This window comes from Siphateles boraxobius, unplaced genomic scaffold (genome assembly GCF_051911475.1).
Source record: "Siphateles boraxobius isolate OS27281-9 unplaced genomic scaffold, OSU_SipBor_1 7, whole genome shotgun sequence".
Classification (NCBI taxonomy): domain Eukaryota; kingdom Metazoa; phylum Chordata; class Actinopteri; order Cypriniformes; family Leuciscidae; genus Siphateles; species Siphateles boraxobius.
In genome coordinates this window covers 40,274,150-40,346,238 of record NW_027509197.1, presented here as the reverse complement: position 1 = coordinate 40,346,238, position 72,089 = coordinate 40,274,150, and the positions used below count along the sequence as shown (strand labels likewise).

The window sequence follows — 72,089 nt, the reverse complement described above, 5'->3', positions numbered from 1 at the left end:
TATGAATTTACTAAGGTGTTGCTATGCAGTTAAGCTGCTCTGGGTGTTTGAAAGTTTGTTCCTATGCGGTTGCCATGTGGTCTTGGTTGTTGCTTGCTAAAATGTGTTGTTATGCAGTTAAGCTGTTCTGACTGTTTTAGTGTGTTGCTATGAATTTACTAAGGGGTTGCTATGCAGTTAAGCTGCTCTGGGTGTTTGAAAGTTTGTTGCTATCCGGTTGCTAAGGTGTTGCCATGCAGTTAAGCTGCTCTGATTGTTTTAGAGTGTTGCTATGAGGTTGCTATGCAGTTAAGCTGCTCTGGGTGTTTTTTTGTGCTGCTATCTGGGTGGTTGCTAGGGTGTTACTATGCAGTTAAGCTGCTCTGGGTGTTTTTAAGTGTTGCTATGTGGTTGCTAAGGTGTTCTGGGTTGTTGCTAGGGAGTTGCTAGGTGTTTTTCATATTTGGTGTTGAATAACCCTGCATCCTCGTGTCTCAGCATCTTCTGGTCACTATGTGTGGTTCAGGTTCATCCTTCCATGTGTGTCTGTGTATTCAGATGTGTTCTAGTACAGCAAGGTAAAAATGGTTAATCTGACCACTTAGTAAAGTAACTGCACACTTTCCTCAGTAACACACATGATTTGTGTGATGATTCACGTCTGGAGCACAAAGACTCTGTTTGCACTCGACTTTAGCTCTTTGTTTTCAGCAGGCGTTTTGGCGTCTCTGTTGTCTTGAGAGAGAATATTGTTGTGTTTGTCACAAGGCATATTCTCTCTAATTCTCTCCAGATGGAGCTTCACATCTTCTGCATCTGTAGGGTTTGTTCAAACGCTCAAAACAGGGTGTTTGTGTTTGTTGATGAAAATACTGTCACACACAGAGACCAGTGAGATGATGAAGACCCAAGAGAATCGTCATGAGAAAAGCTGGATGAACTAGCTATCATCACAGACTCTCTCTTTAAGTCAAACATACAAACAGGTACAGTCAAACTAAAAATTAGATTATACCAGATATAATTTTTGATAGTTTTTTACGTGTTTGAAAGATTGGGGTGAATTTAAAGATCAAAAAGTCATTGACTGAAAATCACAACCACTGTCCTAGCTCTCTTTTGGACATTAGCAAGAGGAATAGTGATTTGTGAGTCATTCTGTTGAGTTGAATCTTTAAATGAATCAGTGGATCACTTTCACGAAACCTATGAATGATTTGTTCAAGGACACTATAGTTCATTTATGTAAGTGAGGAGAGCAAATTAAAGTATACTGTGACATATATTAAACCCAAAAATTCTTCATACAGGGACTACCAGTAACATTTATAAATATACAAACATTATAACATTTATAATATTTACAAATATTATTCAGACACTTTGACCTGATCATTGCTAACGATCTCTCCTTTAATTGCTAATGCGACCTTTTTACAGACTGAACAAAACGAAGCATTGCTTGGTGATTGTTTACCTAAACTGGTATTATCTAATTGTGTAGTTAAATTTAACAGCTGACAGATATTCAACATAATTCATGTGTGAGAGTCTAACAGAACGGACAAAACCAGTGAAATATCAACTTATTTAATAACTCTGAGTTCTGCTCATATTTTATTACCATTTTCTAAACTATAGCGAATAAACTGTGATAATGTGAGAAATGTTGAAGGCGTCTGTATAAACTTTGGTTTGACTGCACGTGTTCACCAGCCCAATAACTGATTTTTGGAAATTAAATAAGTATTATTGGAGTACATTTTACAAGAAAATACACGTTTAGTCTTCAAAAATGCTGTGTTTAGTTCAATGTGCTACTTGCCATTAATAGTGTTTTTTTTCAGTGTTATGTAAGGTAATTTCTTTATGGTTATTGATATGTATCATCACAGAAATTTGCAGAGCATGGTTTTTCTGCGGCGTAAAGTGTTTCTTTTTGACCAGAGGTCTAATAAAAGCAGCTCTGAAACAGAAAATTTTATGACCATGATGAGGTTTTTGTTAAATTACAGATGCCTTAAAAAACAGCATTATCTTGATTTTCTGTCTTGTTTCATTGAGATCTTGACTTCAATATCGCTTTTTCTTGAAGCTAACGAGGCATTTCACTGCAAACAAATGCTGTTCTTCCTCAGTGTTTCTGTCTTTTTTCAGCACTAATATCTAAACATTCTTAAGATACATTCATCAAGATAATCATAATCAAGATACATTTACTGGAGAGGAAGCAAAATGACTGAAGATATTGAGTCTTGTTTTCTGAAAAAACAATCAAAATTAAATGTTTTTATTCTTAAAACAAAACAAATATCTGCCAATGGAGTCAATGGAAAAATAAAAGAGTAAACAAGTTTAATTTTCTAAGATATTTGTACTGGAATACAATATAGAAATACTAAGGAAGAACATCAGGTTACACTTTATTTGGTATTTATAAGGTGTCGTTGTTACAGTGTAATTAGACTTTTAAGTACTGAGTAATATTAACTACACACTATAGGGTTAGTATTAGTAGTAGGGTTTGGTTCAGGGTTAGTTGCATGTAATTATGCATAATTTATGGTTATTACTATAGTAACTACATGTAAAAATGGCAACAGAAGAGCGACAGAAGAACAACAGAAGAGCGACAGAAGAGCGACAGAAGAGCGACAGAATAATGACAGAAGAGCGACAGCAGAAGAGCGACAGAAGAGCGACAGAATAATGACAGAAGAGCGACAGCAGAAGAGCGACAGCAGAAGAGCGACAGCAGAAGAGCGACAGCAGAAGAGCGACAGAAGAGCGACAGAAGAGCGACAGAAGAGCGACCGCAGAAGAACGACAGAAGAGCGACAGAAGAGCGACAGCAGAAGAACGACAGCAGAAGAACGACAGAAGAGCGACAGAATAATGACAGAAGAGCGACAGCAGAAGAGCGACAGCAGAAGAGCGACAGCAGAAGAGCGACAGCAGAAGAGCGACAGCAGAAGAGCGACAGCAGAAGAGCGACAGAAGAGCGACAGAATAATGACAGAAGAGCGACAGCAGAAGAGCGACAGCAGAAGAGCGACAGCAGAAGAGCGACAGCAGAAGAGCGACAGAAGAGCGACAGCAGAAGAGCGACAGAAGAGCGACAGAAGAGCGAGAGAAGAGCGAGAGAAGAGCGACAGAAGAGCGACCGCAGAAGAACGACAGAAGAGCGACAGAAGAGCGACAGCAGAAGAGCGACAGAAGAGCGACAGAAGAGCGACAGAAGAGCGACAGAAGAGCGACAGCAGAAGAACGACAGAAGAGCGACAGAAGAGCGACAGCAGAAGAACGACAGAAGAGCGACAGAAGAGCGACCGCAGAAGAACGACAGAAGAGCGACAGAAGAGCGACCGCAGAATAACGACAGAAGAGCGACAGCAGAAGAACGACAGAAGAGCGACAGAAGAGCGACCGCAGAAGAAAGACAGAAGAGCGACAGAAGAGCGACCGCAGAATAACGACAGAAGAGCGACAGCAGAAGAACGACAGCAGAAGAACGACAGAAGAGCGACAGAAGAGCGACAGCAGAAGAGCGAGAGAAGAGCGACAGAAGAGCGACAGAAGAGCGACAGAAGGGCGACAGAAGAGCGACAGAAGAGCGACAGCAGAAGAACGACAGAAGAGCGACAGCAGAAGAACGACAGAATAGCGACAGAAGAGCGACAGCAGAAGAACGACAGAAGAGCGAGAGAAGAGCGACAGAAGAGCGACAGAAGAGCGACAGAAGAGCGACAGAAGGGCGACAGAAGAGCGACAGAAGAGCGACAGCAGAAGAACGACAGAAGAGCGACAGCAGAAGAACGACAGAATAGCGACAGAAGAGCGACAGCAGAAGAATGACAGAAGAGCGAGAGAAGAGCGACAGAAGAGCTACAGAAGGGGGACAGCAGAAGAGCGACAGAAGAGCGAGAGAAGAGCGACCGAACAGCGACAGAAGAGCGACAGAAGAGCGACAGAAGAGCGACAGCAGAAGAACGACAGAAGAGCGACAGCAGAAGAACGACAGAAGAGCGACAGAAGAGCGACAGCATAAGAACGACAGAAGAGCGAGAGAAGAGCGACAGAAGAGCTACAGAAGAGCGACAGAAGAGCGACAGCAGAAGAACGACAGAAGAAGCGACAGAAGAGCGACAGAAGAAGCGACAGCAGAGCGACAGAAGAGCGAGAGAAGAGCGACAGAAGAGCTACAGCCGAAGAACGACAGAAGAGCTACAGAAGAGCGACAGAAGAGCGACAGAAGAGCGACAGAAGAACGACAGAAGAGCGACAGAAGAGCGACAGAAGAGCGACCGAACAGCGACAGAAGAGCGACAGAAGGGCGACAGAAGAGCGACAGAAGAGCGACAGAAGAGCGACAGCAGAAGAACGACAGAAGAGCGACAGCAGAAGAACGACAGAAGAGCGACAGAAGAGCGACAGCAGAAGAACGACAGAAGAGCGAGAGAAGAGCGACAGAAGAGCGACAGAAGAGCGACAGCAGAAGAACGACAGAAGAAGCTACAGAAGAGCGACAGAAGAAGCGACAGCAGAGCGACAGAAGAGCGAGAGAAGAGCGACAGAAGAGCGACAGCAGAAGAACGACAGAAGAGCTACAGAAGAGCGACAGAAGAGCGACAGAAGAGCGACAGAAGGGCGACAGAAGAGCGACAGAAGAACGACAGCAGAAGAGCGACAGAAGGGCGACAGAAGGGCGACAGAAGAGCGACAGAAGAGCGACAGAAGAGCGACAGAAGGGCGACAGAAGAGCGACAGAAGAGCGACAGAAGAGCGACAGAAGAGCGACAGAAGAAGAGCGACAGAAGAGCGACAGAAGAGCGACAGAAGAGCGAGAGAAGAGCGACAGAAGAACGACAGAAGAGCGACAGAAGAGCGACAGCAGAAGAACGACAGAAGAGCGACAGAAGAGCGACAGCAGAAGAGCGACAGAAGAGCGACAGAAGAGCGAGAGAAGAGCGACAGAAGAACGACAGAAGAGCGACAGAAGAGCGACAGAAGAGCGACAGCTGAAGAGCGACAGAAGAGCGACAGAAGAACGACAGAAGAGCGACAGAAGAACGACAGAAGAACGACAGAAGAACGACAGAAGAGCGACAGCAGAAGAGCGACAGCAGAAGAGCGACAGAAGAGCGACAGAAGAACGACAGAAGAACGACAGAAGAGCGACAGAAGAACGACAGAAGAACGACAGAAGAGCGACAGAAGAACGACAAGAACGACAGAAGAGCGACAGAAGAACGACAGAAGAGCGACAGAAGAACGACAGAAGAGCGACAGAAGAGCGACAGAAGAACGACAGAAGAGCGACAGAAGAACGACAGAAGAACGACAGAATAACGACAGAAGAGCGACAGCAGAAGAGCGACAGAAGAACGACAGAAGAGCGACAGAAGAGCGACAGAAGAACGACAGAAGAGCGACAGAAGAGCGACAGAAGAGCGACAGAAGAACGACAGAAGAACGACAGAAGAGCGACAGAAGAACGACAGAATAACGACAGAAGAGCGACAGCAGAAGAGCGACAGAAGAACGACAGAAGACCGACAGAAGAGCGACAGAAGAACGACAGAAGAACGACAGAAGAGCGACAGAAGAACGACAGAATAACGACAGAAGAGCGACAGCAGAAGAGCGACAGAAGAACGACAGAAGAACGACAGAAGAGCGACAGAAGAACGAAAGAAGGGCGACAGAAGAGCGACAGAAGAGCGACAGAAGAGCGACAGAAGAATGACAGAAGAGCGACAGAAGAGCGACAGAAGAACGACAGAAGAGCGACAGAAGAGCGACAGAATAACGACAGCAGAAGAGCGACAGAATAACGACAGCAGAAGAACGACAGAAGAGCGACAGAAGAGCGACAGAAGAGCGACAGAAGAGCGACAGAAGAGCGACAGAAGAGCGACAGAAGAACGACAGAAGAGCGACAGAATAACGACAGCAGAAGAGCGACAGAAGAGCGACAGAATAACGACAGCAGAAGAACGACAGAAGAGCGACAGAAGAGCGACAGAAGAACGACAGAAGAGCGACAGAAGAGCGACAGAAGAGCGACAGCAGAAGAACGACAGAAGAGCGACAGAAGAGCGACAGAAGAACGACAGAAGAACGACAGAAGAGCGACAGAAGAGCGACAGCAGAAGAGCGACAGAAGAGCGACAGAAGAACGACAGAAGAGCGACAGAAGAGCGACAGAAGAACGACAGAAGAGCGACAGAAGAACGACAGAAGAGCGACAGAAGAGCGACAGCAGAAGAGCGACAGCAGAAGAGCTATATGGTTACCTATTAAGTTACGTATCAATTACAAAGTATTCCTACTGACCTATAAAGCCCTAAATGGTTTAGCTCCTGTGTATTTAACAGACCTTCTATCGCCCTACAATCCATCGCGCTCTTTAAGATCACTAAATTCGAGGCTTCTGGTCATTCCTAGGATATCTAAGTCCACTAAAGGAGGGAGGGCGTTCTCGCATTTAGCTCCTAAACTCTGGAATAGCCTTCCTGATATTGTACGAGACTCAGACTCGCTGTCCCAGTTTAAAACTAGATTAAAGACGCATCTCTTTAACCAAGCATTCACTTAATGCTTAACCTTTGATACTGCTGAATCAGTTCGAATGCATTAACATTATGAACATCAGCTATGCTAATTATTTCCCATCTGCCTTTCTGCTGTTATCTCGGGACGCTAGTCCCGAGGTAAATAGCGTTCGTCAGCTCCAGTTTGTATCCAGCCTCTCACGGAGACTTTAGATGCCCCAACGCCTGTGAAGAGACGACTCGACGCCTGTGAAGAGACGACTCAAAGCCGGCGATATGTTATGCCATAAATTAATACTTGATTAACTAACTGTATTTTTCTATGTACATTTCCGAAATGCAATTTCTGTAAAGCTGCTTTGAGACAATGTGTATTGTGAAAAGCGCTATACAAATAAATTTGAATTGAATTGAATTGAAGAGCGACAGAAGAGCGACAGAAGAATGACAGAAGAGCGACAGCAGAAGAACGACAGAAGAGCGACAGAAGAGCGACAGCAGAAGAACGACAGAAGAGCGAGAGAAGAGCGACAGAAGAGCGACAGAAGAGTGACAGCAGAAGAACGACAGAAGAAGCGACAGAAGAGCGACAGAAGAAGCGACAGCAGAGCGACAGAAGAGCGAGAGAAGAGCGACAGAAGAGCGACAGCAGAAGAACGACAGAAGAGCTACAGAAGAGCGACAGAAGAGCGACAGAAGAGCGACAGAAGGGCGACAGAAGAGCGACAGAAGAACGACAGCAGAAGAGCGACAGAAGGGCGACAGAAGGGCGACAGAAGAGCGACAGAAGAGCGACAGAAGAGCGACAGAAGAACGACAGAAGAGCGACAGAAGAACGACAGAAGAACGACAGAAGAACGACAGAAGAGCGACAGCAGAAGAGCGACAGCAGAAGAGCGACAGAAGAGCGACAGAAGAACGACAGAAGAACGACAGAAGAGCGACAGAAGAACGACAGAAGAACGACAGAAGAGCGACAGAAGAGCGACAGAAGAACGACAAGAACGACAGAAGAGCGACAGAAGAACGACAGAAGAGCGACAGAAGAACGACAGAAGAGCGACAGAAGAACGACAGAAGAACGACAGAATAACGACAGAAGAGCGACAGCAGAAGAGCGACAGAAGAACGACAGAAGAGCGACAGAAGAGCGACAGAAGAACGACAGAAGAGCGACAGAAGAGCGACAGAAGAGCGACAGAAGAACGACAGAAGAACGACAGAAGAGCGACAGAAGAACGACAGAATAACGACAGAAGAGCGACAGCAGAAGAGCGACAGAAGAACGACAGAAGACCGACAGAAGAGCGACAGAAGAACGACAGAAGAACGACAGAAGAGCGACAGAAGAACGACAGAATAACGACAGAAGAGCGACAGCAGAAGAGCGACAGAAGAACGACAGAAGAACGACAGAAGAGCGACAGAAGAACGAAAGAAGGGCGACAGAAGAGCGACAGAAGAGCGACAGAAGAGCGACAGAAGAATGACAGAAGAGCGACAGAAGAGCGACAGAAGAACGACAGAAGAGCGACAGAAGAACGACAGAAGAGCGACAGAATAACGACAGCAGAAGAGCGACAGAATAACGACAGCAGAAGAACGACAGAAGAGCGACAGAAGAGCGACAGAAGAACGACAGAAGAGCGACAGAAGAGCGACAGAAGAGCGACAGAAGAACGACAGAAGAGCGACAGAATAACGACAGCAGAAGAGCGACAGAAGAGCGACAGAATAACGACAGCAGAAGAACGACAGAAGAGCGACAGAAGAGCGACAGAAGAACGACAGAAGAACGACAGAAGAGCGACAGAAGAGCGACAGAAGAGCGACAGCAGAAGAACGACAGAAGAGCGACAGAAGAGCGACAGAAGAACGACAGAAGAACGACAGAAGAGCGACAGAAGAGCGACAGCAGAAGAGCGACAGAAGACCGACAGAAGAACGACAGAAGAGCGACAGAAGAGCGACAGAAGAACGACAGAAGAGCGACAGAAGAACGACAGAAGAGCGACAGAAGAGCGACAGCAGAAGAGCGACAGCAGAAGAGCGACAGAAGAGCGACAGAAGAATGACAGAAGAGCGACAGAAGAGCGACAGAAGAGCGACAGCAGAAGAGCGACAGCAGAAGAACGACAGAAGAGCGACAGCAGAAGAGCGACAGCAGAAGAACGACAGAAGAGCGACAGAAGAGCGACAGAAGAACGACAGAAGAGCGACAGCAGAAGAGCGACAGCAGAAGAACGACAGAAGAGCGACAGAAGAGCGACAGAAGAACGACAGAAGAACGACAGAAGAGCGACAGAAGAGCGACAGCAGAAGAGCGACAGAAGAGCGACAGCAGAAGAACGACAGAAGAGCGACAGAAGAACGACAGAAGAACGACAGAAGAGCGACAGAAGAGCGACAGCAGAAGAGCGACAGAAGAGCGACAGCAGAAGAACGACAGAAGAGCGACAGAAGAGCGACAGCAGAAGAACGACAGAAGAGCGACAGAAGAGCGACAGAAGAACGACAGAAGAACGACAGAAGGGCGACAGAAGAGCGACAGAAGAGCGACAGAAGAGCGGCAGAAGAGCGACAGAAGAACGACAGAAGAGCGACAGAAGGGCGACAGAAGAGCGACAGAAGAAGAGCGACAGAAGGGCGACAGAAGAACGACAGAAGAGCGACAGAAGAGCGACAGAAGAACGACAGAAGAACGACAGAAGAGCGACAGAAGAACGACAGAAGAACGACAGAAGAGCGACAGAAGAGCGACAGAAGAGCGACAGAAGAACGACAGAAGAACGACAGAAGAACGACAGAAGAGCGACAGAAGAACGACAGAAGATCGACAGAAGAACGACAGAAGAGCGACAGAAGAACGACAAGAGCGACAGAAGAACGACAGAAGAACGACAGAAGATCGACAGAAGAACGACAGAAGAGCGACAGAAGAACGACAAGAACGACAGAAGAGCGACAGAAGAGCGACAGAAGAACGACAGAAGAACGACAGAAGAGCGACAGAAGAGCGACAGAAGAACGACAGAAGAGCGACAGAAGAACGACAGAAGAGCGACAGAAGAACGACAGAAGAGCGACAGAAGAGCGACAGAAGAACGACAGAAGAGCGACAGAAGGGCGACAGAAGAACGACAGAAGGGCGACAGAAGAACGACAGAAGGGCGACAGAAGAGCGACAGAAGAGCGACAGAAGAACGACAGAAGAGCGACAGAAGAACGACAGAAGAACGACAGAAGAGCGACAGAAGAACGACAGAAGAACGACAGTCCTACAGGCTCGAAACAACATGAATGTGAGTAAATAATGATCGTGTGACTCGTGTTTTGAGACAGCTGTTTAACTGAGGACAGTTTGCGATCTTTATATACACCGTCCTAAAGACATGATGACAGGACGGATGGACAGATTTATGAGTTTTCCCAGAGGTCAGAGGTCAAACTCTCCTCTGTAATTTGCTGGAGTCCTGAAACACAAAATCAATGAACACTTTTCACATTTCTGTGGTTCTCAGACGAAGGAGTCGTCAGTTGTGAATTTGACTTACATGTTAAATTACATGTTTAATCATGCATGCAATATTGGAATATGGCATAAAACGTGTGAATAGAGCAGCGTTTTCCCATGTGTTGTGAGAGAACAAAATTGTCACTGATTTCTGAATTTAACTTGTGCAATTCTGTAATTTGGCAAATAAATCAAAGTTTCCATCACGTGTTCAAGAGAACAAAAACGTCACTTCATGGAAAACAGATGCAAAATATCAGTAATAAAACTGTAAGTGTTTGCAATATGGCCGTTTTTCCTCCATCATAAATGAATAACCGCTGTCATGTTCTCTAGCGTTCGGATGCTGGTGTTCAGGAACACACTCGTGTGTGTGTGTGTGTGTGTGTGTGTGTGTGTGTGTGTGTGTGTGTGTGTGTGTGTGTGTGTGTGTGTGTGTGTGTGTGTGTGTGTGTGTGTGTGTGTGTGTGTGAGACGCTTCTGGAGGGAATTAAACACAATCATTCTGATCACACACTTTCTCTTTCAGAAACACCAAACTAACATTAGAGACGCTGCGACGCCATTGGTCGACTGGTTAGTCCTGTTATCCAATCACAGCTGACGCTGAGCCAAAGTCACATGAGTTTATTCAGGGATTTATCCAGAAAATGTGTTTCCATTGTAGTTTACTGTATGTGGTGTCTTCTTATGGGATAAAAATGGCCGCATAAGTCTTTATACATATTTTTTTTATAATTAATGTGCATCTGGACATTTCCACGTTTCCTTGCCGAAATTACAACTATATTTTTAGATAGCATTGCTATGACTTTCTAAAAGAGGAAAGAGATCAATTATGGTGATCAGAGGAGAGAGAGAGATGTGAAATTTGCAGCATAAAACACACACACACACACACACACTTTCACACACATTCAAATATTTGCTTCAGTTTCCCTCAAAAATCCTATAAAGGGATTCCATAATTAGATTTTTTTTTTTAAGTTTTCCCTTAATAATATATGTGAGTTTTTCCAAAGCCAGACAATGAGACGATTCCTGTAACCGGATATTATTTTTCTAATTCACATCTTGTGTAAATCCGGTTTGTCTGTAGAAACACAATATCAAAGACATTTTTCAGCTCCCCACATTTTATTAGGCGTTTTACAGCAAAAGAAAAGAGAAAAGCCAAAGTCAACTTTAGAGGTTTAAAAATAGACTCAATTCATTACAGAAAAACATTTAGTTTCCGAGTGTTCAGTGTGTGCACAGATTCTGTAAATATATATATATATATACTGTATATATGCTGATGTGCTTTTACACTGGTAAAGATGAAGTTCAGTCTCAAATATCAACATTATACACTCAGTGGGACTATAAAGACTCATAAAGGCCAGTAAAAATCAAAACTTATTATCAATGTTGAAAACAGTTGTGCTGATACATTACCAACAGTGTGGGCTCAGTAATAAATTAACACTTTTATTCATCAAGGACGCATTAAATGTATCAAAGAGACAGTAAATACATTTATAATGTTACAAAATATCCTGTTTCAAATAACTTTTGAACTTTCTATTCACCAAGGAATCCTAAAAAATCTAATATATGTCAATTTCCAAAACTGTTTTCAACATTGATAATAAAAATAATTAAAGCTGCAAGCAGCATTTATCGGTGTTCAAGCTGTTAAGGCAGTTAAGCTCAAAAGCATCAAAAGACATTAAGTTTTATGTAGCAAGCATTTAACCACTGCATCATAGATGGAATAGACCTTGTTTTAACATGATTTACCATGATATACCAAATTTGAGTGTGATTTTTCATGATTTACCATGTTCCAGTATGATTTACCATGAATCTAGCATGATTTACCATAGGTTACCATGATATACCAAGTTCTAGTATGATTCACCATGATTTACCCTGCTCTAGTATGGTTTACCACAATTGAACACATTCTAGTATGATGTAATATGATTCTAGCATGATTTACCATGTTATAGGATGATTTACCATGATATACCACATTCTAGAATGATTTATGATGGTTTTGAACATTATGATATGAACATTATATGATCGTAGATGGAAAAGACCATGTACAGATAATCCAGGTATTTACCATAGGACATGCATGGTTTTGAAGCTTTGAAACAGTTATAGCGCCACCTATGGTCCGATCTCCATGAAACTTTGCATGCTTCTTCACCATGTTATGACACATATGCATGCTCATCAATTTTTGTGAAGTTTTGACTTTTCCTTTAGGATTTATAGGCTTTTGACCATATTTTGCCCCGCCCCTTTTCTAAATGTCCCTGTTACAGCCACCCAAATGCAAAATTTCAATAATTATTGATCTAGAGTGTCCAGAGAATAGGCCTAGACTGGTTTAGACCAGGGACTAATTCGCAAAAGTAGGCTTCGACAAAATTCGACATAACATTTTTTTTTTTTGTGCCAAAATCGAAATCTGAATTCTGTCCGACTTGAGCCAGGGGTCACAGTGGTGTAAAAAAGCTTGAGGCTAGGACCAACGCTCGATGAGTTATGAGCAATTTAGTACTTTTGGTTGCTGTAGCGCCACCTATAGGCCAATCGGGTCATACTCTGATAGGTTCTCCCCATAAGTGTGGCCTACACTGTAAAAAATGTTCCTGTAAAATAACAGTAAAGAGCTGGCAGCAGAGACGCCAGCAGTATACCGTTATTTTTACGGTATTCATACGTAAAATGACTTTACGGTAGTAGTCTGTAAACCAGAAAAACTGTATATTTCTGTATTTCTATAATTTACAGTAAAGAGCTGGCTGCAAAGACGCCAGCAATATACAGTAATTTTACGGTAGTAGTCTGTAAACCAGAATTACAGTATATTTCTGTAGTCACACAGTTAAATGATTTCACAGTCTAATACAGTAAAAAAATAAATGCAGCATATTTCTGTGATTATTTGGAAATTACAATAATATTGTTTAGGTTGTTACTTTAACTTCTCACAGTATACTGTAGACAGGCACAATAGATAATACAATGTCTATAGGTCTGAGAATAATGAAGTTCATTGCAATCAATAATTGAATAAAATAATAATAAGTTAGTTTCTTAAGATTTGCATTATTGTGAATATTATGCAAAATAAGCAATACAAACTTCAAAATCAAAAACCTTTATTTCAAAGAGCAATGTCAATATTAACATAAATACAAAAAATGGAAAAAATGAAAATAAACCCTGTTGGACAACACTGAGAAGAGTTTTCTAGTAGCAAACAGAAACAGCCTAGTAGTGTCTGCTTTAGACCATGGCAATTAACTTAAAGACTATTTAAGGAACATTAAAGGAACACTCCACTTTTTTTGGAAATAGGCTCATTTTCCAACTCCCCCAGAGCTAAACTGTTGAGGTTTACCGTTTTTGAATCCATTCAGCCGATCTCCGGGTCTGGCGGTAGCACTTTTAGCATAGCTTAGCATTGATCATTGAATCTGATTAGACTGTTAGCATCTCTCTCAAAAAAATGACCAAAGAGTTTCGATATTGTTCCTATTTAAAACTTGACTATTCTGTAGTTACATTGTACACTAAAACAGACGGAAAATGAAAAGTTGCGATTCTCTAGGCCGATATGGCTAGGAACTATAATCTCTTTCCTGCGTAACAATCAAGGAACTTTGCTGCCGTACCATGGGTGAGCAGGCACAATGATATTACGCAGCACCTGAAAATAGTCCCCAGCTATAACTTCCAACGTGACCGGCACTAAGTTTCAATCGTGGCGTAATATCATTGCACCCATGGTACTGCAGCAAAGTTCCTTGATTGTTACGCAGGAAAGATATTATAGTTCCTAGCCATATCGCCCTAAGAAATCGCAACTTTCCATTTTCCGTCGGTCTTAGTACACAATGTAATTACAGAAGAGTCAAGTTTTAAATAGGAAAAATATCGAAACTCTTTGGTCATTTTTTTGAGAGAGATGCTAGCGGTCTAATCAGATTCAATGGTCAATGCTAAGCTATGCTAAAAGTGCTACCGCCAAACCCGGAGATCGGCTGAATGGATTCAAAAACGGTAAAACTCAACTAAGAGTGTCCAGAGAATAGGCCTAGACTGGTTTGGTTCCGATCGGGCGAAAAACCAGGGACTAGATCGCAAAAGTAGGTTTCGACAAAATTCTACATAACATTTTTTTTTTTGTGTGCCAAAATCGAAATCTGAATTCTGTCCGACTTGAGCCAGGGGTCACAGTGGTGTAAAAAAGCTTGAGGCTAGGACCAACGGTCGATGAGTTATGAGAAATTTAGTACTTTTGGTTGCTGTAGCGCCACCTATAGGCCAATCGGGGTCATACTCTGATAGGTTCTCCCCATAAGTGTGGCCTACCATTGGCGCTTTTCCACTGCATGGTACGGTACGGTACGGTTTGGTTCGGTACGGCACGCTTTGGCGCTTTTCCACTGCATGGTACGCTACGGTTCGGTTCGGTACGGCACGCTTTGGCGCTTTTCCACTGCATGGTACGCTACGGTTCGGTACGGTACGGCACGCTTTGGTGCTTTTCCACTGCATGGTACGCTACGGTTCGGTTCGGTACGGCACACTTTGGCGCTTTTCCACTGCATGGTACGCTACGGTTCGGTACGGCACGCTTTGGCGCTTTTCCACTGCATGGTACGCTACGGTTCGGTACGGTACGGCACGCTTTGGTGCTTTTCCACTGCATGGTACGCTACGGTTCGGTACGGTACGGCACGCTTTGGTGCTTTTCCACTGCATGGTACGCTACGGTTCGGTTCGGTACGGCACGCTTTGGCGCTTTTCCACTGCATGGTACGCTACGGTTCGGTTCGGTACGGCACGCTTTGGTGCTTTTCCACTGCATGGTACGCTACGGTTCGGTTCGGTACGGCACGCTTTGGCGCTTTTCCACTGCATGGTACGCTACGGTTCGGTACGGTACGGCACGCTTTGGTGCTTTTCCACTGCATGGTACGCTACGGTTCGGTTCGGTACGGCACGCTTTGGCGCTTTTCCACTGCATGGTACGCTACGGTTCGGTTCGGTACGGCACGCTTTGGCGCTTTTCCACTGCATGGTACGGTTCGGTTCGGTTCGGTACGGCACGCTTTGGCGCTTTTCCACTGCATGGTACGCTACAGTTCGGTTCGGTACGGCACGCTTTGGCGCTTTTCCACTGCATGGTACGCTACGGTTCGGTTCGGTATGGCACACTTTGGCGCTTTTCCACTGCATGGTACGGTACGGTACGGCTCGCTTCGGCTCGCTTTAAATGGTACCGCCTCTGTTGAGGTTCCAAGCGTACCGTACCGATACTAAAATGTGACGCGGAAGCACTGTAGATCACTGATTGGTCAGACAGACAGAGTCGTCACTACCAGCGTCACTGTATTTGCGATACATCAAACCTGCTAGATTTAAATAGGCAGTAACAGCCTCCAATGTTTTAAAACTACTTGCTTGACTTGCTTGAAGAAGAAAAAACTTCCAAAAAAGAAATGGCTGAATCGTGGTCAGTGGACGAGAACCGCAGACGTTCCTCTTGTTAGTTGCCGAGGAGCGGATAAACTATAACGATCAGTCACTTTACTATATATTCACATAGAAAACAGCTGATTTACATTCTAATAATATTTACTGTATTTTTGATCAAATAAATGCCGCTTTGATGTGCATAAGAGACTTTGAAAAATCTTAATTATTCCAACCTGACTGTAATATCTGATCTCACTTCTGATTCTCCAGACAGTGTGTGTGTGTGTGTGTGTGTGTGCGAGAATCCTGAGAACAACCAACCGAAGATTGTTAGACGTACAGTAGTAGCCAAAAGTGACATCTGACCTTGGAAAATTAATATCTGCACCCTTTATTCAAATATTATTAAAGATTTTGAAGTCATATTGCATAGTCGTGCTTGGAGTTGATTGTTTTATTCAGTTTATGGTTTTATGAGTGATGATAAATTTCACTAAAACATCACTAATAATATCCAAATATTACATTTTTGGATAAATTATGAACACATGAAAAAATTATAGAAAACTCACCAAATGTTAATAACTGATTATGTTGTAGTGATTGTTTGCTTTTTCCTCTCAACTTAAAAAAAAAAAAAGTGTGTGTGTCTTTTCCAGGACATGCTTCAGGAGAAACACAAAATAAATAAACATCAATGAATTTCTTTTTACTATGTAAAATTCCAATCCAACTTTATTTGTTAAGCACTTTTAAACAACCAAAGTGCTGTACAGAAAAGTAATCACGAGGCACAAAATTACATATTACACATACAATTATTATATAATACTTATAATACACAATTTATTTTTATATTAACAATACTATTACAGTTAATTGCAATAATCATGTCTCAGATGGCCATAATAATAAAAAATAAGCTTATGTCAGAATCAGTCATATCTCATATTTGTGTTTAGTTTCTCTACACACTTCTACAGGAATAACTCCCTCTGCTGGACGACACACACTCATCATGATCGTCCAGTTCCTTCATTACATTCTAATGTATCAAATCATTTTTGATCAAACAGGACGGAATGTTTTAAAGTTACACAAACAAACTAAAACCACAAAACATCACAGAATTATTCCATTGACTTTTCAATAAAGTTAGTTAACGTGAACTAACAATGAGACATTTATTTTTAAAGCATCTATTAATATTATTTAATGCTAGTTAATAGAAATTTGTTATTTCGCAGTGCATTAAGTGTTATTTCTGCAGGGTGATCCTCCACGGCCCGCCTCACACACTCCAGCATCTCTGAGACCCGCGGCTCCGTCTCCAGTGTGAGTTACTAATGTGTTGCTAGGGTATTTTATAAATAAAGGTGACTTGAGTTCTGGGTGGTTGCTAGGATGTTGCTTCGGTAATGCTAGAGCATTCTAGCTGGATGCTAATGTGTTGCTGGGGTATTCTATAAATAAAGGTGACTTGACTTCTGGGTGGTTGCTAGGGTGTTGCTTTGGTAATGCTAGAGTGTTCCAGGTGGTTACTAAAGTGTTGCTAGGGTATTCTATAAATAAAGGTGACTTGAGTTCTGGTTGGTTGCTAGGGTGTTGCTGTGGTAATGCTAGAGTGTTTTAGGTGGTTCCTAAAGTGTCGCTAGGGTATTCTATAAATAAAGGTGACTTGAGTTGTGGGTGGTTGCTAGGGTGTTGCTGTGGTAATGCTAGAGTGTTTTAGGTGGTTACTAAAGTGTTGCTAGGGTGCTCTATAAATAAAGGTGACTTGAGTTCTGGGTGGTTGCTAGGGTTTTGCTTTGGTAATGCTAGAGTGTTCTAGGTGGTTACTAAAGTGTTGCTAGGGTATTCTATAAATAAAGGTGACTTGAGTTCTGGGTGGTTGCTAGGGTGTTGCTGTGGTAATGCTTGAGTGTTCTAGGTGGTTACTAAAGTGTTGCTAGGGTATTCTATAAATAAAGGTGACTTGAGTTCTGGGTGGTTGCTAGGGTTTTGCTTTGGTAATGCTAGAGTGTTCTAGGTGGTTACTAAAGTGTTGCTAGGGTATTCTATAAATAAAGGTGACTTGAGTTCTGGGTGGTTGCTAGGGTGTTGCTGTGGTAATGCTTGAGTGTTCTAGGTGGTTACTAAAGTGTTGCTAGGGTGCTCTACAAATGAAGGTGACTTGAATTTTCTGAGCAGGAGCAGAATGGGAAGGTCCCGCAGCAGGGCTGAAGCCACGGCTTCCACAGGGTGTGTGTCCAGGTCAGCTGATTCTCCACCGGAGTGTGTGTTCTGCGGTGATCCTCCACGGCCCGTCTCACACACTCCAGCACCTCTGAGACCCGCGGCTCCGTCTCCGGTGTGAGCGGGAGACTCTCCGAAGGGTCCCCGAGGAGCTCGAACACCAGCGGCGGGTCGTGATACGTCACAAACTCCCCGTGACACATACACACTTTGGTGTCATAGCAGCCGACGGCTCCCGCGGGAGAGAAGTTCGGTGTGAAGAAGTGGACCTTGAAGATGGAGTCGCCTGAGGAGGAGTCATGCTTAGACTTTAATAGTCATGATTAATAACAAAAATATAATTTTGTGTGTGTGTGTGTGTGTGTGTCTGTCTGTCTGTCTCTGTGTGTGTGTGTGTGTCTGTCTGTCTGTCTGTCTGTGTGTGTGTGTGTGTGTGTGTGTGTGTGTGTGTGTGTGTGTGTGTGTGTGTGTGTGTGTGTGTGTGTGTGTGTCTGTCTCTGTGTGTGTGTGTCTGTGTCTGTCTGTCTGTCTCTGTGTGTGTGTGTGTGTGTGTGTGTGTGTGTGTGTGTGTGTGTGTGTGTGTGTGTGTGTGTGTGTGTGTGTGTGTGTGTGTGTGTCACTGTCACTTACTGTCGCGTGGGTGCCAGCGCACAGCGTTCAGATACATGCCACAGTAATGGAACATGAACTCGTGCTGTGAGCGGTTGGTTTCTCTTCCTAACAGCGGCATCAGGTCATGACCGTCCAGGATCCTGACACACACACACACACACACACACACACACACACACACACACACACACACACACACACACACACACACAGATGCTCACAACAGACCATTCCTTTACACATATAAACATCTAGACAAAAAAGATTGCTACTGTATTCTATGTGGTTGTGAGGCTGCACCTAGGTCGTTTTGGGTGGTTGCTAGGGTGATGCTACACTCCCAGTTGGTTGTTAAAGTGTTTCTAGGGTGTTCTATAAATAAAGGTGACTTGACTTCTGGGTGGTAGCTAGGGTGTTGTTATGGTAATGCTAGAATGTTCCAGGTGGTTGCTTAAGTATTGCTAGTGGGTTCTCTAAATAAAGGTGACTTGACTTCTGGTGTGTTGCTAGGGTGTTGCTTTGGTAATGCTAGAGTGTTCTAGGTGGGTTACTAAAGTGTTGCTGGGGTGTTCTGAGTAGTTACTAAAGTGTTGCTGTGTTCTATAAATAAAGGTGTCTTGAATTCTGGGTGGCTAAGTGCTGCTATGTGGTTTCTAGGCTGTTGAAGGTGGTTGCTAGGGTGTTGCTATGGTAATGCTAGAGTGTTCTGAGTGGTTGCTAAAGTGTTGCTAGGGTGTTCTATAAATTAAGTGACAACTTCTGGGTGGTTGCTACATGGTTTCTAGGCTGTCCTGGTGGTTGCTAGTGTGGGGCATGTGTGTTTTGAGTGGTTGCTACGCAAGTGTTTCCTGGTGGTTGCTAGGGTTTTGAAATGGTATTCTGTGTGGTTGTTAGGGTGATGCTAGGCTATCCTAATATAATCTGTATTAGTGTGCATTGCAGTCTGAGCTTCAGGAATACAGTGCAGCTGGTGTTGTACCTGTTCTCCGGCAGCGCCCCCCCGGCAAGCTTCACCACTGTGGGAAAAATATCCATCAGACTGGTTGGTTCGGTCACTTGTCGACCCGCGGTGAGACGCCCAGGCCAGTGGAATATTCCCGGCACTCGGATCCCTCCCTCCCAGCCGCCCATGGCTTTACCACCTAAACATACGAGGGTCAGTGAGAACACAGAATCATGTAGTGTATTTACCTGTGTTTCTGTTCTTTTTGGAGCTTTGCACCCTGTGTGAAGTGTGAACGCCACCTGGGTTGTTTATATAGTGCTGCTTGGTCGTTGCTGGGGTGTTCTGGATAGTTGCTAGGGTGATGAGTGTTCTGGGTTGTTACTATAGTGTTGCTATGTGGTTGCAAATATGTTCTGGATGGTTGCTAGGCAGTGTTGGGGGTAACTTATTACAAGTAACTTGAGTTACATAATCAGATTACTTTTTCAAGTAACTAGTAAAGTAACGCATTACTTTTTCAATTTACAACAAATATCTGAGTTACTTTTTCAAATAAGTAACGCTAGTTACTTTTTCACATTTATTGACTGACAGCTCTCCTGTCCCCATGTTGAGAGAAATAAAGTGAGGTGTTGTGTGCATTTGCATTGAACATGCATTTACTCATCTCACTTGCACAAAAACATTCAGTATTCCTCAAAATGAATAAAAACAGTCAAATGCAATCTCAGAATTTTGTGCAAAAGTTTTATAATTAACTATGTTAAATTACACAAATATACTTTATGTATTTAATCTCACTTTATTAACCAATGTCTTTGCTGCTGAGCTACAATGATCTAATTCAACCATACTAATAAGCAAAAATGACTTTAGATTAGGTTTAGAAATAAGAGTGTTAAACTTCCTTCTCCTGTATCCTATTGTTATTTAATCAAGAACAGCAGCAGCTGAAAGGTTTGTTTGAGCAGCGCCCTCTACTGTACAGTAGTAAATATGCATTTCCTTCAGCCTTAGGCTTATTCATTTAACTTTTGATGTGAAAGGGCCTTAACAATTGGCAAAAATAGATTGTTTTAGATGTTATTAAAAAACAAGCAAACAAGCCCATGCAGGTGAGAAAAAGTAACGCAAAAGTAATATAACGCATTACGTTCCATAAAAAGTAACTAAGTAACGTACTTAGTTACTTTTTTGGGGAGTAACGCAATATTGTAATGCATTACTTTTAAAAGTAACTTTCCCCAACACTGTTGCTAGGGCATAGCTAGGGTGATGCTAGAGTGTTCGGGGTCGTTGCTATAGTGTTGCTTGGGTGTTGCTATGACTTTGCTAGCGTGATGTTTGAGTGTTGTTGGTATAGTGTTGCTAGGTGGTTGCTAAGGTGTTCTGGATTGTTACTAGGGTATTGCCTGGGTGATGCTAGAGTGTTCTGGGTTGTTGCTAAAGTGTTGTCAGGTGGTTGCTAGGCTGATGCAAGAGTGTTGTGGGATGTTGCTATAGAGTTGTCAGGTGGTTGCTAGGGTGATGCAAGAGTGTTCTGGGTTGTTGCTATAGTGTTGTTAGGTGGTTTCTAGGGTGATGCAAGAGAGTTCTGGGTTGTTGCTATAGTGTTGTTAGGTGGTTGCTAGGGTGATGCAAGAGTGTTCTGGATGGTTGCTAAAGTGTTGCTAGGGTGTTGCTGGTTTGATATGATGCTTTCTTCTTACTTGTCGGATTTGTGTATTTAGAACGACATTTTATTGTAGCAGTTAAACATCTCATTATTTGTAAACAAATCAAACGCTCTGGTCTGTTGTGCTGATCACCAATCACGTTACAGCATCCAGCAGTGTTGACGTTGAAAAGAGCTCGTCAGCTCTGGTGTCAGGTTCACGCAGGTTTAGGTTGAGTTAATGATGACAGAATGTGTCGGTACCTCGATAGATCCCGTTCCAGCCTCCTCTCCGAGGGTCTTCGATGTGGCCGCCGTGATCAGATGTGAAGTACGTCAAGGTTTTCTCCGACAGGCCGAGCCTTTCGATGGTCTTCATCATTCTACCTGTGATCAAACACCTGATGTGATTGAGCTGTCGAGATCACCTGACCGGAGCTCTTATGTTTCTTACATTAATTGTAACATTTGATTCATGAGAAGAAAAGAGAGAGAAGTTATATTTTTGCGTGAATGTTTTTTTTAAAGATTGTTTGACATGACATTTAATTATAATTAATAAATAAATCAAAAGTGATTTACTGGAAACAAATCTAATTTTTATTATAAATAAAAAATGATGACATTTTAAAGTATTATACAATTTAATTAAAATTTTATTGCAGTAATAAACATTTATTTGTTTGCACAATTATTACTAAATGCCACAATGTGTTGTGAGTGGTTGCCAAAGTGTTGCTAGGTGGTAACTATGATGTTCTGGGTTGATGCTAGCGTGTTCTAAGTCGTTGCTATAATGTTGCTAGTGTGTTGCTAAGTGGTTGCTAGGGTGTTCTGGGTGGTTGCTAGGGCATTGCTAGGGTGATCTGGGTTGTTGCTAGGTGGTTGCTATGGTGTTCTGTGTGGTTGCTAGGGTGATGCTTGAGTGTTCTGGGTTGTTGCTAAAGTGTTAAGTGGTTGCTAGGGTGATGCTAGAGTCTTCTGGATTGTTGCTATAGTGTTGCTAGGGTGTTCTTGATGGTTGCTATGGCATTGCTAGGGTGATGTTTGAGTGTTCTAAGTTGTTGGTATAGTGTTGCTAGTTGGTTGCCAAGGTGTCCTGGATGGTTGCTAGGGCATTGCCAGGATGATGCTAGAGTGTTCTGGGTTGTTGCTATATTGTTGTTAGGTGGTTGCTAGGATGATGCAAGAGTGTTCTGGGTGGTTGTAAGGGTGTTGCTGGTTTGATTTGCTTTCTTCTTTCTTGGCGCCTTTGTCTCTTTACAGTTATCACTGTTAGCATGGGTCGGAAAGAAAAGAAATCCATCTCTTACCAACCATCCAGTCCACTTCTTCCACGTTGTCCCCATACATCCCATGTTTGCTCTTTCCGGCAAATCTCTCAGACACGAAGAGGGGCGTGTGCACGTGTGCAAACGACAGGAAGAGCAGGAAGGGCCCGTCTCGGTGTCTGACATCACAAATCACATGATGAACAATCACTCTAAACAGAAACCAAAGACGTTTCCCACGGCAGGCACAAAAAAATAGCCCAAAATCGTGAGCGTGGGAACGCCAGGAGACGAACAGCTGATCCGTCCGGACAGATCTAGTGTCCTCTTAATTACCACATTATTAAGCAAGCATGCATGTAAATGAGCTTTTCAGCTTCATGTTCACGGGTGAATCATAAATCAGCACAAAATCAAAAGAAACTAATGAGAAATTATATTTTACATCAAAACATTTTTGTTTTGCATTGTGTGGCATTTAAATAGAACAAATTAATTCACTGTAAACAAATCCAATTTTTTTGCAGTAATAAAAAATGATAATTAAATTGTAAAATACTTTAGAATTTAACTATTTTTATTGCAGTAATAAAAATACATTGGTTTGCTTTGTGGTAAATTAATCGGTTATAATTAAATGACTCAATGCATGTACAGGTGTTTGCAAGGGTATTCTGGGTGGTTGCTAAAGTGTTCATAGGTAGTTGATATGTGGTTGATAGGGTGTTCCGGGTGGTTGCTAGGGCATTGTTAGGGAGATATTGGGGTGTTCTGGGTGGTTTTAGTCCTGCGTGGCTCCTAGGGTGTTGATAGGATGATATTAGGGTGTTCTGGATGGTTGCTAGGATGATACTATGATGTTTTGTGTGGTTGCTAGGATGTTGCTAGGATGATACTAGAGTGTTCTTGGTGGGTGCTAAAGTGTTGGTAGGGTGTTCTGGGTGGTTGCTAGAGCGTTGCTAGGATGATACTATGATGTTCTGGGTGGTTGCTAGGGTGAAACTATGATGTTCTGTGTGGTTGCAAGGGCGTTGCTAGGATGATATTAGGGTATTCTGGGTGGTTGCTTAAGTGTTGCTAGGCAGTAGTTATGTGATTGCTTAATTTTGTTTTGATTTAAGTATAATTGCATTACAGTAATATTTAATGAGAATTTCTATTTTTGCATTTTTTATCGATAAAAATAATGATTACAAAACGTAAAATGTTTTTATAATGTTAAAAGAAATGTTAGAAGTTCTTGTTTATTTATATATATATAGATGTTGGGCTGAAATGTGATCTGAACATGTTTGCGTGCGATTCACTGTTAATAATAAATGAGTCACTGTCTTTTCCTCAAGCCTTTTGAACAAACATGCAAAGATTGACACATTCAGTCATGTACTCGTTCATTAGTGAATGACCGCGGTTAAACCGATTGAGCTGCTCTAACTGACCCTGACGTCTGTTCTGAGTGTTCTGGGTAGTTCCTGAAGTGTTGCTAGGCAGTTGCTTTGTGCTTGCTTACCAAAAAAAAAAAAAAAGATATTTATATATATATATTTTTTTTTTATATATAATGTTGGTCAACACTCATATATAATGGTTAGTATTTGTTATAAAGACTTTTAACTTAGACTTTTAATTATTTTACAGTAATATTTAATGAGAATCTCTGTTTTTGCATTTATTTTTTATCATTGAAGAAAATGATGACAAACAAAAGGTAAAATCTTTGGACACATCCTAATAAATGTAAGCAAAATGTTAAATCATGCTAGCAACATGTTAAATCATTTTAGCAACATGCTCAGCATGATAGCAACATGTTAAAACATGGGGTGGTGATGGCGCAATGGATAAGACACATGCCTTTGATGTGAGAGACCCGGGTTCGAGTTTGAGAGAACCCCTAGTTGCTCCAGAGGCGTGCGACCTCTGACATATGTAGCAATTGTAAGTCGCTTTGGATAAAAGCGTCAGCTAAATGAATAAATGTAAATGTTAAAACATGTTAGCAATGTGTTAAATCATGCCATCAACATGATAATCATGTTAGCAACATGATAATCATGTTAGCAACATGTTAAATCATGTAAGCAACATGACAATCATGTTAGCAACATGTTAAATAATGCTAGCAACATGTTAAATCATGTAAGCAACATGCTTATGCTAGCAACATGTTAAATCATGTAAGCAGCATGATAATCATGTTAGCAACATGTTAAATCATGCTAGCAACATGCTAATTCATGCAAGCAACATGTTAAATCATGTAAGCAAAATGCTAATCATGCTAGCAAAGTTAAATCATTTTAGCAAACATGCTAATCATGATAGCAACATGTTGAAACATGCTAGCAATGTGTTAAAACATGCTAGCAACCTGTCAAAACATGCTAGCAATGCATTAAATCATGTTAGCAATATGCTAGCAGCATTCTAATGTCACAATTCGAGAATTTCAGCCCACCTCTCCACGAACTGCTCCGCTTCACTCATGAGCCGCGCGTTCAGCGTCTCCGGGTTCAACGGCTGCTCCACCACCTCGCCGTTCCTCATGATGATGCAGTTCCAGGTCCTCAGGAGTTCGAAGGGCACGAACCACACCGAGAAGCTCAGCAGCGACAGAACGGCCAGAAACACCACAAGCGTCAGGCGGATCTGCATTAGCCCGACGGCCCGGACCAGAAGCAGCGTGAGGAACGCGAGCGTCACCAGCACAGAAATATTCCACAGCTTCTCCTGCAGGTCCACCAGGACATCTTTCCCTTCCCCGGGCTGGCAGTCGTTGAAGAACGTGAAGGGAAGCCCGTAGAAGAAATCAAAACCGTGATTGTTGGGATGGTGGCAGTGATCGTTCCAGCTCTCACAGTTCACTCCCAAATGCCACTTTCCTAAAGAGTGAGTGAACTCAGTTTAACCTGTTAACACTTTCCACAGGATGAATTTTGAGTGTTTAAGCTTTCGAACGACACCCAAATGTCACTTACCTGAAGAGTGAACACATCAAAATCACAGTTTTTTGAGTGTAGATCTCTCTACACTCAGCAGATTATAGCTTTAAAGCAACACCAAGGAACTTTTCCTCTGCGGTCGCCCTACAGGTTGGAAGCGGAATTGACCTATGGCTAAGCCACGCCCCCAAACACGATGTGCCAATCACAGTGCGCATAGCTCCCAATACACTCGGACATTCTCTGCTTCCTCGTCCCTTGAAATGCATTGCAGTTAGTCAGGTTTCATTCGTTTTTATATATTTTTTCTTATTCTTTTAAGTTTAAAATGGTCAGACGGTGTGCATGGAGTACATGGAGTATCCCGAGAGGCTGGGCGACGGTGTGTATTTTTTACCCTTTCCCAAACCACATCTCAACCAAGATAAGAGTCTGGATTAAGTTATGCGGTAGACCACAACACCAACTAAACGTGGATAAATTAAACAAGGATGTCTACATCTGTTCTAAGATAAGTCAACAACTTATTTTAACTTTATCTTTTACATCTCTAACGTAGCGTTAGCCTAACATTAGAAAAAGTTAACGTTAGCTTCTAGCTGCGTTGTACATCATGTCACTTAGCTTCATTAACGTATCTGCAAATAACCGAGATAACAAATGTTAGCAATGTTGTCCTGAATGATTCATGTAAATACTGTAGCACCACACTAACGGAGAGGTACTCTTGGTAAAGATGGTAAAAAGGCTTGTCCTGGAAACGTATGCAACTTAGACCTGTTCATATTTAATTTGATCATGAACCATTAATTACATATTAAAGCACAATATTTTAAACAACTTTTTTACCAAAATATATATCTACTATATAATCTTTCTGTCTCCAAAAATCATCAATTGCCTCCTGTGAAATGTCTCCTGCTGTGACAGCTGCCATAGCGCCTGTCACCGAATGTTGACTGTTTGTCCAAGCGAGTGGAGGGGGCGTGGCTTAGCCACAGGTCAATTGTCCGTTACCGCTGTCGTAAATAATTTAGCCTACCGCCCCCTACAGTCGCACGCGCACGCTCGCTGTTTATCCAGCACCGGCTTTGGAATCAACAATGGCCACAGACAAGGTAGAGTATGATGCATGATTTTATGAAAGACATCACAAACGAAGAAAAACTTTGTATGTCGTAAAGCAGTCGAATTTTGTAGTTCTTTTTGTGCTCCGGTTACTACCCGAAACCCGAAGTTACATAGTGCCAGTAAAAGCGATACAGACCACGTCAGGCTATGGCAGACGTGTCATTTAACCTATTGTAAGTCGATGTACCATCACAAGGGTCTTGGAAATATATTATGAAGGTTGAAAAACTACATTGAAAAACTACAAAACTAGTGTTACTTTAAAGGGATAGTTCACCCAAAAATGAAAGTTCTGTCAGTAATTACTCTCCCTCATGTTGTTCAACCCCGTAAGACCTTCGTTCATCTTCGGAACACAAATTAAGATATTTTTGATTAAATCTGAGAGCTGGATCACTCCTCCATAGGCTTCTGAGGGATTGAAACTTCCCAGCCCAGAAAAGTTATTAAAGACATTGTTAAAATAGTCCAAGTGACTACAGTGGCTCAATCGTAATTTTATCAAGCGACGAGAATACTTTTTTGCGCAAAAATAAACAACGACTTTATTTCAACTATTAATTTCTTTCTCTGTGGGCCTCGAGTCAGTTCACTAGATTAGTTAATATATTTACTAATATGAATTAACCGTGAGCAATAGCGTACATTTGTTACTGTATTTGTTAATCTCTGTTAATGTTAGCTAATAAAAATACATCTGTTCAATTTTTAGTTCATGTTAGTTCACAATGCATTAACTAATGTTAACAAGATTATAATAAAGTATTAGTAAATGAAATTAACATTTACAAAGATTAATAAATGATATATAAGTGCAGTTCATAATTAGTTCATGCTAACTAATGTACCTTATTGTAAAGTGTTACCATTTTTACTATATGCATAAATATTTTTCTTTATGTATTAAATAATTTTTTTTCATATTATAATTTATGGACTCATGTGCGACTGATTAACCCTTATACTAGAATGCATTAAGTGTAAGTGTCTTACCCACAATGCCGGTGGTGTAACCCTGCTTTTGCAGAAGTTTAGCAAAGGTGGTTTCGTTAGGAGGAAGTCCTCCTGATCCAGCGAGGAACAGAATCACCTGCACTCGACCTGTGCTGCCCAGACCTTCATAACACACACACACACACACACACACACACACACACACACACACACACACACACACACACACACACACACACACACACACACACATTACTGTATCAGACCGATAAAACACTCAATCTCGACCTGTGCTGCCCAGACCTTCATAACACACACACACACACACACACACACACACACATTACTGTATCAGACCGATAAAACACTCAATCTCGACCTGTACTGCCCAGACCTTCATATCAACACACACACACACACACACACACACACACACACACACACACACACACACACACACACACACACACACACACACACACAACAATATCACTGCAATCTCTTTCAGAACCATCTTTTCCAGCTGATGAATGATATAAACATTGTCAGCCAATCAGAATCCATCAACAGAACGACAAAACTCGAGGATGGATTCTGATTGGCTGTCAATGTTTATATCATTTATCAGCTGAAAAAGATGGTTCTGAAAGTGATTCCAGTGATTTCATTCCTCAGTGTTATTTTTGAAAACTGAACGGGGGAAATAGTCGAGAAACGCAAATATTTTTCTATACTGTTTTCTTTTTTCATTCTTTTCCAGACCTGGAAATTACTCAAAAACGAATTCCATATTTTTCCAAACTGCATAGGAACCATGTAATGTCAACAGGTACAGCTTTTGATTTGAATAACTAGGGCTTGACATTAACACCAGCCAACACGCCAAAAGCAGGAGTATTTCAGCAGTAGCGGGAAACGCAGTCAGACTTTGGCGGGTTGAATTTTACATATACAGTTTTTAATTGTAGTCTTTTGAAAAGGCATCGGAAATAATAAACTAACTGCTGTGTAGTGTTGTCAAAAATTGCAGAGTATTCCCGTAAACACAGTGAGTTCTGTTTTAAGTGAATGTAAACAGTTGAGAAAGAAAACGCATGTGTAACAGTATCAGTGGATCAGTGCGTCAGGTCTTAAAGTGACAGAAGCCTAATAAACATCCAGCCAAATTATGAGATGATATTAAAAATATCTTTATGGTCATTTATCCCTTATGGTATCGATGTGAAAATTGTGGCCAGTGAGAATGCCGAATGGCTAGTAACTTTGGAAAACCACTAGCCACAGTATCAGGTGAGCAAAAAATAATGTCAAGCCCTGATAATATTGTATTAGTAAATGTTGAGATTAACATTAGCTAAGATTAATAAGGAGTATTATTCATTGTTATTTCATCAACTAATGTAGTTTACCAATGCTAACCAATTAAGGGCCAGATTTACTAACAGCTGCTCCAGCGCAAACCCTCTTTTGGCGTTAAAAACTGCTGTCAGGATTTACTAAAGACACGCAGTCAAAAATTAGCGCTGGAAAGGCAAGGACACAGTTATTTTTCTGGCTGACATTATTGCATATGCATTTGTAGGAATTTCCCTTTCAGATGCAAAATTCATTTACCATTATTTGGTATTATTTGCGCCATTATTTACCGCCCCAAAAAAAGCACGTCTTAAACCAGATGCTACTGGTAGATTGTGTTGGTCATTATGGAAGTTATCTGACTGTGTTCTTTAAAGGTGCAGTGTGTGATTTGTAGCGACATCTAGTGGTGAGGTTACGAATTGCCACCAACAAAAGTTATGGTGGCCGACAGGAAGTGATGTCATCGTCTGAGACTGCAGAGAGTAGCAGTTCAGCAATGAGGTTTCTTTACAAGGATAAATTAAGAAATTATGTTTACTTAATTATTCAGTAAAACTATATGTTATTGCGAATATTATTGTTACTTGTTCATCATTGTGTCAGTGTTTTATTCCCTGAACTAAGCTTGCTTCCTTGCACGAAGAGCAACATAGTAACGAAACGCGTTTGTCCGTTTAGGGCCACCGTCGAAACATGTTGGCGCATTTCAATGATCGGGAACCCGCGGTGTGTGTAGACAGAAACTGCTCATTCTAAGGTAATACAAATATAACGGTTCATTAAGTAAGGTCTTTATACACCACTGAAAACTGCTTTTTCAAGGTAGTGAGGAAACGCGCTCTGTAGCGCTGTGTGTTCGCTGTAGCGCTGTGTGTTCTCTGTAGCGCCGTGTGTTCGCTGTAGCGCTGTGTGTTCGCTGTAGCGCTGTGTGTTCGTTGTAGCGCCGTGTGTTCGCTGTAGCGCCGTGTGTTCACTGTAGCGCCGTGTGTTCGCTGTAGCGCCGTGTGTTCGCTGTAGCGCCGTGTGTTCGCTGTAGCACTGTGTGTTCGCTGTAGCGCCGTGTGTTCACTGTAGCGCCGTGTGTTCGCTGTAGCGCCGTGTGTTCGCTGTAGCGCTGTGTGTTCGCTGTAGCGCTGTGTGTTCGTTGTAGCGCCGTGTGTTCGCTGTAGCGCCGTGTGTTCACTGTAGCGCCGTGTGTTCGCTGTAGCGCTGTGTGTTCGCTGTAGCACTGTGTGTTCGTTGTAGCGCCGTGTGTTCGCTGTAGCGCCGTGTGTTCACTGTAGCGCCGTGTGTTCACTGTAGCGCTGTGTGTTCGCTGTAGCGCCGTGTGTTCGCTGTAGCACTGTGTGTTCTCTGTAGCGCTGTCTGTTCGCTGTAGCGCCGTGTGTTCTCTGTAGCGCTGTGTGTTCGCTATAGCACTGTGTGTTCTCTGTAGCGCTGTGTGTTCGCTGTAGCGCCGTGTGTTCGCTGTAGCGCTGTGTGTTCGCTGTAGCGCTGTGTGTTCGCTGTAGCGCTGTGTATTCGCTGTAGCGCTGTGTGTTCGCTGTAGCGCTGTGTGTTCTCTGTAGCGCCGTGTGTTCGCTGTTGCACCGTGTGTTCGCTGTAGCATTGTGTATTCTCTGTAGCGCCGCGTGTTCGCTGTAGCGCCGTGTGTTCGCTGTAGCGGTGTGTGTTCGCTGTAGCGCTGTGTGTTCGCTGTAGCGCTGTGTGTTCGCTGTAGTGCTGTGTGTTCGCTGTAGCGCTGTGTGTTCGCTGTAGCGCTGTGTGGTCGCTGTAGCGCTGTGTGTTCGTTGTAGCGCCGTGTGTTCGCTGTAGCGCCGTGTGTTCACTGTAGCGCCGTGTGTTCGCTGTAGCGCCGTGTGTTCGCTGTAGCGCCGTGTGTTCTCTGTAGCGCCGTGTGTTCGCTGTTGCACCGTGTGTTCGCTGTAGCATTGTGTATTCTCTGTAGCGCCGTGTGTTCGCTGTAGCGCCGTGTGTTCGCTGTAGCGCTGTGTGTTCGCTGTAGAGCGGTGTGTTCGCTGTAGCGCTGTGTGTTCGCTGTAGCGCTGTGTGTTCACTGTAGCGCTGTGTGTTCGCTATAGCACTGTGTGTTCTCTGTAGCGCTGTGTGTTCGCTATAGCACTGTGTGTTCTCTGTAGCGCTGTGTGTTCGCTATAGCACTGTGTGTTCTCTGTAGCGCTGTGTGTTCGCTATAGCACTGTGTGTTCTCTGTAGCGCTGTGTGTTCGCTATAGCACTGTGTGTTCTCTGTAGCGCTGTGTGTTCGCTGTAGCGCTGTGTGTTCGCTGTAGCGCTGTGTGTTCGCTGTAGCGCTGTGTGTTCGCTGTAGCGCTGTGTGGTCGCTGTAGCGCTGTGTGTTCGCTGTAGCGCCGTGTGTTCCCTGTAGCGCCGTGTGTTCGCTGTAGCGCTGTGTGTTCGCTGTAGCGCTGTGTGTTCACTGTAGCGCCGTGTGTTCACTGTAGCGCTGTGTGTTCGCTGTAGCGCTGTGTGGTCGCTGTAGCGCTGTGTGTTCGCTGTAGCGCTGTGTGTTCGCTGTAGCGCTGTGTGTTCGCTGTAGCGCAGTGTGTTCTCTGTAGCGCCGTGTGTTCTCTGTAGCGCCGTGTGTTCGCTGTAGCGCCGTGTGTTCGCTGTAGCGCTGTGTGTTCGCTGTAGCGCTGTGTGCTCGCTGTAGTGCTGTGGGTTCGCTGTAGCGCCGTGTGTTCTCTGTAGCGCCGTGTGTTCGCTATAGCGCTGTGTGTTCGCTGGAGCGCTGTGTGTTCGCTGTAGCGCTGTGTGTTCTCTGTAGCGCTGTGTGTTCGCTGTAGCGCTGTGTGTTCGCTGTAGCGCTGTGTGTTCCCTGTAGTGTTGTGTGTTCGCTGTAGCGCTGTGTGTTCGCGGTAGCGCTGTGTGTTCTCTGTAGCGCTGTGTGTTCGCTGTAGCGCTGTGTGTTCGCTGTAGCGCCGTGTGTTCGCTGTAGTGCTGTGTGTTCGCTGTAGCGTTGTGTGTTCGCTGTAGCGCTGTGTGTTCGCTGTAGCGCTGTGTTCTCTGTAGCACTGTGTGTTCTCTGTAGTGCTGTGTGTTCGCTGTAGCGCTGTGTGTTTTCTGTAGCGCTGTGTGTTCGTTGTAGCGTTGTCTGTTCGCTGTAGCGTTGTGTGTTCGCTGTAGCGCTGTGTGTTCGCTGTAGCGCTGTGTGTTCGGTGTAGCGCTGTGTGTTCTCTGTAGCGCTGTGTGCTCTCTGTAGCGCTGTGTGTTCGCTGTAGCGCTGTGTGTTTGGTGTAGCGCTGTGTGTTCTCTGTAGCGCTGTGTGTTCGCTGTAGCACTGCGTGTTCTCTGTAGCGCTGTGTGTTCGCTGTAGTGCTGTGTGTTCGGTGTAGCGCTGTGTGTTCTCTGTAGCGCTGTGTGTTCTCTGTAGCGCTGTGTGTTCGCTGTAGCGCTGTGTGTTCGGTGTAGCGCTGTGTGTTCTCTGTAGCGCTGTGTGTTCGCTGTAGCGCTGTGTGTTCTCTGTAGCGCTGTGTGTTCGCTGTAGCGCTGTGTGTTCTCTGTAGCGCTGTGTGTTCGCTGTAGCACTGTGTGTTCTCTGTAGCGCTGTGTGTTCGGTGTAGCGCTGTGTGTTCTCTGTAGCGCTGTGTGTTCTCTGTAGCGCTGTGTGTTCGTTGTAGCACTGTGTGTTCTCTGTAGCACTGTGTGTTCGCTGTAGCGCTGTGTGTTCGCTCACCGGCACGGAGAGCGTAGCGGCCCGTCATGAACGCGGTTCTGCTGGGAGTGCAGAGAGGAGCCGCAGAGATATGATGGGTCAGTCTCACTCCCGCTGCCGCCAGACCGTCGATGTTTGGAGTCCTTCACACACATCACAACAACATCTGCAGATTAATACAGGAGCGGAAAACACTTTTTACTATGTTTCAAACCTACACTGCAACAAATGAGTTTCTTCCTCAGTGTTTCTGTCTTGTTTTCCAGAACAAACATCATTCTTAAATCAGGATCCAGTTACTGGAGAAGCAAAATGACTGAAGATATTAAGAATTGCATGCTGAAAATTTGATCAGAATGAAGCGAAATATCATAAAAATATCTGCCAGTTGGGTCAGAAAAATTATCTTTTTTTTCTTTGAATCAAGTTTGTTTATTTTGGACCCCATTGATAGATATCTCTTCATGTTTTAATCAGTATGAGTTCATACAGTAGCACCAATAAATGACACCATTTGGAGGATCTCTAAAGATAAGCCCAGACTATGGCATTACTGAGTTTACATATAAAGTTGTTTAGCATATTGTTTGCACAATTGCTCAATTTTTACAGTTAGCAGCAAATTTAATTTTGCTATTATTATTATTATTAGTTTTAAAATATGCATAAAGCATATTACATAGACTACACCTGTTTAATATTTGTTGTAATCTAATGATTTTGCAATTATTGTTTCAAAAAGCATAAATAAAACTATTATTTCTTTTTTTAAATCTGCATCCATTAAAAAAAAATTGTTGCATGAAGATTCTTTAAATTCTCCTTTCGTATTTCAAGGACAGAATAACACCACACGGTTCTGAAACAACATGAGGGTGAGTAAATGATGACAGAATCCAGTTATTATTTTATTAAGTGAAGTTTAATTTACCTGATGGTGTCGTTTCCATAGCAGCCGATATCTCCAATGCCCAGATCATCCACCATCATCAGGACGAAGTTAGGTCTGAGATCAGGATCTGAGTTTGTGAAACACAAGCTGGACTGGAACAGAACCAGTAAACCAGCAAACAACCTGCAAAAGCGCACCAGAGCTCAGTTTCTCGAACAGCAACACATGTGTAATGATTTATGAAATCTGCAGATGCACGAAACCTTAAACTCGTGTTGTCCATCTGGAGATAAAGCTCCTCTAAACTGCAGGTAAGATGATTGACATGTTCACATTGATCTGTCAGCACAAAGTTCCCGTGCAGAATACAACACTCGCACGCGCTTCTGCTGGAGTTTGAACATCAGCTGATTTAATTATTAACAGCAGAATCATACAGTACATTAGTACTACATACAAACATAGATGCGTTGAATTTCATGCAGCTTTCTTTACACATGTCAGCTCAAATTCTATCTTTAGGTTTCTTTTATGTGCGTACCTTCCCTTAAACAGTCAGTTCCCCCGACTCTTCACAGTATTTACAGTATTATCCTCACCCACAGGATATTTCACATTCCCAGCGCACTCGCGAAAGACGTACTTACCGTAAACACGCATATATAGACGCATATATTAATGAGCGAACTATACGAACTCGGTTTATATACAAATTATCAAATAATGTGAACAGAATGAGTGCAGTCATTTCGACACATGCCTGTGTGATTGTTATACTTGTTTGTTTTATTTTAAACAGAGTGTGTTAAAATAGTGTGCGCTGATAATCAACACTACACGGTAGAATCGCACAAAGAGCCTTTTACTAAAGTCTCAAAGTCTGCTTTCACATCGCTCATGTTGTTTACCTGGGAAAGCTGCTTCTGCACAACTCAAACATTTATTTAAATGTGTGCAATAATTAAAGAAATATATTACTCTGAATTGTTTAGCATAATAGTACTATGCTTTATACCACAATGCAAGTAATTGCTACTATTATTAATAATGATGATGATTATTTACTTTGTGTTTATTTTTTATTAGTAATATTATGAGCTAATCCTGTGGCGAGTTCACCATAGCTACAGTAATGAGAAATAAATAATTCCTCAAAGAACACTGAAGAGAACACTTAATTATCATTTCTTTGCTTATTGTTTTCTCTGAAACATTTAATGTAATAATATTATGCATTATACCACAATGCAAATTATTGCTATTATTACTATTATTGGTAACACTTTATTTTACAGTGTTACACATGTTACTTGTAGTTACTGTAGTGATAACTTTAAATTATGCATGATTACATGCAATTAACCCTAGAGTAAGTACATGTAGTTAATTATTATTACCCAGTACTTAAATGTATAATTACACTGTAACAATGATACCTTAAAATAGTGTAACCTTATTATTATAGCTTATACTAATTATATTACAAATAATTTGCATTGTTATTATTGTTATATAGCTACAATAATGAACAATAATTCCGTGATTTATTGTGATTGGCATTAATGTTTGTGCAGTTCTGGTTTGTGTCATTAAATCATTGCATTATGAAACTGTGTGCAATTAACTGTGTACATAGTCATTTAATGTAACCAACCCTTTATTCAAACTCAACAATTATTTACATAATTTAAAATAACAAAAACAAAATAGAAAAAAAAAAAAATCCTATGAATTCTATTTGGTCAGACAACACAATTTCAAAGTGATTTATTCAAGGGTGTGAGATTTGCTTTTTATGAATCAGCGGCATCAATTAAACATCAAACAAAACTGTGATTAAAGACACAGTAGCGAAACTACATGACACTTTTTAAAGTAACGCAATGAAATGCCTCTCCCAAAAGGCTGTCGAATTACACATGCATACGCGTGCACGCATCCCGTCCCATTCAAACTGTGAAATTACATTCAAAACAAGTTATTAACAGTCCTATGTGCTAGTTCAGAACTGTAGTCGAAGCAGAAGGAGAAGGAAGTTATGAAATAATCTGCGTCAGGAGCTCTAAATCAATGTTTGTGCTGCACTGTGAATGCATGAAAACACATGAATTGTGTGTGAAGTTCACTCTGATCCTCAAGATGAGAACGAGTAGTTATAATGTGCTGTTCAAATGTGCACCAGTTCACAGTAGCTTCATGGGAATCCTCCGCCTGCAGACCCGCATTCACTGATAGAGTTAGGGTGAGTCCAGGAGGGTGCTTGAAACTGTGTGAAAAACAGAATAAACATGCGTGTTAGAATGCAAAAACACAGTTAGCAGTTCACATCAGTATAGAGCTGCGCGATTAACAGTTCAAACATGGCGGTGTGAATTCAAACACACATGATCTTATTCCTAAATGCAACGATTCGTCTCTGTCTAACAAATACGATCACAGTGAACATTCAGATCTGTGTTCTGATCCAGAAAGACCCGTTGTCATGTATAGATATGAAACAGCTTCACAAACAGTCTTTTCTAACACACAGTATCATTATTTCTGTCTTACAATAACTCAGATTATCACAGAAGACTGGATATAAGTTTATAGTTCGGATATAAACACTGATCACCTTCTGTAAGTAACTTGATGCTTCAAATAAAGATTGAATCGATTACATTGTTACACCAGTAGGTGGCGACAATAGACTGTTAAAAATGTGTCATTGAATCATTCATTCAAGAGATTCATTAAAAAACACTGATTTATCCAGTAATGAAACAAGTAATGTCTTTATCAGTGAGTCATTGAACCATTATTTAAAAGATTCGTTCAAAAATGCTGATTCATCCAGTAATGAAACAAGTGATGTCTTTATCAGTGAGTCATTGAACCATTCAGTTAAAAGATTCGTTCAAAAACGCTGACTCGTCTAGTAAAGAAACAAGTGATGTCTTTATCAGTGAGTCATTGAGCCATTCATTTAAAAGATTCGTTCAAAAATGCTGATTCATCCAGTAATGAAACAAGTGATGTCTTTATCAGTGAGTCATTGAACCATTCATTTAAAAGATTCGTTCAAAAATGCTGATTCATCCAGTAATGAAACAAGTGATGTCTTTATCAGTGAGTCATTGAACCATTATTTAAAAGATTCGTTCAAAAACGCTGACTCGTCTAGTAAAGAAACAAGTGATGTCTTTATCAGTGAGTCATTGAACCATTATTTAAAAGATTCGTTCAAAAATGCTGATTCATCCAGTAATGAAACAAGTAATGTCTTTATCAGTGAGTCATTGAACCATTCATTTAAAAGATTCGTTCAAAAATGCTGATTCATCCAGTAATGAAACAAGTGATGTCTTTATCAGTGAGTCATTGAACCATTCATTTAAAAGATTCGTTCAAAAACGCTGACTCGTCTAGTAAAGAAACAAGTGATGTCTTTTTCAGTGAGTCATTGAACCATTAATTTAAAAGATTCGTTCAAAAATGCTGATTCATCCAGTATTGAAACAAGTGATGTCTTTATCAGTGAGTCATTGATCCAATCATTTAAAAGATTCGTTCAAAAACGCTGACTCATCTAGTAAAGAAACAAGTGATGTCTTTTTCAGTGAGTCATTGAACCATTAATTTAAAAGATTCGTTCACAAATGCTGATTCATCCAGTATTGAAACAAGTGATGTCTTTATCAGTGAGTCATTGATCCAATCATTTAAAAGATTCGTTCAAAAACGCTGACTCATCTAGTAAAGAAACAAGTGGTCTTTATCAGTAAGTCATTGAAGCATTCATTTAAAAGATTCGTTCAAAAATGCTGATTCGTCCAGTAATGAAACAAGTGATGTCTTTATCAGTGAGTCATTGAACCATTATTTAAAAGATTCGTTCAAAAACGCTGACTCGTCTAGTAAAGAAACAAGTGATGTCTTTATCAGTGAGTCATTGAACCATTATTTAAAAGATTCGTTCAAAAATGCTGATTCATCCAGTAATGAAACAAGTAATGTCTTTATCAGTGAGTCATTGAACCATTCATTTAAAAGATTCGTTCAAAAATGCTGATTCATCCAGTAATGAAACAAGTGATGTCTTTATCAGTGAGTCATTGAACCATTCATTTAAAAGATTCGTTCAAAAACGCTGACTCGTCTAGTAAAGAAACAAGTGATGTCTTTTTCAGTGAGTCATTGAACCATTAATTTAAAAGATTCGTTCAAAAATGCTGATTCATCCAGTATTGAAACAAGTGATGTCTTTATCAGTGAGTCATTGATCCAATCATTTAAAAGATTCGTTCAAAAACGCTGACTCATCTAGTAAAGAAACAAGTGATGTCTTTTTCAGTGAGTCATTGAACCATTAATTTAAAAGATTCGTTCACAAATGCTGATTCATCCAGTATTGAAACAAGTGATGTCTTTATCAGTGAGTCATTGATCCAATCATTTAAAAGATTCGTTCAAAAACGCTGACTCATCTAGTAAAGAAACAAGTGGTCTTTATCAGTAAGTCATTGAAGCATTCATTTAAAAGATTCGTTCAAAAATGCTGATTCGTCCAGTAATGAAACAAGTGATGTCTTTATCAGTGAGTCATTGAACCATTCATTTAAAAGATTCGTTCAAAAACGCTGACTCGTCTAGTAAAGAAACAAGTGATGTTTTTATCAGTGAGTCATTGAACCATTTATTTAAAAGATTCGTTCAAAAACGCTGATTCATCCAGTAATGAAACAAGTGATGTCTTTCTCAGTGAGTCATTGAAAGATTCATTTAAAAGATTCGTTCAAAAACGCTAATTCATCCAGTAATGAAACAAGTAATATCTTTATCAGTGAGTCATTGAACCATTCATTTAAAAGATTTGTTCAAATACGCTGACTCATCTTATGAAGAAACAAGTGATGTATTTGTGCGAGTCATTGAATCATTCAAGAGATTAATTCAAAATATGCTGATTCACCTATAGTAATGAAACAAATAGTGAGTCATTGAATCATTCACTCGATCGGATTATTTTAATAATTCATTCAGATTTTTTAAACAGTTTAAATAGACTGTTGTCAGTTAACAGTTGTCAGAACCTCTAGTAAATATGTTATTTTGTTTAGTTTGTTCAGAATCGTGATCTCTGTTTAGTCGTGATTCTCAATTTATCCAGAATCGTGTAGCTCTAAGCACGCCTTAACCACGCGTTTCTGGGTCAACATATTTTGTTGATCCTACAACAACATTCCTGTCCGAAAATGTAATCCTAACCATTTTCCTACCCCTAAACCCTAAACATGAGTTCTCCCTAACATCAGAGGGAAATGAAAGCTGAATAACTGATGGTGTAAGCCTAAACTTGACATAAACTGTAAATTTGTCCCTCAGATCTGATTGGTCGATTGGAATGTTGTTGCAGGATCAACAAAGATATTGATCTGGTAACATGTTGCTGTTGGTGGAATCAGGTTTTTCCAGCTCTACATCAGTATCATGTGACGGGGGTTTCCATCACATGGCAAACCAACAGTACTGGAATTGTTTATTGTATGAAAGAGTTATGATGCCAAAATTATGCATGATTATGTGGTTAGAGTATTTTATGATTCGCTTTCAGCATGGTTTCTCCCCACCATTGGAGAATCACTTGTTAAGGCTGCTATCTATGCCATATATGTAACAATATTTAGTGAAAAATATATTTTAAAGGTGTAGAAAAGCTGTAAATGCCTTACCCTGTGGGTCGCTCTGAGTGCCGTTCTCTTCTTTGGCGCTCTCTGGGTCACCTGAAGAGAAAGCATATGTTCTCATTCAACAATTAACATACTGACTAGATGCATATATGACTGTGTTTATGTGCTACTGATTCTCCTCTAGAGCGTGAGTCGAGCCACAGACCTCTCTGGACCTTGAAGCACAGTTTCTTCTTCTGATAGGTGAAGTATCCGGTTATGGCACCAACAGCTGCTACCGCAATCCCACAGACAACGCCAACAACCGTAGCGGATCCACTGTCTGGAACAGAACCAAACCAAACCACACAGTATGTTACTATACGGCTGCTCGCGTGTTTCTACGGCGTTGCTAGGGAGTTATTAGGGTGTTCTGGGTGGTTGCTAGGTAGTTATTAGGGTGTTCTGGTGGTTGCTAGGTAGTTGTTAAGGAGCTCTAGGTGGTTGCTAGGCCAATGCTAGGTAGTCATTAGGATGTTCTGGATGGTTGCTAGGGCATTGCTAGGTAGTCATTAGGATGTTCTGGATGGTTGCTAGGGCATTGCTAGCTAATCATTAGGGGGTTCTGAGTGGTCACTAGGGCATTGCTATGTAGTCATTAAGGTGTTCTGGATGGTTGCTAAGGCATTGCTATGTAGTCAATAAGGGGGTTATGGCTGGCTCCTAGTGTGTTACTGCATAGTTGTTGGGTGTTTGCTAGGCCAATGCTAGGTAGTCATTAAGGGTGTTCCAGGCGGTTGCTAGGGCATTGTCAATTTTGGGTTATGGGTGGTTGCTAGAACGTTGCTATGTATTTATCAGAGGATTCTGGGTGGTTGCTAGCTCATTGCTAGGTAGTTGTTAAGCTACTATGCATGGTTGATGGGGAATTGCTAGGCAGTCATTAAGGGGTTCTAAATGGTTGCTAGGGATTTGCTATGCAGTTATAAGAGGGTTCTGGGTGGTTGCTAGGGCATTGCTATGTATTTGTTAGGGGATTCTGGCTGGTTGATAAGGTGATAGGTAGTTGTTGGGGTGGTTGCTAGGGTTTCGCTAGATAGACATTAGGGAGTTCTGGGTTGTTGCTAATTAGTTGTTAGGGTATAATGCATGGTTGACAGGGCATTGCTAGGTAGTCGTTAAGGGTCCTGAGTGGTTGCTAGGGGGTTGCTATGTAGTCACAAGAGGGTTATGGGTGGTTTGTTGCTTGTTTTTTTGTGTGTGTTATATTTATCTATTTAAAGCACTGATCTGGAGTAGCTCTTGAAATTTCGTTGTGTTAATACACTGTATTTATGCAATGACAAATAAAGCTTGAACTTGAACTAGGATGTTGATAGGTAGTTGGAGAGGTTGTTTCTAGGGGCGTTGCTAGATAGACGTTGGGGGTTCTGGGTGGTTGCCAAGGTGTTGCAAGGTAGTCGTTAAGGAGGTTCTGTGTGGAAATTCACTGTTTTGCATGAGAATCTCTTGCACCTCTGATCTTCTGGTCTGTAGATATGGCTCATGATCCTGCATTAAAATACGTTTTACTTATAGGGGATTTTGACAAACCCCTAACACTGAGCACTACTGACAGTGATGCTTGACTTAAACACCACTAATGACACAATCATCATCTGCATGAGTTGATCTTTTATAATATCTGCCGCTCCACCCAATCTAACTGACACAAAAGATCTGCTCGTTCACTGAAGTCAAACACAGATTAACTCTTAGAGGAATGGTTCACAGAAGTTGTCTCCTAATCATCGTTTTGAACCTGTTTGCAGCTCTTTACTCAGAGTTTTCATCAGTCTGTCAAGCTCAAAAGCACAACTTATGTTTATACTGTATAATATCAGAGGATAGGCAGTAACAAGAGATACACACAATGCTCCACTAGATGGCAGCATTAGAATACAGCCACTTCACATTTATATGAAATCCCATTTAAACTCATAAAGTTACATAAAAATTAAAAACTATGACATTAAACAATAACTTTTTATGACTTTTATCTCAGAATTTTGACTTCTTATGTCAGTTATGACTTAGCATATCATAATTTAGATTTTTTCCTCAGAATTTTGCATTTTAATTCACAATTTTGACATTGTATCTTATAATTTTGACTTTTTTCCTCAGAATTTTGCATTTTAATTCACAATTTTGACTTTGTATCTTATAATTTTGACTTTTTTCCTCAGAATTTTGACTTTCTATCTTATAATTATGATTTACCAAAAGAATGTTATTTTTTACGTCATGAATATTGGCTCCCGTAGGTTTAAACAGACATTTCACATAAAACCTCTTTAGACGGTATTGACAAATATTGCATGATTCGCCATATGGATCATATTGATATATATTGAAAGCGATCATATTGACATATATTTACATAACAAGCATGAGAGTCCCATGAGGAATTGGGTAAAGGTGTGTCTGAATTACAGGTGGTTTGAGGGTCAAAACTGGAGACTGAACATTTTAGAGAAGAGGAAAACTAGAACATTTATGTTCAATGTAGAAGTTTTTTTAGTTTTTTTTTACCTGGTTTGGTTTGGCAAAAATTTGATTTTTTGTTTCTGAATTTCTGATATTTCCATGCTTCAGTGTTTATCACAGGCACTAATGCAGCATTACCCACAATGCTCTGCTGCAGAGAAACATCAGTTCGGTCCCTCCATAAAGTGACTGAGGGAAAAGCTCTCAAAGAAGAGAAAGACAAGACTGAACCTGATTTACTGATCCTGAGAGAACGAAACAAAAGTGTATTCCCTCAGAGATACACAACACCCACGAGAGGAAACACACAATCCCAGATTATGAAGGAGAAACTGACTCACGATCATCACGTCATCACCAACTCGCTCAAACATGAAACATGTTAGATAATATTAATCAGAATCTTTCTGTTTTATAACCTAAATCTCAATTTTTAAGTCATAATTTCATATTTTTATCTCATAATTGGCCTTTTGTAATACTTATGACTTTTCATTTCCAAACTTGTATTATTTTCATTCTTTCAAGAAACATGCTAGATGATATTAGTCAGAATGTTATTGATCCATAACGTCAATCTCCAAAAAAGATAATTCAGAATTTAGACTTTTTATTTCATAATTATATCAATTTCCACTGATAATTTAAACTTTTTTCCTCATAATTGTTCATTTCGACTGATAATTAACTTATGACTATTTATTACTTATGTCTCTTTTAACCTTGTAATTTTCAATCTCATACTTGGCCTTTTGTAATAATTTTGACTTTTCATCTCATAAATTCTCCATGTAACTCCAAACGCGTAATTTCAACTTCAACATGGCGCTTCTATTGTTTTCTTTCTCCCATGAAACATTTTAGATAATATTAGTCAGATTGTGTTTTATAAATGTCAATCCACAAAAGGATAATTCATAATTTCGACTTTTATTTCATTACAATGACTTTTGTCATAATTTAGATTTTTTTAATCTAATATGTCGTAATTTTGCCTTCATCTCATAATTTCAACATCTTTCATTCCTAAAACATGTTAGATGATATTAGTCTGACTGTTTGTGTTTTATAACGTCAATGTGTGTGTTGTGTGTTGTACACAAACGTGACGTGTATCAGCTGATCTTTTGTGTCTGTTAGATTGGGTATTATAGATGATCAACTCATGCAGATGATGATCGTGTTATTAATGGTGTTTGTTAAGTCATGCATCACTGTCTTTAGTCCTTCATTCACATCAATAAATATAGACTTTAATCAGGATAGCAGTGTTTAATTCAGGAATGAGGCTGTGAGGAATAGAGATACAGTGTGTTCAATGGACTGTAATGTTGTTTAATAACATACTGATGAAACGTTTGCTGTGAAAATGATGTGATCTAGGACTTTTATACAGAGCTTGTCAATGTAAAGACTTTAACTCTGTCCCTCACAGCCTCGTTTTCATTCATTATGACGTCTAGCCTGACTTAAGTCTATAAGATTATTAATGTTCACCTGCGTGACCATAAAACAGGTGAAAATAATCCCACAGACACACAATGTAGGAACCAGAACCACATCTACACACCATAAGATCACAGACACGAGGAAAAAACATTGAGCTTGTGACTCACAAAAATGTATATTAATATTATTTAATATCATTTAAAAGTATGATACCTTTTGGCCCAGAAGCGGCTCCTGCACTGCGAGCTAATAGTAGAGAGAACAATGAGATTAAACATAAATATTGGCAATAACCATATTTGTGAAATATGAAGAAAATACAACTACCATGTTTCCTAGACAATGTATTAAATATAATGCATAGCTTACAATTTTTTTTATGATCTATTTTTCCTTGTTTCTGGGAAAGATAACAAATCCTGCCTGTAAAAGCCTGATGAGTTGTTTGTCACTTTGAATTTTAATTTTTTGCCTTGTTTTCCAGCATAAATATCTAAACATTCTTAAACCAAGGTACATTTACTGGAGAAGCAAAATGACTGAAGATATTATTTCTGAAAATAATCATTAAAATGAAGCGTGTTTATGCTTAAAACCTGAACTAATATCTGCAAGTGCGGGCAGAAAAATCATCTCAGTTCAAAGGGAAAACAAGATTATTTTTTCTGACTCTACCGGTCATTTTAAACCATTGCGTACGTAATTTTGATCAGTTTTTCAGTAAATGTATCATGATTTAAGAATGTTTAGATATTTGTGCTGGAAAACAAGACAGAAACACTGAGTAATACTTTTTTTTTTGCAGTGAACAGAAACCGTGATTATCGAAATTTTATACTTTAATGGTTGTTATATTTGCCCTTACATTAACATAAAAAAGTAATTTAATCGACTACAAACACATATATTTGGAGTGTTTTATGACCTTGAGCAATTATTTTGAAAGGCTTATAATTTAGGCCAGACTGATTTGACCTAACCTGAAAATAATGCATAATAAGTTTAAAGATCTAAATGCAAAACTCCACGTAAATATGTGCCACGTACCTTTACCATGATCTGCGCTCTGCTTGTCTGCATCTCCGATATCAACCTCTTCTGTAAGCAGAAATGTATTAATTCTATACATTCATTGCATTCAGAATAGCATGCAATAAAAAGTTAGATATGCTAGTTGTATTTATATGAGTGCTGGGCAACAATTAATGGTGATTAATCGCATGCAAAATAAAAGTTTGTGTTTACATAATATATGTGTGTCTACGGTGTCGAACTAGTTTGTATATATAAATACACACATATGCATATTTAAGAAATATTTGCATGTATATACATATATTTATACATAATTTATATTACATATAAGTATTTTATATATAAATAAATAAAAATTCTTAAATATATACATGCATGTGTGTGTGTAGTATATTTATACATACAAAATAATTATACACAGTACACACACATATTATGTAAACATAAACATTTATTTTGGATGCGATTAATCGTTGCCCAGCACTAATATATATTTGACGTTGTTTCAAAGCAGCTTTAGAGAAAATACAGCAAAATTTGAATGCATCTTTTTTTCCATTGATACTCCTCTGGTTGTGCTTCTTCTGTTAAGTAAATGAAAAATGATATATGAACGGCTTCTGATAGTGTTTATTTATTTGCACACACTCTCTGCACACACATTAGTTCCAGAGTGTGCATTACTCAGAATTCTTCTTTCCTCTCTGAATCAATAATCATTTCTTTTTAATTGACACTTTTCACTCGCCAAACCAGGAGCAGCATTTAAATGAACAAGAAACTACGCAACGTTAATCACACACTCTCAATTCTGTTCCCAGTTCAGTCATGCGTTATGCAAGCGATCAAAATGCACATCATCATATTATAGTGATTTCTGAAGGATCATGTGACACTGAAGACTGGAGTAATGATGCTGAAAATTCAGCTTTGATCACAGGAATAAATTACACTTTATTATATATTCACATAGAAAACATCTGATTTACATTGGAATAATATTTCACTATTTTTACTGTATTTTTGATCAAATAAATGGTGAGCAGAAGAGCTCTTTCAAAAACATTTAAAAAATCGTAATTAATCCAAACTTCTGAAGGTGAAAGCTCAGGAATAATGTACGTAGTTTCTGTTAAATGATGGAGAATGTAAATACACAAATGCACTAAAGCTTTGAGATTATCACTTACCTATATCATCACTGAAAGCATCAGAGAGATCAAATCCTCTAGAATGAACTGGAGAAACACAAAAGCACATGTAAACACGATTTATTACTATTACTCTATTACTAATAATCCGGAGTGTCAAACCTTTCGGTGCTTCATCAATCTTCACTGATTCCTCTGTTACGACACCGGAGTCTAAGAAAAAACACAGACATCACAGACAAAATATGACATTTAGTCCAGAAAACACAAGGACAAACTAACTATATTCCAGTGAATCTCATGTCAAAGTGACACATCACATCAAAATTACTAATTTGATTATTTTATATTCATAACTATAATGCTTTTTCTACCAAACTCTCATTACTGTAATATGCACTGGAGTTTTTGATTCATATTATTATAATTATTATATATTATAACATTACACGCAGAAGACAATATTCCTCCGCCCAGGCGAGCAACCACCAAGAAAAGGTGCTAACACCAATTCTCGCCCAGGACAACTGGAAGCTGCTAGGGACTGGAAGATGCTGGCTGATCTTGATCAACGGCTTATTTTTCCACCTGAGATTGCCACCACTAACCTACGGCCAGATATTGTTTTGTGGTCTGGATCAGCACGCATTGTTCAACTGATAGAGTTAACAGTGCCATGGGAGGATGCGGTAGATGAGGCATATGAGAGGAAGAAACTGCGGTATGCTCATCTGGCCACTGAAGCAGAACAGTGAGGATGGAGAGTCCAGGTTTATCCAGTGGAAGTGGGTTGTCGAGGTTTTGTGGCACACTCTACAACCCGGTTCCTCAGAGACGTCGGATTCAGTGGCCAAGAATTGCGTCGCACAGTAAAGAACTTATCTGAAGCAGCAGAAAGGAGCAGCAACTGGCTGTGGTTGAGACGGAAATATTCTAGCTGGCTGTGTACAGGCCGCCATGCTACGGTTTCGTAGAATTCTTGAAAACTTGAAGGGTGTTGGTTTATTTGTATAGGTTGTATAGTATTTACAGTCATTACGTTCCTGTGTATATTGCGTGAATGACGGGTGGTTGGGCAGATATTGTGTTTTGTGGTAGGTGGTATGCCATACGGAACCGTTGCCACTGAAACTGCATATTAACGCACCAGTGGGGCTCGACAGCCTTAGTCAAACGGGTTGGCGCGTATGGTTGGGTTGCGGAGAGATTGTGAGATTGTGGTTAGGTCTCAGCAGCAGGAGGGATGTAGAGGTCAGTAAGCTGGGCTGAGTTGAGTGGGGGACGGAGGGGGTGACTCTGGGACGCCAGAGTCACTGTCGAGCCCTCTTGAGGTGTCGTGGGCTAGTCGACGAAACACTGAGGACGGAAGGTGCCCACTTGAAGACCCTAGAGATGTCCCCTACTCGGCTCAATCCAGACGGTTGTCGTGCTGGTCCACTAGGGAGACCACACTGTAGTTGCAGCTGTCGTGTGTGCTGACGCGCCAAGTGCACTGCAGTCGTTAACGCCGGACAGAAGGGGAGTCACACCACCATATAGCAAGAAGCGTAAATGGATGGAGAAGCATAGTTTACTGTAAAGCTACGTCTTAGTGTTGCTTATCTTGGCGAAAGCCGAGTACAAATCAGCATGAAGTTTTAACACCTACTCTCGTGTAATGGAAATCATAATTATAATTAGTATTTCTATTATTATAATTAATTATTTTAAATCAACAAGCATAAGAAGCAGTACAATACTACCATAACGTAAAAATACGTTAAGATTTAAATAAATGTTTTTTTTTCCCCCATTGCATTACAGTTTGAGAATTTAAGCGTAATTCTCATTAAAATAATGTTGCAGTATAAAAAATGTAACATAATTTTTTAATGCTAAATATATATTTTTATATTTCATATATATATATAATGTTTTGATTATCGGGTGACATGTGACCCAATTTTTTTACTGTGGGATTATTTTCATGACAATTAAGCACATTTTCCCTCCAAATTCTTAGTAAGGTAATGAAAAAGCTACATTTTATTTCAATTTTTAAGTATTTTAACATTATGGTAGAATTTGTTGTACTGCTGTTAATGTTTTTTGTTAAATTATTGTATTTAAGTAATGTTCTTTGTAATGAGATTTACCCAGTATCTAATCAAAGTTTCTGTAATAAGTGTTAAATTGACCATGTTTGCATGTGTTTCAGTTACAGAGAGAGACGCACCAGTTTCTCCTGCAAAACAAACTCATTTCACTGACTGGACACTGGAAACCCTCAGTTTCAAAAACCTTCCAGTCTATCGCCCAATGCAGCATAATTATAAGCTCATAAGTGAGGGATTTTGTTAAATTTCCATAAAAAGTGACTCTTACAAAACAGCCCTCAGCACAAGTAATATTATTAGATTTGCATTCACATGTTGCTACGTTATCATCATCACACTGCAAACAATGCAGTTCTTCCTCAGTGTTTCTGTCTTGTTTTCCAGCACTAATATCAAACATTAAATCAATATACATTTACTGGAGAAGAAGCAAAACGAAGATTTTAGTTTTCTGTAAAATGTATAAAAAAAGAAAAAGTATCTTGATTTAAGAATGTTTAGATATTTGTACTGGAAAACAACAACATAATACAAGTTCAAAATAGTGCTTTTTCTAACGAAACTTACCCATATTCAAGTGTAGATAAAAAATAATGCACAAAGCTAGTTTTTTTTTAAAGCAGAGGCTCATATATTGATATTTTCATAATTATACAACAAAATATTGTGGGAGTCAATAAAGGTTTTGTAAAAATTATAAAAAATGCTGATGCTGACTGCAAACTTAAAAAAAAACACTGGTGGGGAAAGAGTTAATAACTGTGAGAAGTGTCCTATTGAAGCTTAAGAATAAAAAAGTAAAAAAGGTCATTGTGACTTTTTATCTCACAACTGAAAACTTTTATCTGAGAAAAAAACTCAGGACTGTGAGATAAAAAGTCGCAAATTACCTTTTTTACTTTTGTATTCCGTGGCAGAAACAAGTTTCCATAAAAATACAAAACACAAAACACTGTATCTATTTGTAATTAGATTGCGTTCTTACAATCATTTTCATATTGATTTAATTTCAATTCAGTTTCAAAGGATAGATGTGATTCTGCATTTGAATCTGGTCAAAATGTGATATCTTATTATGATGCCTTAAAATAGGCAACACACTATGTTTTGTAACAGATCCCTGAAACTGAGGAATATGTCAATTCATTTAACAAAGAGCTGATTGAATCCTCACGACTATTTTTTATAATTCCCAGCATTCTCTCACACACACAAAAGCATTCAGACAGGAAATATTCTTAAAAATGCATGTTTATGACATTTCCTTGTTACCTTGCTCCCGTTCCTCTTGGTCCGGTTCCGGTTCCCCTTGGTCTGGTTTCCCTTGGTCCGTTTTTTCTTGGTCCAGTTTCTCTTGGTCCGGTTCCGGTACCTCCTGGTCCGATTTCTCTTGGTCCGTTTTTTCTTGGTCCGGTTCCTTTTGGTCCAGACTCTCTGGCTCTGGTTTTTTTTCTACTTCATCTGTAGCTTTTTCTGGCTCGATTTCTGACAAAGAGAAACTATTTGGTTACTAATGTAACCCTTGTTCCCTGAAGGAGGGAACAGGAGACGTGACGACGTAATTGGGATCGCCTTGAGAGACCAATCTACTTCGAGAGTATTAAAACGAGCTAATGCACATTGGCATGCGATGATTGCATCGCGAGCATATAACGAGCAGCAGGTGCATTGCATAATGTTTTACGCTGAGGAGCCGAGCCGTGTTCGGCCGTACAGCGATGGTCAGCAACCGTGGCGATGGGACGTTACGTCTCCCATTCCCTCCTTCAGGGAACGAGGGTTACATTAGTAACCGAGACGTTCCTTTTCAGTCGCTCACATTCGACGTAACGTCGACGTAATTGGGATCCTATGGAAAACGCCACGGTTGCTGCCACATCCAGCACCCTATGCAAGACTCTCAGACCCCCAACTGGCTGGGGCAGAAGGCCTGCCTTGAGGGAGTTCGAACTGCTCTTCTGTTATACCCCACACAGTGGAACTCTTTGGATAACACTGGGAAAGCGTGCCTTTCCAGGGGAGAGGGACGCTGCGGAAGCCACATCCCGCCCGAAGGGAGGTAACATGTGGAGAATACACATATGGACTGGCTGGAGGGGCAGTGCAACATAAGGAATGTCACTGGGGTGGCTCTAGCCTGAGAAGGGGAGGCTACACCAGACAGTGACGGCAGAACGGACTCTGCCAAGGGAAAGACACGGACTCGCCGCAGGGAGCTGATCGTGGAAGAATAAGCATATGGGATCGCCGCAGGGATCACCACATATGGAACCCAGCCTAGCACAAGTTACACAATCATACGAGCACTAGGCGTGGCGTTGGACGCTCCGCAACGTCCGACTGCCGAAGGGGTGCAGAGGAACTCTACAGGGTTCGCGGGAACTTTGGTGTTACCAGCTGGTTGAAGCGAGCACCCAGGAAGAAACCGGCTCAACACGTAGGCTAAAAAACCAAGCGAACGTGTTAGGTGTCACCCAGCCCACAGCTCTACAGATGTCTGTCAGCGAGGCACCGTGTGCCAGCGCCCAAGAAGAAGCGACACCCCTTGTGGAGTGGGCTCTCAACCCGGGCGGGCAAGGCACGCCTTGGGCTTCGTGAGCCAAGGCGATGGCATCCACTACCCAGTGGGCCATCCTCTGCTTGGAGACAGCCTTTCCCTTCTGCTGGCCTCCTTAACAGATGAAGAGCTGATCTGAGGTCCTGAGGCTTTGCGTTCTGTCCACGTACAGGTGCAGAGTGTGGATGGGACAGAGAAAAGCCAGGGCTGGGTCTGCCTCCTCCGAAGGCAGCGCTTGCAGGTTCACCACCTGTTCCCGGAAGGGAGTGGTGGGAACCTTGGGCACGTATCTGGGCCGAGGTCTCAGGATCACGTGAGAGTTAGCCGGGCCGAATTCTAGGCATTCGAATCGTCGACCGAAAAGGCATGCAGGTCCCCTACCCTCTTGATGGAGGCCAATGCAAGGCTCAAAAGGTGGTCTCTGAAGTGCCGAAAGGACCAGAGACAAATCCCAAGAGGGTATAGAGAGCGGGCGAAGAGGATTTAGTCTCCTCGCCCCCCTCAGGAACTTGACGATCAGGTCGTATTTTCCCTGCGACTTACCTTCAACTGCATCGTTATGTACGGTGATAGCGGCAACATACACTTTCGGCAACATACAGCCTTCACTCCAACCCATCTTGCAGGAAGGAAAGCACAGCTCTGATCGAGCAAGTTCGGGGGTTCTCCTCGTGAGAAGAACACCAGTCAACGAATAGGTTCCACTTCAACGAGCCGTTGAGGGGGCTCTAGCGGAAGTGATGGTGTCAACTACCGCTGGGGGTAGGTCACCTAGAACCTCCGTGTCCCGTCCAGGGACCAGACATTGAGTTTCCAGAGGTCTGGACGCGGGTGCCATAGGGTGCCCCGTCTCTGAGAGAGCAGGTCCTCTCTCAGAGGAATGGGCCAGGGAGGGGCTGTCGCGAGGAGCACTAGTTCCAGGAACCAGGTCCGGGTGGGCCAATATGGCGCAACTAACAAGACCTGCTCCTCCTCCTCCCTGACCTTGCACAGCGTCTGTGCAAGAAGGCTCACTGGGGGAAACGCATACTTGGGACCAGCTGTGTGCCAGAGCATCCGTGCCGAGAGTGACACCCTTGGCGACAAACAGACTGAGGGGCAGCTCACCAGTGACTCAGGGAGCACATTGTGGCAAGTTTTTGGTTTACCTCAGCCGGCTTTTGAACTGCGGAGAACCGCTGGGCACAGTTTCCAACAGTGTCGCCGAAAGGCCACCTCGTAAGATTGGAACATCGAGAAAGCGAACCAATTATCGCATGCCAATGTGCATTGGCTCGTTTTAATACTCTCGAAGTAGATTGGTCTCTCAAGGTGATCCCAATTACATCGTCACGTCGACGTTACGTCAAACGTAAGCGACTGAAAGGGAACAGTTATTTTCAGATGTAGTCTAAACCAGCGAACAAGTCAAAGATCTGTGATGATAAAGATGGGAAAACATGTTCACTGCAATAAATGCTTTACTTACTTCATATTTCTGTCTTGTTTTCCAGTGCAAATATCTAAACATTCTTAAATCAAGATACATTTACTGGAAAAGATAGATGAATTAAGACATTAGGTCTTGTTTACTTAAACAAAAGTGAGTTTATGCTTAAAATAAATAAATGAAATTACCAATGGGGTCGAAAAAATCATCTTAAAACAACATTATTTTTCTGACCCATCTGGCAGATTTTTGTGCTTGTTTTAACTCACTTTAACTCAGAAAACAAGTCTTAATATCTTCAGTCATTTTACTTCTCCAATGAATTTACCTTGATTTAAGAATGTTTAGAATAAATATTTGTGCTGGAAAACAAGACAGAAACACTGAGGAAGAACAGCATTTTTTGCAGTGAATGTGTATAAGAACTTGTTATGAAATTCTTTAATGAAATCAGACATTTTTTTAGTATCTCAAGATTGATGTAACCATTTATATAACATTACAGTAATGTGATGACTCTGTTATAGTTTAACTGTGGCTATCAAAAGTTGTTCATAAAACGTTTTGTTTCTATGCAACAAAAACAAAGCAAAGTTTATATATGACGTCAAATTTTGGCTTTGAAAATATCAAACTGTGAGATAAAGAAGATAAGATCAAACTGAGAGATAAAAGAATAAATGAAACCTTGTTCAGTCTCTTCAGCTGGAGGATCAGGTCCTGAAAACCAAAGCAAGCGAGTATTCAACATCTGCAAACTTACAATATTCTTAAAACAGCAGTTTACAAATGTACAGTACGTGCAAGAACATAATATAAACTTTCTGCCAACCTGTTTCAGGTGCGTTGCCGTTATCTACTGTACAAAAAACAAAAAAACAATGATCAGTACAATATGCTTTTTAAGTCGCACTCAAAAAATATTTTAGGTTGTTAATTGCACATAAAATGTCCATTTCCATTATACCGTTAACACACTAAAAACTTAATGTGATTCTTATTTGTCAGTCATGCATAAATGAAGTTGCACTAAAAAAACTGTTTATTATTTATTTGCATCTATTTGATTTGATGTAAATAATCATATTTCCAAAATGCATTTATCCAAATGGCTTAGATTCAGCATACACAGGGGTTAAAGTGGGCCGGAACGGTCCGGAACTGCGTTCCGGCACCTCAGATAAATTATTAAATAAATAGATTCTTTAATCTCAACGAATCTCGCTGGTCCCGAGATGTACCGACCAACCTCCCTTCCTCCCCGCTGAACGCGAGTGATTATAAAAAAATGCGTGAAATGCACTCACGGTGGTTGAGCGCGGTAAAGGGTTCGATATTTCGCCGGACATTGTTTTCCCTTGCCACTGTTCTATAGGGTCGGCAGTCTTACAAAGATATTAATAGCAGGATTAGTTTTAACATTATTTAACCATTATCGACATTAAATATTCATTCAAAATTACCGTGCATTAATGCTGCATATTTATACCTGAGAATGCTTTGACGCGTTTCCACAACGCATGCCTAAGGGAATGTCTGCCAATTCCACTAACTGCGTTAAACGTAGCATATAATTGGTATTATTTAAAATTACTTTTCAAATTCCAAATCTTGTAGAAGGTTCCTATTGGCAATGCTGATCTGGTAGCCTTGAGTAAATTAACTTACGTAAGAAAATTATTCATAAAACTCATCAGTTGAGCCTATGTTTACTTTCTTCACTGACACAGACGAAACTGAAAAGACTATCAGTCAAAGTTCATCTTTAGGAGGGGAGGAAATACGGCAGGATAAGGAGACTGAGAGAAAAATAAAGATTAAGATGAGAGAGCAGGTATTGACAAATAATTTAATGCACACTGACATGGTTTTAAAGCTATTTGCTATCCATTTTTGGCCTTCAAAAGTGTTAAATTGCACATATGTAGGTCAGAGAAATCAAAATGTTCTACCTTACTACCTCACATTTAAATGCACATGGCTGTGGGGTGTGTGGGGGGGCAGTTCAATTTTTGGCGCAGTGTTCAGCAATTTTAACATAGTATCATCATCATATCAGTGTTGATGGACCAAAATGAAACCATCAAAATATCAAGTAAATAAGTTTCGTGATATGTGGTGCCACAGTGACACTCTTGTCCCAAAAAGTATTGCTATACCACGATACTCAATATGTTGTCCCACGGTGAGTCATTTTTCCCTGTTGCACCTACACAAAATTTGAGGGTTCCCCCACCTACCAAATCCCACTTTAACCACTGAGCATACATCTATTCATTGTGAAAACATATTATTCAGTTAAAAGGTATGAATATGACTAGTTGTGGAACAAGCAATATTCAGTATGAGGTTGAAAGAAATTGGATGTACTGATTATTAAGATATCTGGTTATTGTGTATTTAAAACACTTTCAGTTTATTAGACCAATCGCAGAAATATAACCCGTTTCATTTATCTATGACTGACAAATATGCATCACATTAAGTTTATTTGATTGGTAAACACAAGGAAATGTTATATGCAATTCAAATACATAAATCTTAAATTTAGGTGTGAATATTTTTTGCGTGCACACAGAATTTATATTTCCATTGATGTCAATTATTTAGAAATTAGTTTTGTAGACAAATATGAATTGCCAACATAAAACATAATATTTCAGCCCTGTTTATGCTATTTTAAAGGTTCCTAATTTTGTTTTGGAGTCTCCTACAATAGATTTACAGGCATCTAGAGTCAAAAACACTTTAATTTTCTCATAACACTGCAAAAAATGCTTTTCTAACTTAGTATTTTTGTCTTGTTTCCAGTCCAAATATCAAAAAATTCTTAAATCAAGATACATTTACTAGATGAGTAAAATGACATGAGATATTATGTCGAGTTTTCCGGGGGAATTAATCAAAATTAAGTGAGTTGATGCTTAAAAAAAGCTAAATTATCTGCCAGTAGGGTCAGAAAAATAATGTTAATTCAAACAGAAACAAGATTATTTTTCTTACCTCATCAGCAGATAATTTTGCTTTTTTTTAGCAAAAACTCACTTCATTTTGATTTATTTCCCCAGAAAACACGACTTAATTTCTTGTCATTTTTCTACTTTAGTAAATGCATCTTGATTTAAGAAATGTTTGATATTTGGACTGGAAACAAGACAAAAGTACTAAGTTAGAAAAGCATTTTTTGCAGTGAATATATACATTGCAGAATCAGCTAATTTTTCAGTGTCTGAAACAGTTTGATCAAAGATTCAGTCTCTCTAAACCCCGCCTCTCTGAGCGCTGCTCTGCTCTGATTGGTCAGACGGCACAGTCTGTTGTGATTGGTCGACCGCTTACAGCGCGTGTTGAAAATGAAATTTGAATTTCATCTTAGAAACGATGGCGTATCAATATTGTCAAAGTAGATTTGCTCTGGCAGCAAAAAACAGCGTCTTCTCGAAACGAACAACACGAAACAAACTCTTCCAGTCTCTGATAGTGTTTGAGGGCGGAGCTAAGTAGACATCGTTCACCGACAGCCAATGAAGGCCATTATGCAAATTTGTTACATTGTTACATTGGTATGTAACAAAAAATAAAAAGGAATTGCTGAATCAGAATCGAATCTTTCTTTTGGAGACAATAACTTTATTTGTTGTGCACTTTGATCATTAAAACTTTGCAGACCTTTTACATTCATAAACCGGTCTATTACACACTATATGAAAGGGAATATTTGAAAAAGCATAATAGGGGCACTTTAAGTTAGAAAAAAAATTATAAGCTTGGGGGAAAAAACTAAATAAGGATGAGTTTGGGAAGAAAATGTCCCAGATACCTTTTTTGAGAAAGCAATTTGAGAATGCCACAAAGTTGAACTGCCAAAGGACTCGCCACAAGTGTCAGAATAACACACACTTTGAGCAGAGCTAGCGGAAAGACATTTAGAGTTAAGTGTCGTATTTCTACAGTACCTGCTTCTACAGGAGCTTCTTCTTCAACAGATTTCTCTTCAGCTGATGAACACAACATGACGGAAATATGAGTCAGATATATGATGATTGTTTATTTGAAATATGTGTGGTTATAGCATCACTTAATCTGATAACATCAATCCTGGAGGAATGTGTGAACGGGATGATTGTCACACACACACTGTTATTCTCCAGTGTTTCTCGAGCAACGTATTAAACATTGCATCTGTTTTTTCACTACATTTCGGCTACTGACTCTTACCGAAACGGCAAAAAATGTAATAGTCAAAACCACATTATTATTACAGGCCCGATTAATTTCCATGACTTTTCCAGTCCTTCATGATTACAGGATAGTTTAAAAATCCTCTTATACAGAAAGAGCAACTTCTAGCGATGGAATATTTTAAGGTTGAGCATAACTGGAATTATCTGTGAGAAATTTCCATGATTTTTTCATGATTCTTTCAGGGGTTTTTTTTTTTTCTAAGACATTAGTGTCCAAAAGTGATGCTTAGGAAAATTCACATCTTCATCCTTTCAGTCAAATATTATTAAAGATTTTGTAGTCATATTGTAGTCACACACATGTTTTATTAGTGATGATAACGCAATGAAACATGACAAACTGTGACAACATAATTTCTGGCCGGATTGTCATACAAAGAAATTATGAACACATGCAAAACTAAGAGAGAACTAATCAAATATTAATAACTGATTATATTGTAATCAATTTATGCTTTTTTTTTTTTTGCATACTAAAATAAAACCTGTACCTGTAGTTTGACTTTTTTGCCAAATAGTGTTGTCAGATAAATACCTTTACCAAGCTTAGTATTTTTTCTTTCCTCATATTTAAAAATATAAAATATTTTCCTCATATTTTGATGGTTGAACTTGTAGGGTCATTAAAACAAACATGACTTTTGTCCACTGCTGTATATCCAGGTTTTCTATGAATGATTTTAACATTTGTGTTGTATTATATCATCTCTATGTTATCGTCTGTTTTGTGTGTGTCTTTATTTCAGTGATATTTACCGGCTGGTGTTTCTGTCGCTGACGGCTCAACATCGGCAGCATCTGTGAAACACACACACACACACACACCATTCATACATGGCAGATCTGGGCGATGTTGATCTTGTTTTGTTCAGATGTTATAAGTGTGTTGTAAACCTGTACCCGGCTCCGGCTGCGTCTCTTCAGCTTCAGTCTCTATTAACAACACAAAAGACAATAAATCACAATCTTCCAAGGTGTATCATAATACAGATCACACTGATTCTAAGATTCTGTATGAATGCATTGACTAACAGTCTTTATTACCTGGCAGAATATTCTGATTATTATTAATCATTGACGTATTTGATCAAACTGCATATCGCATTAATCCGGTTTACCACAGAAGGGCTATTTGCACATTGCCTAAGAATTAGTGCTATTTAGTGTCATTTACATACTGTTGTAAGTTTAATTAATAGTTTAAATTAGTTTTTATTTTTATTGGAAAAAAAAAGTTTTTGTTTGTGTTCATCATTTTATTATTTTTTATCTTTCTATTTAGGTTTAATTTATTTTTATTTCAGTTTTTTATTAATTTTAGAACGTAATTCCAGTTTTTCAATTCAAAATTTCCAATTTTCATTTAGTTTAAGTTTTTCATCTAATATTTATATTTGATTTTACTTCAGCTTTATTATTATCACTGAAAAGGATTTTAAATAGTTTGTTTTACTTCAGTATTTATATTCATTTATTCACATTTAGGAACTTTAACTCTTAAACTTATTTCATTTAGTTGCTAAAGGCAACATTTCAAATTTTTGTTTAGTTTAAGTTTTTCGTCTAACATCTATATTTTATTTCAGCTTTTTTTTATTACGAAACACGATTTTAGTTCAGTTTTAGTTTTTCTTTTTTATTTCCCTTTAGTAACTTTTGTTCTTCAACTTCAACTTATTTAATTTAGTTGCAAAAGGCAACATTTCAGATTTTTAGAATTTTATACTTTATATAGTTTTGGCACTTCCATGTGAACACATAAACATAAAAATCATGTTTTGTGCATTTTAAGTCAAGTCATCTTCATTTATACAGCGCTTTTAACAATATAGATGTTTCAAAGCAACTTTACAGTGATAATAGGAGATTACAGTAACAGAGATTGTTTTGGCTTTACAGCAGATCTAGAATAAAGTTATTGTCCAGATAAAGTTTTGATTGATTCACTTCCGTCGCAATGATCATTAGTTATTAGCTTAGCGGCTGCTAACACGACACCGTTCTAACAGAAAACAGAAAACCTTTAATGTGTTCCAGCCGCTCATTTGCACAAGAACAGTGTGTTTTAGTTTAGGTACACCTCTTATTAATGATAAAATCAGTGTATGTGTGTGTGTGTACCTGTAGGATCTGTGGCTTCATCCACTGTTTCTTTAGTTGGAGATTCGGCGTCTGTAACTTCACAATCACAATCACAATCAGAGACGTGACACTTCATTTCAACATTAATGATTCCTGCACTGTACTTTTTTTATTATTAAATTAATAAAAATTTGTAATCACAGCTTTTTATCTTTTGTCGAATTAACTTAGATAATTAATGTGGTTCGGATAACAAAATATTTTGAGTTTTGTGACCCTGGATCACAAAACCAGTCATAAGTCGCACTGGTATATTTGTGGCCAACAATAAAAAAGTATGGGTCAAAATTATCGATTTTTCTTTTATGCCAAAAATCATTAGGATATTAAGTAAAGATCATGTTCCATGAAGACATTTTGTAAATTTCCTACCGTAAATATATAAAACATTTATTTTTGTGAGTGAATGCTGCACAATCGTGAACATAAATGGACGACTTTAAAAGCGATTTTCTCAATGTTTTGATTTTTTTGCACCCTTAGATTCCAGATTTTCATATAGTCGTATCTCGGCCAAATATGATCCTATCCTAACAAATCATACATCAATGGAAAGCTTATTTAATGAGGATGTACAAATCTCAATTTCAAAAAAAATTTTGTTGTATTAATTGTATTAACTCAAATTTTAAAGGAACCAGGCAGGTAACTTCCTTTTTTAAGTTAAACCAACAATATCTTTTTACAGTGTGTCGGCAGCAGAACACCAGTGGTTTTCAGACCTCATACTTCTCTTCTTTTTTTTGTTGTATTTTGTATTCATACTTCTCTAACACATGGCGTCTCACTCGTGCCTCGAGCAAAACACAACCTTTGGCTCATCTTTTCTCAAACGCACAGGTGACGATAAATCAGATGCTCACGCTCTCCGTCGTCTAAAGCAGCCGGTAAATCTTCCGTGGGTGTGTTGTGTGCGAATACATATATATAATCTATGTGTTACAAGTCAGGACAGTTCTGAGTTTCTACCGTAAGTTTAGAAACATTCAGCGGGTGAGTTTATCAAGAACAAACCTGTTCAAGGCCCCCCGTATCACGTTTCATTACCAATATCACATGACACTAGCTTAACATTACAATAAATGCAATAAGAGCTACTACTGAAGACATTTACCATCACAGACATCATTACACGGAAACATCACTGAAGAAGGTGGACAGAATAACACATGATCTTAAAGGATCGTATCATTTACTCGTTTTGTGTCGTTTCCTATACACTTTCCTTACACATAGGCTACTAAGGGATTGACACTTGCCAGCCCGGAAAAGTTATTAAAGACATCGTTAAAATAGTCCAAGTGACTACAGTGGCTCAATCTTAAGTTTATCAAGCGACGAGAATACTTCTTGTGCGCAAAAACAAACAAAAATAACGACTTTATTTCAACTATTCATTTCCTTCTGTGTTCTGTGCTTCTGTGTTGTACGTCACACGCATCACACACATGACCAGCATCAGCCAATAGTGAGCTTACGTGTGACGTACAACACAGAAGCACAGAAAACAGAAGGAAATGAATAGTTGAAATAAAGTCGTTATTTTTGTTTGTTTTTGCGCACAAAAAGTATTCTCGTCGCTTGATAAACTTAAGATCGAGCCACTGTAGTCACTTGGACTATTTTAACGATGTCTTTAATAACTTTTCCGGGCTGGCAAGTGTCAATCCCTCAGAAGCCTATGGAGGAGTGATCCAGCTCTCAGATTTAATCAAAAATATATTAATTTGTGTCGCGAAGATGAGCGAAGGTCTTACGGGGTTGAACAACATGAGGGAGAGTAATTACTAGGGCTGGGTACCGTAACAAAATATTCGATACCGATACCGATACCTTGACTTCGATACCGGTTCCTGAACGATACTTTTTTCGATACCAATTTTATCAATATAACATTACCTAAAAAAAAAACTTTTATTTTTTCAGTTTGTTGACTTTTTTACACTCATATTTTGAGTCTGTAAAAAAGCACCAATGCTAAAGTTTTCTATGTTTCCTAATCATTTAACAACATGTATTCTTTACTTCAATGACCTCATTGTTTCTGCCTTAACTTAATTCATTTTTTAACAATGAAACTGAATGAAAATTAATTGAAATGCATTACAGTCACCTCTGATAACAGATCACTCTAAATTGTAATTTAGACACATGCATTTTCTGTAAAGCTCCTTTGAAACGATATGTATTGTGAAAAATGCTATACAAATAAATGTGAATTGAATTAAATATAGGCTACTGGGGTGCGGGATATATGCCTCGCGCTCAGCACACATGAAGCTTGCGCAAAGCACTGGCAAAAGTAGCCTAATGATTATGGATGTGTCGGGAAACGATAGCAAGGAGATATTTTAATTGTTTATTAATGAACAAGTGTTTACTAAACGTGTTGGCTGCAAAGATGATTATTGCGAATTTGCGATGCTGACTCGTCATCCCTGCAGTAGTGAACGCGCGCCCGCCTATATGGATTAGGTAATCAAACTATTTATTTCTAATTGTTTCGTTTAAAAGTAGACATATTTTGAACATATATTTCTCATGTCTGTGAGGCAAGTATCCTATACGCTGAGTTTCGGTTCATATGTGACACGCTCCAGTTCTTGCAGTCGAAGACGGATAAACTTTCTACTCTCGAGTGTATTCTGTGCGCTTTTAAGTGCCTTATCAGATTTACCGTGTTGCTGGTCTTGGCAGCAATTATCTTGTCGAAAATATTGCATTGAGTCAGGTACATAGCTACACTTTTGATCATTTCCACATATTTTCTATCTATCAGGGTTGGGACGCTTACACACACACACACACACACACACACACACACACACACACACACTACAGCCTCACGTGCGACGAGGCACGTCTCTGGGCAGCCGTGTAAACTAGTGTTTTTCCGCCACAGCCAATCATGCTGCATGCTTATTGTTTCACTGACGTTGACGAGATTAACCACTTAGGTACCGAAACTTGGTACCGAAAAACAAGACATGTTTCGATACTCAGTAGTATCGAGGCAATTCGGTCGGTACCTAAAAAGTACCGAACTCGGTACCAAGCCTTAGTAATTACTGACAGAATTTTCATTTTTGGGTGAACTATCCCTTTAACGCTTGTCAATGGAGCGGTGCCAGACTCCATGTACAAATGAAATGTACGAGAGTCTGGTGGGACCGGGCTAGTAATAGGGGCCGCCTTGATAATCCTACATAAGGGCCCAGTCTTGGCTCGCTACGCCACTGCTGTTGTCGTGTAAATAAACGGCCAAAACACATAAAAAGTTTTCATTTTTAGTTAACCCTGATAAGAACTTATGATAAAATCACAGATCCCCAAACTCTGAGTAAATATACCTAAAATGCAGGTGTTGAAGAGAGTCGTGTTGATCGTCAGTGTGTTTCGCTCTAAACACTTTCATGTGTTTTCAGAGCATGAGTCGAATAACAGCCCATTAGTCATTACAGCATTAGAAAGAAATGCTGGTGGAAGGCAGACAGATACTTAACTAGTTACTAAATCCCCCCAAAAAACCAAACAACAACTCTGAATCGGTGCCTTTGAGAGCTAGTCTTGACAAAAAGTTCACTTCATGCTCTGAACAAAGATGAAGTTTAGAACAGGGCGTACCAAAGCACAAAACCTGGTCACTGGTTTATATTTGGAGAAAGCCAGAAATGTCTGCCAACGGTTAGAAATGGTGGGGAATAATTAATGATATGGGCGCACGTCTCGAGAAAGTCATTTGATCGTATCCATTGTGTGTGTGTGTGTGTGTGTGTGTGTGTGTGTGTGTGTGTGTGTGTGTGTGTGTGTGTGTGTGTGTGTGTGTGTGTGTGTGTGTGTGTGTGTGTGTGTGTGTGTGCGCGGCTCCAAGAGAGCAAACGTACATTACATCTGTGTTGTAAATAGGTATGGAATTATTAAAAGAAATTATGTTTATGAGTGTCTTCTGCTCACCAAGGCTGCATTTATTTGATCAGAAATACAGTAAAAATTGTGAGATATTATTATAATGTAAATCAGCTGTTTTCTATGTGAATATATAGTAAAATGTAATTTATTCCTGTGATCAAAGCTGAATTTTCAGCATCATTACTCCAGTCTTCAGTGTCACATGATCCTTCAGAAATCACTATAATATGATGATTTGATGCTCAAGACACATTTATGATTATTATCAGTGTTGGAAACTGTTCTGCTGCTTCAGATTTCAGTGGAAATTGTGATGCATTTTATTTTCCAAGATTCTTTGATTAATAGAAAGTTCAGCATTTATTTGAAATATAATCTTTTGTAATACTATAAATGTCTTTGTCACTTTATCAATTTAAATCAATATCAATTTACGTACCCCAAACTATTAAATATTAATGTATCACGTGGTTTCCCAGAAAAAAATATGCAAATCATCATATTATAGTGATTTCTGAAATATCATGTGACACTGAAGACTGGAGTAATGATGCTGAAAATTCAGCTTTGATCACAGGAATAAATTACACTTTACTATATATTCACATAGAAAACAGATGATTTACATTATAATAATATCTCACAATTTTTACTGTAATTTTGATCAAATAAATGCAGCGTTGGAGAGCAGAAGACACTCTTTCATAAACATCAAACTTTTGCCTCGTAGTGTACAGTAAGTTTAAAAAAAAATTTATCTTGATAACTTTGAAAATTGGGCAGTGGATCTCAGCATGCTTTGAACAGGATTGGATTTAATTATTTCATTTTTCAAATTAATTTAAATGTAAAATTTTGTTTTTTAGCAACCTAGTTCCTATAACTGAACATAATTTCAGATGAAACTGTTAAAAACAAAAAATGTAATATTTTTTTTCGAACCAAAAGAGTGTGCAACTTTTATATTAGAATATTTTTCTTCTAGCAGAATGGTGTAATATCGCAATACATCTGTAAGAAACAGCAAAGAATGGACCAACTTCCTTGTATATTACAGTACAAACGTTTATTAAAGTGATAATTTGTCCACCCCATCAACATATGCATCTAACACGGCTGGTGTTGGAACGAAATGCGACAGTGACGTTCCTGTAAATTCAATCACACCCACATTTCTCCCATGACAGAGATCTCGATCTTTAAGTTATATGATGTCGATCGCTGGTTCTCAACTGGTTTCGCCTCAGGACCCTGATTTTTTTAGTTGGATATCAAATAGCGACAATAACAAACCCGTATCTTATATCACCAACGTCATATTTTCTTTTGTTTTTCCTTTAGCTGCTGGTTTTTAGGCATGAGGGCCGTCTGTGTACATTGACATCTATTTAATTTGACTTCCAATTTATACATACAGTCTTTGACGTCAACAACCAAGAAGGACATTGGAAGGGTTTCTACTTTTAAAAGCTAATAATTCTAATATTATCTGATTAATTGTGTTTTAGCATCATTCCTCCCTGTTACCAGTTGAGAAGCACTGCTGTGAATTATATTATACAGAGATATAAATCTTATCATTACCTTCATCAGGAACGGTTTCAGCAAGGTCATCCGCCGGAGCCTCTGAATATGAGATAGGTAAATTAGCAACCCATATTTATGATCTTTATTGTGTGCCAGGTGTTATATTGAACCACGTTAAAGGGTTCACTAGAATAATCATAATTCTCTTATGAGGAGGTACTGTAAAATAAGCCTGCCCTGAGAGCTGTAAAATCTTGACATTTCTGCTTTTTATTGCTTTGGCATAGAGCAGAGGAAGTTTTCTGGAGAAGGGTGTGTTCACAAAACAATTATGGCAGTTATTAAAGCATATGATCGAAACTTACCGCCATTCTCAGCAACTTCCAATCCATCTTCTGAAAAACAGACAAAAAAAAGGCATTATATAACATTCGATTAAACCTAGCATTCCTAAACAACTAATAAACCAAGAAATATCTGGTTCAGTTAATTTAAGCTTTAATTTTTCATACTGTACTTTATAATGTTGTGACGGACAAATTTACCTGCTATTGTACATTTACACTTTACAATACGGTCCCATTAGTTAACGCACAATCTTAATAATCTCATTAACTAACAATGATCAATACATTACAGTATCCATTAATCTTGGTTATCATTAGTTAATAAAAGTGCAACTATACTTCATGTTAGCTCAAGTTCATTAAATAATATTAACATTGCATATTACTAGGACATTGGATGTTTATTAGTACTTATAAAGCACATATTAATGCCTTACGATCATATTCTACATCCACCCAATACCTAAACTTAACAACCTTACTAACTATTAATAAGCAGTAATTAGGAGTTTATTGAGTCAAAAGTCATAGTTAATTTTGAGAATTGGAGCCTAAAGTGTGACTATAAACAAATACTAGAAATAATAGTGCTAGTAATATATATTAACATCTTTATCAATCTAAATATATTTTTCTTACTGTACATTTTAATGTTATGATGCGCAAACTCCCTTGTTGCGTTTAAAACAACTGATTTTAGTTGTTATTGCTTTATTTTTCATTTATGTTACAGACAAATTACTTTAAAATGTGCCCTTTGGTTATCAGTCATAACATGATCAGAATTTATGATATCAGAATAACTATTATTCTAAAATGTAATAAGACATCAGTCAAACTCTTGACTGCTAATGAAGAGATCTGGTTTAAAATGATCTTTGATTGAACCAGACACAGCTTCAGTTTTAATGCAAATGTAGACTGTCATCTGTCAGAGGCTTTGTTTTATTAGGGATCTCACACATGAAGTCTTCACGCTTTCTGGGTTATAAAATGACGCAGATCCACCTTTCGAGTTCGTCACGTTTCAGTGTCTCTACATTCAAGCGAATCCTGCTTGTATTTGCACAAATGACTGCAACACACTTAAGTGATTTACTTCCCCAATCTTTTAATTTCAACCGTCGCTCTTTGAGGTTTTTGGCACAGTTGTCAGATTAAGATACACAAAAGAAGTTTACTCTGTGAGTATGAGGACGATGGAGACACACCTGTCCACACAAACACACACACACACACACACACAGGAGCCTGTGAACAAAGACTGTCTCCCTCACAAAATAAAAAATCCAAGGCTGTAGGAATGAATGCATTAGACATTGCTGTGTGTTGGAGAGAGAGAGAGGCACGCAAACTCCCTCGGGTGAATCAAAAGCATCCCTTTCGTAACTCCAATGTGTTTTCCGCGTAGGGTGTGTCTACATCTGGGACTAGATTGAGTTTCTGGGACTACACCTCACCTCAGTCTTTCTCAATTTACAACGTTGAACTAAATGCGTGTCTCCCGTCTTCATCTGGATGAAATTTCACATGTTTGCAACAAACACCCCCATAAATCGCCATAGATATAAAGAAGGAGCATGTTTCCCCAATATTCAGATTTTCAATGGCAGATCAACGTTTTTTTAATTTGTTCCTCCCGATCCTAAACATTTGGTTCCATCCTGTGAATATTTCAGAACTGTCGTACATGGATGAAGTCATTGAGAGACTGATCAGCCAAAGCTGTTAGTCAAGAACACAATGTACAAAGGGACTATACAGCTTCAGCATGTCTAACAAGTCATTCTCACAAGGGCTTATTTTACTGATCAATAACACATAACTCATAATGCTTGAATTTACACTCATATATAGAATATTCATAGTCATTTTGTGCCAAGCATGTGATCTTGGAGCTGATATAGACTCACTCTACTAAACAAAGACATGCATTCCTCCTATTTAATCTATGACTCTTTCTCTCTCTTTGTGATATATAGCTATGTATTAATTATACAATACATGTATAGTTCATAAATACACACTGAACAAGCAGGCAGAAAACTGAGAAACATTTGGTTACACTTTACTTGAAGGTGTCTTTGTTACACTGTAATCATGCATTTAAGAACTGAGTAATATTAAGTAACTACATGTACTTACTATATGGTTAGAATTAGGGTTTGGTTTAATAATGCATTATTTATAGTTATTAACATAGTGACTATGTAAGATGAAACAATTACACTGTAAGAAAGTGTGAGCAAACTTTGGTAGGCTACTTTTCTTTAAAACGTGAAAGAAAGTTTTTTCTCTCTCTCTCTCTCTCTCTGGCAAAACTAGTCTACTTACCTTGCATCTTTACTCCAGTCACGATTAAACTTCCAAGGACGAAAATCCACACGTATGACATCATTGTGGCTTGAATGAAACTGAGCTGAATGAGGTATTACACGAATCTTAATGCTTTTAACGCGTGTATATTTTCTTAGTACACTTCGTGTTCGCACGCATGTGGCTGGTGTGCAACTTTCCGACAACCTTTTGTTGTACAAACTTTCCTGGGTGTGCAGCTCTGAATCTAATGCCCACCCACATGTGGGATTGACTTGTGTAGGATCCAATTGCAGGTTTGACTGTGTAAAGCCTCAAGCACGGAGGATGCACGAGGATCCCCTCCTCCCCCTCCTGTATCTGTATCATATCATGACATTAGCTTCAACAAAAGCATGCATACCTTGACAAATGGAGAAGTGGATGGCGTTTCTACTGAGAGGGGTTATTGGTCCATCTGTCTCGTTTCCCTTTAGAAGCCTAATTTAAATTCATAGCGGGTTTTTTTGACATGCATAAACAATTCAACCATGTTTTACATGCACACAAAGCCCTTTGCTGAACACACACCTAAACCCGCGACACGACTGAAACGTTTCCTAAACGTTGCGAGGGAACTTCCCCAGAACAACGAAAGGAATAAATTGAGCTTTTTTAAACCCCAGTGAGCTGCCAACCTAGGAATTGGTTTCTTTCTGCTTGGTAGAAAACCACCCATGCCTCTAGGTTTTAAGACACAGCTCCATTCATGCGTTTCTGGGGAAGTTCCTTCGCAACGATTAGGAAACCTATTACTATTGAACTTGAGGCACCCGGCGGGCGAACAGTGTGGCAAGCCGGTTTAGCCTAAAGGGGTGGTTGATTATGATTTCACTTTTCTAACTTTAGTCTAGGGTGTAGCATGTGGCTGTTTGAGCATAAACAACATAATGAACATAAACAACGTATAATGGTGTCAATGCAAGCAGATCAATATATTAAAAATAATGTTAAATTTAATGTCCCCAACTAAGCAAGCCAAAAGCCAATGGCAACAAAGGCGAAACACGACCTACACGGGTTCAAATCACGAACCCTAAAATTTACATAAACCCCGCCCCCGGGAAAGCATTTATAGATTATCATGACAGAATATGCTAATCAGTGACAAGATAGTAAGCTCCACATCAGCTTCATAAATTCATCAACTATCCATTCAGAAATGTCATTCCACATTGTCAATTCTTCTTGAATCTTTGACTCCAGTTTGAACAGAAAAGGCAAAAAGTTTTTGAAATATCAGAGGATGTGTGTGTGAGGTAATCGGAGCTGCGAACACGAGCTCCTGAAGCTCCGCCCTCTGCGCCGAGAACAGCAGCTCATCTGCATTTAAAGGGACACACACAAAAGGCGCGTGTTTGCTTTTTTTTTACATCAGAGACTTATTTTACATCTTCTGAAAAGGGCATTGTAGGACCCCTTTAAATTTTTCCTAGATTTACTTGTCATAATGGCATTTTTACTAGTAAGACTTAAATTGGAGAGCTCTCTAATTCAATAGGCCTACTAGTAATGATTCAATTGTAGAGCTGTGTAATTAAAAATGAATGGAAATCAATGGAGACATATGTAGAGCTACATTTGTAGAGCTCTCTATATTGGATTTATTACTAGTAAGAATTGCAGGGCTCTGTGATGTTTATTAGCATAAGCACCCAATTAAAGGTAAACTGTCTTATTTCATCAGTCAATCATGAAAGTCTAGTGGTTGAAAACTAATGGCAACATTAAATCCAGAAAAGAAGCAGAAATTCATGAATGAACAGGACAAAGTTTGAGCGCGCACACATAAAATCTGAGCGAGAGTAGACCCGTGTATAGGCCTATTTGAAAGTGTGCGTAGTTTTGTGCCGAGAGCTAGTGAAAGAAATTTGCCAGTGAGCGAGAGATTCTTATCATGGATGCGTTCTTGTGTTACAATAATGCACTCTGACATTTGTCACTAAAATGATGCCACAGAAACGGCCTAAAAAACGAGAAGTCCTGTCTGAAAGCTGTAATTGTGTGTTTTTCTGTGGGTGCTCGACCATGAACCCGGGACCTATGGTATTAAGAATTGAATTGTAGAGCTCTCTATTTGAATTCTCACTAATAATTCAAGTGTAGAGTTCTGTATTTAAAAAATAAATGGAAGTCAATGGAGACAATTGTCTAGGAAAAATATATTTGCAGAGCTCTCTAATTTAATTCTTACTATAGGGTAGAATGGTCATACGACGAGTGACGCTGGAGACATTTTAAAGGGATATTTCACCCAAAAATGTAAATTCTGTCAGTAATTACTATCCCTCATGTTGTGAAACCCCGTAAGACTTTCGTTCATCTTCGGAACACAAATTAAGATATTTTTTACTAAATCTGAGAGCTGGATCACTCCTCCATAGGCTTCTGAGGGATTGAAACTTGCCCGCCCACCGAAAAGTTATTTAAGACATCGTTAAAATAGTCCAAGTGACTACAGTGGCTCAATCTTAAAGCAACACCAAGGCTCTTTTCCTCTGCGGTCGACCTACAGGTTGGAAGCAGAATTGTCCATTACCACTGTCGTAAATAATTTAGCCTACCGCCGCCTACTGTCGCACGCGCACGCTCGCTGTTTATCCAGCACCAGCTTTGGAATCAACAATGGCCACAGACAAGGTAGAGTTTGATGCATGATTTTATGAAAGTATGATCATCACAAACGAGCAATTGTAGCAATTCTAACGCTTGCCGTAAAGCAAGTCAAATTAGTAGTTTTCTTATGTCTCATTAGAACTACAGAAACGCAACCCGATCTGGCAATCTTACACAGCGTGGATATATCAGATAAAGGACCGCAAAGCTGTGGCATAAGTGCATTTCACCATGTCACGACTTGGTGAACCACTGAAACGATTTTGGAAACATTATTTTAAGATAAAAATTGTTACTTAGTGATGCTTTAAGTTTATCAAGCGACGAGAATACTTTTTGTGCACAAAAACAACAACAAAAATAATGACTTTATTTCAACTATTCATTTCCTTCTCTGTGGGCCTCGAGTGAGTTCACTAGTGTAACAGCGTTTTTGGGTGAACTATCCCTTTGAGCTAAAACAGCTTGCCATAAGAACAGCAACGTGTTGAGACAAATCGCTCAGGTTCAAGTTAACAATCCAATAGTTTATCTTTTGAAACAGGTTTGGTAAAACCATGATCTAAAACACCTTAAGAAATAACAAAAGAAAATAATGCAATTTTTTTTTGTGGTGGTGGTGGTTTGTAAGTAACCACAAAAAGTGTACACTGGGGCTAAAATGGTGCAGGATATACTTAGAGACAGTTTCCCCTAGAAATTGCTCAGTTTCACACAAAAAACGGCAAGTATAAACGTGACATTTTTTTTTAAACTGAAATATAGTAGCATATTTTCTTGTAATACATACTACAATAATCGTTGTTTTATTTACGACTTTAAGAATTTTTTTTTTTTTTACAGTGTATTAACTTTGTTTACAAGTTAATCAGTGCGCGAATTTCACATGACGTTATAGACGCTCGGGAAATCAGCGATTGCTTGTCAAAGTCCTCCCGGGAAGTTCGTATTTATTTACGAGGTGGGAAGTCGGTTCAAGTCCCTTTTGACAGAGCAATATGGCGGTCTAGCCTACATTCTCTTAGCCTATTTAACAAACAAAAATGCAGCAAGGTTTTTTTTTTTTAACTCTAGCTACTCCTAGAAAATGAACACCAAAAATGTGCATCAGGTCTTTTGCTTTTTTAACGTTTTTAATTAAGTCACTGTAGACTTTATCGTTGCACACGAGCTATTGAATTGTTATATTACAATGTTATTATATGTTGTTCAGGGATATAGCATTTTGTTGTAAATAAAAAAGCCGAACAATGTCACTGCTATAGGCCTAAATAATATAGCCTACGTCTCTCACTGACACGCCCCCAACTCGTAAACATCGGGGCTTAAAGAAAATCCCGAGTTTCGCACTCTTATTTACGACTTTGTGGTGGTGTTCATGTGCGTTCAGCTCGTAAATACGATCTTTTCGAGCAACATTAACCACAAACACAGATGAACATTGACGAAACAGTGATTTGTGCATTTGTCCATTTGGAATTTTATCGTTGTGTCATAAACATATCAGAAAGTAAGCGTTTTGTTAAAGTAGAAATATCAGCCTACATTTGGCTTAATTTTTGGCTGCAAAAATTATTCCGCAAAACGACGCAACATGCGCCGCAGAAATATTTAAACCCTAAAAGTGAGTCTTTAGGCTACACGTGTTTCCATCAATGAGAGTCAATGCGATCTCCCCTTCACGCAGAGCTTCATTGGACAATTCCATCTGATGAAGTTGAAAAGGCGAACCAACCTGTTCCACACCAGAGCCTCTGAGTCTCTCCTCTCCAACATGATCAAGACAATCTGCCTTTCGCTAGATGATCGCTCGTGATGTCTTCAGCTCTGAATAATTCGCGAGGAATGTCAGTGCAAGAGATTCCATCAAAACCCAAAGATCTGCTCAGATGGTAGAGCATCCATGCGCCTCAGTAGACTGTTGCGAATTGAACTGAAATGCAGTCTCTCATATCACCAGTGACTAAGGCTATCCTTGTAGCGCTGTTTATTTTTGCCATTTTGCTTATCCTGTATGTAATACTGTGGTATATATGCAGAGACGTGGACTGTGATCACGGCATCTGAAGCATTGATCAGTGGAGAAGTCAGGGTGACCTCGGTAAGTCCTTCCTCATTAACACCTTATCTTTTCTGCATCGCGACATAACAGTGGATAGAAATCATTATGAGTTGTGCATCGTTCGTTTTCCATTACATTCATTATATGTCACTATTGCACGCTTTGAAGTGATAGAAATGTCACTCTGCAGTGACTCAAACATCCTGTTCATTACGAATGAAACGACGCGCGCGCTTATCTGCGAAAAAAATAATGCATTCGTTATCCATTACACTCATGAACAAATTTTTGCTCGCATGCACCTTCTGCTATGGTTATTAAAAATAAATTTAAAAAAGAATATTCTTAGAACGTTGGGACGTGATGAATCGGTTCTCCAGAATAGCTAATAAAACACGGACCATGCATAACGTTAACGATAAGATCGCTAGAGCATAAAGGTTTGTCGAATTTCAATTTCCAAGCATTTCAACGCAGATTTCACTGTCGAAAACAAGTTTAGTTAAACAAAAGTCCAACACATTCAAACAGCATCTACACAAATTAACCAATTCTTATCCCAGTTTGCATCTATAAATAGGCTCCTCCAAGTTTGTTTTATAACTTACATGTTAGTAATATTTGTCTAATGGTTTGGTTTTTAACACATTGGATTAAACGTTCCTCTTTTCCTGGCTCTGACCGCAGCTTTGCAGCAGTTTATCGCAGTCTGTGGTATTTGAACTTGGTAAAAGCATTTCATTCATGCAGATCTGGGACTTGAGGAGACAGACAGCCTCTCGAGGGTATAAAGGTGTTTCTACTTCACTATAGAGATCGCGATCAACATTCTTCTTTTACCGTGTTTACTGTCTTCATGTAGCCTAATCCTTAAACGCGTGCCTTTAATCTCTCGGTATGAACGTTAGTTGAAGCGCACTAAACTCTATGTGAACCATGCATATTTTCATGCTCTACATGCTCACATTATTGGTTAAAATGGCCATTATGGGTTGTGAAGGAGAACCCAAGGGCAGATGCAAATATCCCCCACTGCAGTGTATTTGAGGAGCGCACTGTTGAACTCATCTCAGCCGGGTTCACGTATACTGATATCCCAACCCGATCTCACGGCAATTCGTACGAATTTTACGAGGTGGCTAATTAGTACGAATTCATACGACCTCACTCATACGAATTTGTACGATCTTTCCTAAATCGTATATATTTTACGAGTTGGCCAATTCGTATGAATTCGTACGAATGACCTACCCGTGACCCCGCCCCCAAACCTAACCGTCTCTCTGAATTCATACGAATCTCACATTTTACTCACTCCTACAAATTCCACAGTCAGTTATGCATTTACACCAGTCACGCAGAATAGAATTTAATCTAGCAAAGTTGGGCAAATTTATTCATGCATATGGGCAAATTTATTCATGCATATGTCAAATCAAGTCTTTGGAGTGAGGAAACAGAGCAAAAGGCATGAATAGATTTTGGTTGTAAATCCCCTGAAATCATATCAAGTGTTCCTGCTGGTCCAATGCTTCACCACTGTCTGTCACTCAACAGGTTTTGATGGCCATGCTGGGAATTCACTTGATCTGAATCTCTTTATTCAGTCCTTTGAAGGCAAAATGGCAATGCTTTGTAAAACTAGCTTGTATCTGAAAAGCTCCACATAAATCTATATTTATTTGTGTTTCAAAGCAGTTATGAAGGAAACCTTTAGTGCATCACTGAAATGTCATTCTGCTTACATTCACATCTCCATTCAGAGGATGCACTGGCAATCCGAGGATATTA

General features: G+C 39.8%; 2 protein-coding genes and 1 long non-coding RNA gene across 17 annotated transcripts in view; 1 reads left to right on the top strand and 2 right to left on the bottom strand.

Annotated features, from left to right (window-relative positions):
• Positions 1–16,236: 16,236 nt before the first annotated feature.
• arsh (arylsulfatase H) lies at positions 16,237–33,841 on the bottom strand. Of its 3 annotated transcripts, none has more exons than XM_077216935.1 (11): positions 33,744–33,841; positions 33,466–33,591; positions 33,242–33,385; positions 32,332–32,453; positions 27,319–27,441; positions 24,711–25,134; positions 22,295–22,431; positions 21,246–21,368; positions 19,361–19,523; positions 18,400–18,521; positions 16,237–18,055 (listed from the first exon to the last, which is right to left on the bottom strand). In XM_077216935.1, exons 2-11 carry the CDS (start codon positions 33,483–33,485, stop codon positions 17,691–17,693), a joined length of 1,743 nt encoding a protein of 580 aa, XP_077073050.1. In that variant the 5' UTR covers positions 33,486–33,591; positions 33,744–33,841; the 3' UTR covers positions 16,237–17,690. The 3 variants fall into 3 exon arrangements, with proteins under 3 accessions (XP_077073050.1, XP_077073051.1, XP_077073052.1); XM_077216936.1 differs by having other exon boundaries at positions 33,466–33,588; positions 33,744–33,833; XM_077216937.1 differs by having other exon boundaries at positions 33,466–33,609; positions 33,744–33,810.
• Positions 33,842–34,841: 1,000 nt separating this feature from the next.
• On the bottom strand, positions 34,842–66,388 carry LOC143723734 (uncharacterized). 13 transcript variants are annotated; one of them, XM_077216485.1, is made up of 17 exons: positions 65,600–66,388; positions 63,284–63,313; positions 62,976–63,017; positions 57,462–57,512; positions 56,241–56,273; positions 56,097–56,138; positions 55,053–55,094; positions 51,929–51,952; positions 51,784–51,816; positions 48,383–48,595; positions 45,177–45,227; positions 45,054–45,101; positions 43,876–43,923; positions 43,042–43,074; positions 39,077–39,193; positions 38,914–38,964; positions 34,842–35,468 (listed from the first exon to the last, which is right to left on the bottom strand). In XM_077216485.1, exons 1-17 carry the CDS (start codon positions 65,661–65,663, stop codon positions 35,440–35,442), a joined length of 951 nt encoding a protein of 316 aa, XP_077072600.1. In that variant the 5' UTR covers positions 65,664–66,388; the 3' UTR covers positions 34,842–35,439. The 13 variants fall into 13 exon arrangements, with proteins under 13 accessions (XP_077072600.1, XP_077072596.1, XP_077072599.1 ...); XM_077216481.1 differs by having other exon boundaries at positions 57,462–57,518; positions 65,600–66,386; XM_077216484.1 differs by having other exon boundaries at positions 51,929–51,955; positions 65,600–66,386.
• Positions 66,389–69,820: 3,432 nt separating this feature from the next.
• LOC143723737 (uncharacterized) overlaps positions 69,821–72,089 on the top strand; it is a 41,734-nt gene continuing 39,465 nt past the window's right edge. Inside the window, exon 1 of the long non-coding RNA XR_013197171.1 lies at positions 69,821–70,337. This is a non-coding gene — a long non-coding RNA (uncharacterized LOC143723737). The remainder of the gene's footprint in view (positions 70,338–72,089) is intronic.

Excerpts from the sequence above, each read along its gene's own strand:
- arsh (XM_077216935.1), bottom strand. The coding sequence starts at position 33,485 with ATGGACAACACGAGTTTAAG. Across the intron at positions 27,442-32,331 it reads CCGCTACGCTCTCCGTGCCG|GTCTGGGCAGCACAGGTCGA; the intron begins GTGAGCGAACAC and ends TGTGTTATGAAG. Across the intron at positions 19,524-21,245 it reads CTGGAACGGGATCTATCGAG|GTGGTAAAGCCATGGGCGGC; the intron begins GTACCGACACAT and ends TCGTATGTTTAG.
- LOC143723734 (XM_077216472.1), bottom strand. The coding sequence starts at position 65,663 with ATGATGTCATACGTGTGGATTTTCGTCCTTGGAAGTTTAATCGTGACT. Across the intron at positions 45,102-45,176 it reads GATTGATGAAGCACCGAAAG|TTCATTCTAGAGGATTTGAT; the intron begins GTTTGACACTCC and ends GTGTTTCTCCAG. Across the intron at positions 43,927-45,053 it reads TGCTTTCAGTGATGATATAG|AAGAGGTTGATATCGGAGAT; the intron begins GTAAGTGATAAT and ends TTCTGCTTACAG.